At 49.7% G+C, this 70,867-nt stretch overlaps 1 protein-coding gene across 2 annotated transcripts; it reads left to right on the top strand.

The window, feature by feature from the left end:
- The first annotated feature begins 38,358 nt into the window (after positions 1-38,358).
- CSF1 (colony stimulating factor 1) lies at positions 38,359-58,288 on the top strand. 2 transcript variants are annotated; one of them, XM_065907246.1, is made up of 9 exons: positions 38,359-38,804; positions 41,995-42,120; positions 43,386-43,448; positions 45,009-45,179; positions 49,052-49,199; positions 50,390-51,411; positions 51,920-51,972; positions 52,300-52,358; positions 56,155-58,288. In XM_065907246.1, the coding sequence occupies exons 1-8, from the start codon at positions 38,766-38,768 to the stop codon at positions 52,343-52,345; spliced, it is 1,668 nt and encodes a 555-aa protein (XP_065763318.1). In that variant the 5' UTR covers positions 38,359-38,765; the 3' UTR covers positions 52,346-52,358; positions 56,155-58,288. The 2 variants fall into 2 exon arrangements, with proteins under 2 accessions (XP_065763318.1, XP_065763324.1); XM_065907252.1 differs by having other exon boundaries at positions 38,365-38,804; positions 51,281-51,411.
- The last annotated feature ends 12,579 nt before the right edge of the window (positions 58,289-70,867 follow it).

Below are 70,867 nucleotides of genomic sequence, written 5' to 3'. Positions count from 1 at the left end.
AACTGGAACTTGAACGGGGATGTGGAAATTGAGGAGCCCCCAAATGGCTGAATCAAGATTGGTTGGGAGTTGGAGGGGGTGTGCTGTGAGCCTCCAAGGATCCTAGGCTGGAAAAATGGCCTTCCCTATTTTTATGCTATCAAGGAAGTTGGTTGAACTCTTTTCCAGGGGATCCTGGGACTCAGATGATGAGCCATTCAGACTTATACTTTGGGAGGCTTGGTATGAGATGTCAGTATAATAGAATGTGTCATAATTTCTTGCAGCCTTAGATAGGGTGCTGGGAGAGAAAGAGAAGACCCGGAAGCCAGTCAGGGAGCCACTGGACAGACTGATACTGTTTTTCTTTTTTTTTTTTTTATTGGAGTATAATTGCTTTACAATGTTGTATGAGTTTCTGCTATATAACAAAGCTATATGTAGACACACATCCCCTCCCTCTTGAGCTCAGATACAACTTTAAGAGAGGTCTTTCCATTAGTAGTCAGCAGTCCCAAGTAGCCAAGGTCACAGAGTCATACGCTTTGCTCAACTGCAAAAGCTGAATGCTCTGCCCCACACCAAAGTTTCTTCATGGATTAAGAAGCCATAGAATCCTGGAAATTGGAATAGTGATACCTGGGAAGGACTGCAACCAGCCAAGCACCTCATGCTGTGCACTCCCTGCCTCATGAGGAATTGCACCCTCTGCCTACCCCAGCCCAGTGTGACGTGACAGATCACGGACCACACTGAGGACAGGGTAGGCATGAACTTCCTCTGCACGTTTCCCACTGAGCCCCGGGACAGGGGCAGAGCCTCCTCTGCAGTAAGAGACTGCTCATGTGAGCAGAGGCCAAAGCACCCTCCATGCCTGCCTTATAACTCTCTGGAATTGGAAATTGGCCAACAGAGATCTCCCTGAATGAACGTCATGGTCAAATGATTACAGTGTTCGATGTTGAAATGCTAAAAAAAATGTCCACGTCTGCCAAACTGAGGTGTGTGATTGCTCAAGCACTAAGGCAGTAATTTTTTTAACTTTCCTGATGATAAGCATCACCTGAGATGATTGTTATTCTTAAAAGGACAGATTCCAAGCCTCTCCCTCTGGAGAGTCAGTGGATCGGGGGTGTGACTGACAATTCTCATTAAATTCTCCAGGAGAGTTCTATCATACAAAGGATTTGGGAAACTCTATCATGAAGTAATTCCTAGGTAGTGAGACCAATAGGACGTGTTTCGTAAGACAGTACAACCCAGAGTGGAGGAAATCTCTCCGCCATCCTGCTCATGAAGGGTATGGTGGATGTGGGCAAGGGCAATGCTCCCAACAGGCAAAACCTGGAGTCAGACTGGTGACCAGAGAATTCAGTCGTGGCCAAGATGCAGTGATACTCACTAGCCACAGCCCTGACCTCACCATCGCTGTCCGGCTGGATGTGGTTCAAATGCTGGGCCAGAGACCACGGTGTGTTGCCTTGTTATCACCCATTTTCAACAGTAGCATTTATAACAGTTACCCTGTTTCCCACCAGCATTGTACATGAGGTGTGTGGGAGGTGGTTGGTAGTAATCACGAAGCCAGTGAGGGCAAGATCATGGGGAGCAATGAGAAGTCTTGACCAAGAGGAATAGACACACTCAGAAATCCTGGACTTGAACTTGCTGTCAAGTGACCCTCTAAGTTGATACTTCGAGCACCAATCCTATCCACATCTGGACACACTGCTTTTCTCTAAGTGTGTAGAAAAATAGTTCAGTTCAGTTCAGTCACTCAGTCGTGTCTGACTCTTTGCGACCCCATGGACGCAAAGGCTTCCCTGTCCATCACCAACTCCCGGAGCTTGCTCAAACATGTGTTAATTACTTGATGTGTTCTAGGGACTGTCAAATCGCCTTATGAGCATCATCTCCCTCAAGGCTCCCCAAAACCCTGTTAGGTGGGTGCTATGATTTTTATCCTTTAGTTTACAGATAAGGTGAAGAAACCTGCCCCAAATTGTACTCATATTAAGTCATGGGCCAAGGTCTGAACACAGGCAGTCTCTAGATCCTGAGCTCTTAACATCACTCTATGCCACCTCTTCGGTGAAAGGGAAACATATGAGAGAGAAGAAATAAAAGGACACAGTCACATTTCAAAAGAAGATAAACATGTCCACGGATCGGAAACAGAAAAGAAATAAAAAGACTAATGTGAAGAAAGGCTGCCAACAAAAACAGTCAGCAGGAGATAAACTCCCTTCAGATGAGAAGAAAATTGTAGAACAAGAGGAAAATTATTGTAAAATAGCAAGCTGAGAATCCTCAAAAGATAAAGGGAGAAACGAATATGAGTAAGTGAATAAGGAAAATGAACAATTAGAAACCTTAGAAAAGGAAAAATCTAGTTATTAAAAACTGAATAGCTAGGGGGAAGTTCTGAACCGAATATACTTCAATAAATAATTAGTGCTTTGGAAGATGGAACTGAAGAATTTACCCAGAACTCAGCACAGAGGAGTTTTTAAAAACTGAAAATGATGAAAGGATAATTACGAGATAGGGCAAAGAATTTGAGAGGATCCATCAAAGAGAAGATTCAAAAGAAAGGATTAAAGAAAATGGTAGAGAAGACTGAGGCGATAACAGTGCAAACTTCCCCAGAATCCTCAGACAGAAGGTATCCTCTGAATGAATAGGATAAATAATGCTCAGGTGGCTGAGTGGTAAAGAATCTGCCTGCCATTGCAGGAGATGAGGGAGACATGAGTTCAATCCCTGGGTTAGGAAGATCCCCTAGAGGAGGAAATGGCTACCCACTTCAGTACTCTTGCTTGGAGAATCCCATGGACAGAGGAGGTTGGTGGGCTACAGTCCATGGGATCGCAGAGTCAGACATGACTGAGCAACTGAGCATGCAGAATAAATACTAAGTCCACACTTACACATGCTGATCTACAGCTGTAAAACAATAAGAGTGAACAAGAAAATAAAAATTACCAGAGGAAAGAGGTCTTCCATTGTAGATTCTGTCCTTGAAGTGAGAAGTAGTAGCTGAATGACTTTGAGTTATGTCTCACTGAGAAAAGGATGATTGTATTAAGGTAAGAGAGGACACTCAGGGGCATTATTTGTAAGGAAAGAGAATTATGTGGGTATGCTAGGAAGAAGACTCATTGTTTCACACTCCTGGAAGAGCATTCTTCTTCTGAACAGCAGTCTGTCCTGTCTAGCCCTTTGGTTCCCATGTGTATACTCCATCCTCTTCCAAATCCTGCTCGCAGAAACTTTGTTAGCCCAAGGATGGGTACTTGAGCTAAGACAACCGCTCATAATAGTTCACCCCAAACCTCAGTTGAGGACCATGCTGGGTGAGTAAGAGCCTTTCCTTGAGATTTTTGACCTTGAGACCAGATCCCAGTAGCAAAGATATGAGAGGTAAGTCATAGGCACCCTCAAAAGCCTGCTTCTTGCTGTGTGGGTAATGCCAGTCTGAGAGAGAATAAGGTTGATCTGTAGAGAAAAACAAAGATGAAAGAGAGAGAATCCTGTCAGTGTGTGAGAAAGATTGGGTCCTAGTTGTATCTCTGTTCTTCTGGGTTTTTAAAATGAGCATTCCCTAGATTCTCCCCTTTAACTAAACTTACAAAACTTAAATGTCTACTGTTTTTCAACCAAATGGATCTTAGTTAACAGAATGATAAGATGGGTACTTTGTTATTCTTTAACTATTTGCATGTTTTCTTTGGGGGAAAGGTCTTTATCTTCTGAGTCTCATGTGATTTTTTTGTTTGTTTCTTTTAAATATACAGTAAAGTGAAAGTTGCTTGGTCATGTCCAACTCTTTGCAACCCCATGGCCTATACAGTCCATGGAATTCTCCAAGCCAGAATACTGGAGTGGGTAGCAGTTCCCTTCTCCAGGGGATCTTCCCAACCCAGGGGTTGAACCCAGGCCTCCTACTTTGCAGGTGGATTCTTACCATCTGAGCCACCAGAGAAGCCCAAGAAAACTGGAATGGGTAGCCTATCCCTTCTCCAGTGAATCTTCCTCACCCAAGAATCGAACTGAGGTCTCCTGCATTGCCAGTGGATTCTATTCCCAGCCCAAATTTCTATTTTGATCCCAATCCTCTTCCTTTCCTCCCTTTCTCCACCAAAGGCTTCCCCATCTCTATATACACTCAAGTCAAGGACTTCAGTATTATCATCATTCAGAATCAAGAGCTTCTGCTCTTGATTTCATCACCCCCAATACCCAAGTAGCTATCAGATCCCATCAATTCTACCTGTGGAAGTAACTCTCAATTCCATCTCCTCACTTTTAACAATGATTAACCCACTTATTGACAGGGCTCCAGGAAACACTCTCATTCACTGTTGAGTGTAATTTGGAACAACATTTCTGGAGGAAATTTGGAAATATATTTCAATAATCTTTCAAATATTTCTACTTTTGACCCAGCAATTGCACCTGATGTATAAGGGACAAAAACATGTTTTTAATATTTAATTTTATTGATTTATTTGTCTGTGCTGGGTCTTAGTTGCAGCATGTGGAATCTAGTTCCCCAACCAGGGGTTGAACTGAGGTCCCCTGCATCGGGAGTGTGGTGTCTTAGTCACTGGGCCACCAAGGGAGTCCCAAGAACACTTTCAAAAAACAAGAACATGTACATAACAATGTTTTAAAATAATATTTAATATGATGGAGTGCTGCTTAAGATACAACATTAAATAAGAGATGATACGAAACATTTGTACACAGTATGATTCTAATGTGTTAAAATAAATGTGAAATTCAGTGACCATGCAAAATTTGATATGATCAATAGACTTTCATTCTTTCCATTCTCAAACCACTCCCCATCATGGTCTTTTCTGAGAATGAGGTGGGTGCGGTTAGCAAGTGACAGCCTCAAGGTCATTTGTGGCTTTTCTAATTCAGTGTATAGAATGCTGAGTGCAGGATAATTTTCGACATCCTCATACTCTACATTCTGTGACAATATAGATTCCCCTCCAATTGCTGTTTCCCATTACTTTCACCAGAATGCAAATTTTCACAAGCATGCAATCCACACTTAACACAATTTAACTTTTATCCCCACATATAATCCCATTTCGGTAGGATTTTAATACATTTTCGTATCTACATAGAAAAAATATGTAAAGGAAACACACCAAAATCTTAATAGTGCTTCGCTCTGCAGGATAGGAGTTTATTGATTTTAACATACTCCTGTATCTTTAAATATTTTTTAAAATGTAATTGTCAGTGGCTGCTTAGCATTCCAATGTGGATACACTCCAGCTTATTTAATCAAACCCCACTGTTGAACACTTAGAGAACTTGCTGTTCTCCACTATTGTAAACAGTGCTGCAGTGACTACCTTGGTACCTACATTTCTATGCCACCTGAGTCCTGTGGGAATTACACTAGCCTGAGCCAAAACAGCCCCTGTCTTCCAGGGCATTTCCCCTTTGCAGAGGAGAGCAGACACTTAGAGAAACAACTACAAAGTGAGACACAGTGTGGTTAGCACCTTTTCAGAGGAGAGGATTTAAATCTAGGCAGGGAGCAAGCTGCCTGGAGCAGGGGGCACTTGAGCCAAGCCAACATCCTCAGACACAAAGCTGGAAAGAGGGAGCTGACCTTCCTGGTGGTCACAGGGAGTTGATCTCGGTGAGCTATTCCAGGAGCCTTTGCCCCAGAGCCCGAGAGTCTGGCCCCCCAATATCAGGGCCTTTCAGGAACATGGCAGCTCTCACTGGAAGACCAGGAATGTCCGCTCCCCGTTCTGAAGGCTGCTGGTTTCCCCATCCTCTTTCCAGACCTACAAACTCCACTCCACCATCAGTGCCCCTGGGTCCAGACAAGAGGAGGTGTCTCCACAGCCCTCCCTGGCCCCTCTCCCGCTGCCCCGCAGGGAGCAGGACAGAGGAGCTCTTCCCTGACAGCCCTGAGCCACGCCTGCAGGCTCCGGATCCTCGGCTCTCAGCACCTCCTGCCAAAAGCCAGCTCCTGGGGTCAAAGGAATGTTGAGCAATCTTCGGAATTTTTCAGTGAGAAACAAGCACTTTCGAATTCCGTCCTGGCCTCCTGAGCTGGGCACGCAGCCCATAGCCCGGAGCCCTGAGTCTTCCTGAGCAGGCATCTGGGAGCGCTGGGGGACTTTTCAGTGTTTGTTTTTTCCTCCTGCGGGCGGGGCTACAGGACACCATTACAGTGAGGTCATGGGGCCCTGCCCCGCCGCCTCCAGCGATCGGTGGCCGAGCAACTGGGATCTTGCAGACGGTGCTAGCTGGACGTGCCAGGGGATGGGTGGGGTCTGCAAGGACTGAGGGGCAAAGAGCCCAGGCTTCACCCCTCGACACCTCCCTGCCCCTTCACTGCCAGGTCGTGTGCCCTGCCCCTGAGGTCTGACTTCTGCCAAGGGCCTCAGGGTGACACTCTGTCCAGCTTCCAGGGGCCTGCAGGGACAGATGGAGAGCCGTTTTGACTTGCCTAAAATATCCCACTGATGTCTTGCAACAAGTTCTTAGCTCAACTAGAACTTTCAGGGAAACCCTCCTGATACCCCCACCACCACCAAGTGCACAAAATCAGGTTTCCCATCATACACTTTCATGGCACCCTATTCTTCTCTTCCTGAGTTCTTTCGTCTGTGGCTAATAATAATTATTTGTGTATTTGCTCCACGTCTCTCTCACTGAGAGACAGCATGTCCTTTGGAGGGCGAGAGCCCTGTCTATCATATCACTGCTATATCCCCAGTACCTAGCATGGTGCTTAATACATAGTAGGTACTTAATGCATGTCATTATGCCAAGCAAAATTTCCCAAGGAAGTATAAGAATTCTGCCCCCAAAGTTGGCCCTCCCAGAACATGAGCTCCCCTGGGATTCCCTTCAGATTTGATGGAACCTCAACTTGGCCCCACTTGGAGCCTCAGTTTCCCTGGGTCCTGCCTCTTCCCCCCGGCCCACCCAAGACTGTCAGCCTCATCTACAGCCAGGGAGTCAGGAGACCAAAGGATCATTGTTTTATTGAAATTAAAGCTCCTTCGCCTGTGATCAGAATGCAAGTCTCCTGGCAAGAGTGACCTGACCTGTAAGGGTGGCTTTTGCAGACACCAGCTGCGTCAACAGCCCCCACTGCCTCCTATTTCAGATTCATTAGTCTTCTTGCCTCTGGGAAAGCGCTGACACCTCCTAGTTACCCTAGGCTTTTGTAAGGTTCAAAAGTTCTCCAAGTCCATCATATTGCTATTTCATCTAAGCGTGCCAACACAACTCAAGGGCCAGAGCATGAGCCGTCCAGGTTTACAGAAGAGGAAACTGCCCCAGAGAAGTGACCTTCTCAAGACCATGCCTAGGAAACAGTGGATTAGGTTTCTAGCTCCAGGGTCAGGAGGGAGAAGGAGAGAGGTGAGCGGAGTGTGGGCGATTAGGCCCAGGGAAGGAGGGAACCCAGACCAGGCACCTGAGGCAAGAATGCAGACATCTCAGAAGGAACTGGAAACTTGAGCACACCTATATCCACTTCCTAAACCAGACCATTTTTATAATTCTTGTGTTTTCTGTGTTAATTTTCTCCCACGGTAGGAAATAGTAAAAACTCAAGTTCCAGTTGACCTCCACTGTGCAGAGTGTTAGTCACTTAGTTGTGTCTGACTCTCTGTGACCCCATGGACTGTAGCCCGCCAAGCTCTTCTGTCCATGGGATTCTCCAGGCAAGAATACTGAAGTGGGTTGCTGCTCCCTTCTCCAGGGGATCTTCCCAACCCAGGGATCAAACCTGGGTCTCCTGCATCGCAGGCAGATTCTTTACTGTCTAAGCCGCCAGGGAAGCTTCCGCTGTGCAGAGGGAAGCCAAGGGAATAAGTTTGTATCTCTGCTAGCATGTTGAAGGGGGACGCACCCCAGGGCAGTAGAATTAAAAAAGGGAGGAGGCCAAGGGCATAGGGGAGCCCGTTTTTCAGTCCTCCCTACCTTCACCCCAAGCACCTTCAGAAGATCAGAACTTAGCTGTAGAAAACCTGAATTTTTCTTGTGGTTAGAAGAAGTTGGTTGCCTCAACCATCTCATAATAATGAGATTCCATCATTCACATGACAAATATTCATTGAGTTCTAGGTGCCTGGGATACACCAGGGGACAAAACAAAGATTTTCACCCTTCTGCAGCTTTTACTGTAATGAGAGAAGACAGAATACAGACAGTAAAGAATAAATCAGTAAATTACATGGTACACTAGAAGGTGTTGAGTACTGTAGAAGCAGGGTAAGAGGTGAGTGGGTGCTAGGTGGGGTGGGTGGCGATGTCAGCTGCAATGGTCAAGGCAGGTCTCATAGGGAAGGGGAGACTGAGGTGCAGGGGCGTCAGGGCACGTGAACCCCAGGCAGGGGGAAACCATGCCTGAGTGCTGAGCAACAAGGGTGATTCAGGGAGAGTGAGGGACAGTGTGGTGGGAACAGAGGCCAGAGAGTTGAGGAGGTGAGTAGATCATGAGTTGCCTTTCTGGCCATGGTACGGACTTGGGTGAGTGAAACAGGGAGACAAGGATAGCTTGATCCCACTAACTACTGTGTTTAGAAAAGACTGGAGGGTCCAATGAGAGACATGATGGGAAGCCAATGCAATAAGACAAGGGAAAGGCCATGGCAGCTTGGACCTGGGTACAGTGGTAGGAGGTGATGAGAAAAGTGGGGTGCCTGATAAAGCAAGAGATGACAAGATTTGCTAAGACTTTTGGTGGAAGATGTGAGAGAAAGAGGCATCAAGGACGATGCCACCGTTTTTGGCCTGAGCTCCTGGAAAGGCGGAGTTGCTGTTAACTGAGATCATGTGTGTTATTATAGCTACTGACCACCTTCTCTGGGCCGAGTCCGGGATCATCCACTTTGTACTCCGCTCCAAATCAATCCTTCAAACCCCATGAGGTAGGAATTAGTCCCCCTCAGCCCAGAGAGGGTACCTAACTGATCATGTCACTCAGTAGGTGGCAGACGCTGGATGCTCCAGGCTGGTCTGACCCCATGGGCTGGGTGTGCACACCCTGTCCCTGGGACATTAGTCCGCTTGGCTCGCCTGACCCTAGCTGGCCTTGCACTTTACCCACTCTTGCCCCGACATCAAGCTGCCTCAAAGCGACAGAGCTCCCAAGGCCTGATGCTTTCTGGGGACTTCTCTTGGACACACTTTAAAACTCCTTATTTGGATATCTGAAATTAAATGGGGGGGGGGAGCAAAACTAGGATGTTTGGGAGCTTCCTCAGAGGCCTTGGGCTGACAGGTGGGCCATGAGTCAGGGAGGCAACAGGTGGGAGAGGGTACAAGGGACTCACTGGTTGTCTCAACAAAAATGTGGGATTCTTGTAAATACAGTCATCTCTGAAACAGCGCTCCCCACCATCACAGCGCCCACATGGGAGGGGCTTCTACCCCATCCTTCTAGATCACGGGGCTCACAGTTTACAGGAAGAGAGTTGACCCAGATTGCCCTCAGACACAGGGACCGTGTATGCATGTGTGCTTCTCTGTGTGTATCCAGAGAAGGGGGACTGACTCGGGGGATGGAAGTCTACCAGCACGGGGTGATATCAGGAGTCTGAACACCACCGTCCTACCCCAGGCACATCCTGGACTCCCTTTCAAGGGTGACTTCAAGAAAGTCACAGAACAGCTCCTCCTACATATCAGCTCCTCCTACATAACGAGTTCTGCTCCTTCAGGGCCTGGTTCTGGGTCAAAGCTTCAGCATGAGGCAGCTAAGAGCCAGCTTTGCCAGCAGCCCAGGCTAGTGGTTCCTGGATGCACTCAGGGATCCTTGCTAAAGTTGTGCTAGAAAGTTGATTATAAAACTCTGCCATCTGCCTGAGATATGAGGGAGGCTTTAAAAATGTATAAGCACTTATTCTATGCCAGGCACCTCCACACATGCACATGTGCACACATACACACACATGCACGCACCTGCTTTAATTTTCCTGACTATGAATGGGGATCATTCCCACTTGAATGAAAGTGAAGCTCAGAGAGGTCGAGAGAGGTTCAGAGGCCACACAACTGGGGTCCCTGATGGTACTCTCAGCTGTCTGACTTCAAAGTTGCTGAGGCTCAAGGTTTTGACATCTCCAGCACCCATTGCTAGGCCCTCCCTCAAATCCCCTTCCTCTCTGGGCCCACAAGTCTGCTGAGAAGTCCTGGGTCAACCTGGCTTTCTTACCAGAGGCCTTGCCCTCTCTGGAGACTCCCAGCCAGTCTGGGGATGATGGGGGTAAGACTGCAGGGATGGCCTAAACCTTGGAAACGTGGAAGGAGAGGGTTGTGTCGACCCGTCTTTGGAGTTTTATGACTTTTGCTGTACTTTGGGGCAGAGAGCAGATAAGGACTAAGCTTGTGGGCAAGGAAGAGACATCTTTCTCCTTAGGTGGAGGTCTCGGGCTCAATGGAGCAACTCTGTCCCCTCCTGTATCCCATCTCACCTCCAGCCCTCTGCTGCAAAGCAAGGCACCTGTCTCTCAGGGCTCTCTTTCAGCAAAGGAGAAACTGGATGTTTCTACTGGCCCCAGTGCTGAGACTCCTTCCCACTGCTCCTGAGCATCTCCCCTCTGGCCAGGCCCTTGGACCTACCCAGCATCTTAGGGCAGTTTCTCTTTTCATAGAAGAAAGCACATTTTTCTTTGGTTATTGGGCCACCCTTCCCAAAGGTAGCTGCCTGCTTGATGAGGCATGAGATAGAAGGTGTTTATCCCAAAGGACGGAAGGGCTAGGATGAGGCTGTCTGACCTCACACAGGGATCCTCTGAACAGACCCTGCCCCTTAACTTTGCCAAAACTCTGGGCAGATCTGATCTCCAGGACTAAGGGCTTCAGGACCTCAGAAGGTCAATTCAGAGGTACTTGGGTCCCTAGATTCCCAGCACTGGTGGTGATAACCAGAGCCATTTCTGTGCTTTGGCGCTGAGATTTGGGATGGGTGTGGTCAGAGTCAGGCCTCTGGGATGTGGCCAAACACCTCCCCTGCTTAACAAGTGGCGGACTCTCCCCAAGGCTGGGTGTACCACCTTTCTACGCCTCCTCCTAAACTGCCACTGACCATTCCACGGGTCTGGACACTGCATCTGTGGAGAGCCGCTGTGAAGATCTAGGGAATTTGCACCAACTGGGCCCTGGTGGAGGCCAGAGACGGAGCCTGGGAGGGGGGCGGGGCAGGCACACAGACAGCCTCTGTTGGCCTGGGAGGCAGAGAACAGTGGCCAGCGCAAACACTGTTGTTTGCAAACAAACAACCTCAGGCTGGGGGGAACAGCTTGTCTTTGTCCTGGTTAGTGCTAGTGTGGGTCCTGCAGCTCTCACCCCTCAGTTCTCCTCTTCTTGCCTACTGCAGCCTTGGAACTGAGGTTGGGAGAGCAGGGGAGAAGTGAAGCCCCGGCCTGAGGCACCTGGTCTCCAGAAGAGGATGTGGTTCCGAAGTGTGACCCCTCTTACCTAGTGGTCGTGGGAAGTCGTCTTTAGGGTCACAGGCTCCACTTTCATCCCTACTGGCCTTGGCCTCTGCCTCCACCTCTGCAAGTTCTCCAGGCCCTTCTCTTTGTCTAGCAACTGGGCTGCAGCTCTGCGCCACACACTCTCAGAATCCCAGAGTATCTGGTAGGTTTGGTGTGCTGATAAAGAACCCAAATCCAGAGAGGTTAAGTGACTCGCCCAGAAAAGTTAAGTGACTTGGCCAAAGTCACACAGCTGGTGAACCGCCGAACTGGTTGGCTCTTGGAAGAATCCTCTACCCATTTTTTTGTGTGGGTCCCTCTCAGACCCCGGGCCACCCAGGGGAGCCCAGGCTGGGCCGGGGCGATCACTCTTCTGCACACATGTGGTGCTTATCAAGCAAGCATTGCCTCGCAGGGTTTCGCAATGAGCCTTGTGCTCTGGCCACCCCATTGGACATGGAGCTGCTGGAGGGCAGGCGTCTTCCCTGCTTCCAGATCGCTGCCTAGGTCACTCCCCGACCCAGGCCCGGAGTCAGGGCCCAGCAAGCCCTTGCTCAATGAGGGAGGGGATGTGCGGGGGCCTGGAGAAGAAACGGGCTCAGGATGTCAGGCTTATTCCCCACTCAGGAAGGAAAACAGCAACAATTTGTGCAGGAAGGCAGAGGAGATGATTGGAGGAACAGGGACTTGTAAAACAGGGAGGTGGCTGAATTCATTCAGATTGGCCTCGGAGCAGGCCCTGATCACAGAAACCAGCTGAAATATTCAGAACTCAAAGCCAGCGACGTCTCCCCAGAGAGGCCAAAAGGGACAGGACAGGCGGAACCGGCAGCGGCAGGCGGCAAGACGACTTACTCGAATCATGGAGCTGCAGAAGGTGCCAGGAGAGGTTTGTGGGCCCTCGGGGAACAGGCGGCAGCACTCTTCCTTCGAGGTAGGAGGTCTTCCTTCGAGGATTAATTAACCCTTGTTGTTCTCCACTCAGCCAGTCAGTCAGCTTTCCCATGAGCCCCGTGTGGTGCTAGGCGCCTGGGAGGGGGGGGGAGGTAGAAGCCAGAAAGAGGAGCCAGTGTCTGCCTTCGAGGGCTCTGTGAAATCGTCGGGGAGAGCAAACAAGCACATACAAATCAGATCATGATTAGAATAGCTAAATAGCAAACCATGGGTGACCAAATACAACAGGAGGCAGAGGGGGGGAGGCTCCTCTCCACTGCGCCTAAACATCAGGCATCTGGTCTTTTATTTCCTTTCTTTCCTTCTACCAGCCCCCCCCCCCCCGACACACACACACACACACACATACACACACACTCTACCATCCCCCCTACACATATACATACCACACACACAGACACACACTCTGCCATCCCCCTACACACACACACATACACACACACACTCTACCAGCCCCCCTACAAACACACACAAACACATACCTACATGCTCTACCATCCTTCTACACACATACACACAACACACACACACCACACCACACACACAGAGTCTAACATCTCCCCTACACACACACACACTCTCTCTCTCTCTCTCTCTCTACCAGCCACCCTATACACACACACACACACACACACACACACACACACACTCTACCAGCCCCCCTACAAACACACACACACACACACACACTCTACCAGCCCCCCTACAAACACACACCAACACATATATACACGTTCTACCATCCCCCCCCACTCATACACACAACACACACACCACACCACACCACACCACACACACAGAGTCTAACATCTCCCCTACACACACGCACACACACACACTCTACCATCCCCTCTAAACATACACACACACATACAGCATCCCTATATAGGAAAGCCAACAGTGAAGACTAGAAAATAACTTCCCATAAATCACGACTCTATGAGGCCTTGGCCACATCCCAGCTCCAGTTCTGAATTTATAGCTCTCAGCGCGCTCACACTGTTGGCCACCAACCCCAGGGCACCACCAACATCTTAAATTTATTGACTGATGGACTGATTATCAGCGTGGGAGCAGCCAGCACACACAGCTAGGGGAGAGATGGCACATAGGCAGGAAAAAACAGACAGCAGCTTGGCAAAGCAGAGACAGTTTCATGTACATAGAAGGGAAAGGATGAGAACCTCTCTTCAGTGAGATTTCCCAGAGTGTATTGTTTGGTTCCCACTTTTGAACCTTCACACTTTCCTCACAGTTGGAACTTCCCCACCTCCTCTCCCCCAACAAGGCCCTCCCCTATTTTGAAATTGATTTCTAGGGAAACAGTCCCCAGATCCCTCATCTGACTCAGTCCATCGTCTCTGCCCCTTCTTTGTATTCAGCTCAGGCACCGGACTGTCAGTCTGGAGGCGCCAGGGTCCGACTGCCAGGTCTGTCCTATGTACAAGCAGGTTTCCTACTCATTAAACTCTCCTGAGCATCTGTTCCAGGCTGGGCTCTGGGCTACACCAGCCAGAGACAAAGCAAGACAAGCTAGGCCTTGCTGCCCAGAAGCCCACCGTCTCATTATGGTGAGAACACATAAACCCACCAGAATGATCTTAACCTTGCAAAGCGGCCTGGGTTCAATATCAAATTAGCAGAAGAGTCATCATCTTTTCTTGGCTTTGGTTTATTTATATATTAATTTTGTTTATAGCAGCACTATGGACCACCTTTAAAAACAAACCAAATGTTCCCCCAAAATAACTTTAAAAGGCCCAGAGGAGGAAAAGGTTTCTGAGGCCTGTAAGATCCCTCAGTTTCTTAAAGAATCTGGGTCTTGAAAGAATTTGGAGAGGTAGCAAAGAAGGGAGGGAACTCAGGAAGGGGGGATTGCTGGAGTCAAAGAGTGGAAGGGTGTAGATCAAATTTGGCAAACAGATGGCACCCGTGAGGACCACTCTACTATGCTTGTCTGTGGATGACTTTGTTGATTGTAGCCCTGCCTCCCACCAACTCTGAATGCAGCCTCCTTCTCAATTGCTCTCACCAACTGGTTAACGAGGAAGTAAGTGTGTGGGCCTTTCTGGCCTGGAGTGTCCAGAGGCCTGAGGCTGAACTAGGATGCTGTGTGTGGACTGGAGAGGAAGGGCAGAGTTGGAGCTGTAGAACGGCAGAGCTAGAACAGACCGGAGGAGCCAATTCCCACATTCTCACTTGCAGAATCTGAGGCTAGAGAAAAGAGTACTTGTTCAAGGCCTGGGAGTAACTGGTGAAGGCGTTGGTGCTCAAGCCTCCTGACCTCTGGGCCATAGGTTGGGGCCAGATGCTCAAAAGGGCCTTGGCTGCCCAGCTGCTGAACTTGTACTTGATAATAGTAATCCTATACTATCTGGAGCTGGCCTCGCAGAAGCCCAAGGTCAAGGTCTTCTGAGCTCATTCTTACCCCAACCCACCTTCTCTCCTCCTGTCCAAACTCCCTTTCCTCAGAAGGCCCACAGCGGGGCTGTACAGGGGAGGGGTGCATGCCCAGGTTCAACGAGGCCTCAGGAGCAGAGAAACAGGTGGACGTCCTCCCACCTCTGTCCCCAAAAAAGAAGGCACTTCTCCCACTGGAGCCGGCCTTGGGCTCTCTGCACACCAGTGAAGGGTTTCCCCCTCAGCTCCAAGGCCTCAAGGGAGTCACTGAAAGTTTTTGAGCATGTGAGTGTTATAATGAAAATGTTATTTATAACATGCTATCATGGAAAATTAATCTGTCTTGTGTTTTCTGGAAGAGAATGCCTCACATTGGAACACTCCTGCATGAGTTGGAAGCTCTGTGGACAAAACCAAGGTCTCCACAGAGTACCCTCTGTGGACAGAGTACTCTCTGAAGATGGAAGTGGGGGGCACTGAGAGGGGAGTGGAAAGGAGAAAGAGGCTGTACCCTCAGGATCAAATCCTTGAGGTCAACACCCATGAAGGCTCCCAGGAGGGGTCAGGACCCACATGAAGCTGGAAGAGCTTTGGAGACCTGTTAGACCTCATAACTCCCAAGCTGAGGTGGACGGGTTACTTGTTTTGCTGTTTGTTTCCTCGAAATGGATGTAAGTAAATAAGTATGTTGAGTCTTGTCTTAGGGGGTCGAATGAAGTGGAGAACTGGGGAGACTGTGGCTCTTTCTGTAAATAACTTCTGGGGGTTCAAGAAGGGGGACATGAGAAGCAAAAGCATGAGTGGTGGTAAGAAAGGGAGCAGAGATAAAGGGGGTTAGCCAGGAGGCCCCTGAGCCTGAGAAGGTGTGGAGCTGAGCAGCAGCGCCTGGACACCCTCATTAGATCCTCAGCCTCCAAAGGCTGGGGATCACACACTTCCACCTTCCTCAGCCCACAGACCCAGGTTCAAGACACTGGACACATAGCCATGACCTTGCTCAACCAGGGTTGACTTTCTCCTTTTCCCCAACCATTTCCCAAATCTTAAACAATTCTCCCACTTGTCGAAATGGGAGAGAACAGCATTCTCCCTGCCCATTGAGGGGCCAACAGAGTGAAGACGGAACCAGAGAGATAAACTAATTTCCTCTTCATAGGTCACCACTGACGTCCCATTTTCCAACCCCAGTTTCCACTTCTCAGAGCTCATGCTCTCAGGACGCTGACTCTTGTGCAACCTTTGTTTCTCTAGATCTTATACCTTGGGCTTCCGGCCTTTGCATCTTTGTGGTTCTCCCTCTACAGCTCTAGTTCCTCTTTCTCTACTTTTTGTGTAGTTTACTCTTCTTTCTGAATCCCTCAAGCCAGGTGTTCCCCAAATTTGCTGTTTTCACTTGTGTAACCCTGGCCATGGTCAAGTTTGTTCCATGGGAAGTTTGGTTGTGGACCCATGAAGTGGAGACGCCTCTGGAGCCTCAAAGAAAGATGTCAAGTCATGCAGGTTTTGCCAGATACAATAAACATGCCCAGTTTAATTTGGATTTCAGATAAACAAAAAATAATTTTTAGTATAAATCTGTCCTAAATGTTACATGGGACATACTAAAAATTTTTTCCTTGTTTATTTGAAATTTGTATTGAACTGAACATCCTGTATTTTTATTTGCTAAATCTGACAATGACTTAGTGACCAAACAACAACATCAATATAGGTAGAAAGGGAATGAAGTTCTGATCTGCGCACATACTTCCCTTGGGGCTTCTCAGGTGGCACAGTGGTAAAGAAGCCCCGTCCAGTACAGGAGACTTGGGAGTTGCGAGTTCAATCCCTAGGTCAGGAAGTAAGAAATGGCAACCCACTCCAGCATTCTTGCCTGGAGAATCCCATGGACAGAGGAGCCTGCTGGGCTACAGTCCACGGGGTCACAAAGAGTCAGACACGACTGAGCAAGCCTAAGCTTGGCACAGCACAGGGGAATCATAGCGGGCAGAGCTGAGGACCCAGTCAGGCTTGGTGGGCACCAGGGATGGTGGATCTGGTCAGCTTGCTTGTGTGGCAAATCTCCAACAGAAATCACCCACCACACAGGGACAGTTCAGAGGGCAAGGTAATTTGATTCATCCACAGCTTGGGTTTTGCTGGGTGGTGTGACCAAGGGGAGTTTATGTGAAAGGCAGGAGAGAATAAAATTCACTGGTGAATTGGAAGAGAGGGGAGGGATCAGGCGCTCCTGAGAGGGTCAGAGGACAGGTGTAGGCTGGGTGATTGAGTGAACAAGCTGAGAAGCTAGAAAGATGTCAGAATTAGTCATTTCAGAGATGAGTGAGTTCTGTGGAGTGAACTGAGATGACTGTGTCTGAAGAGTGGGTGGCCAGGAGGTTACCAGAGATGGAGAAACCGAGTGACCAGGAGGCTAGGGTGGGGCGGGGTCGCTCTCATGGACACTGAGGGTCACCCGTGGTGATGGCAAGGCCTCCCCGTGTCCTCCACATGACTTACCTCTCCTGGCAACGCTTCCCTGTTTGTTAGGTCACATGGGTTGCTATGGTGGTAGGCGGGCAGAGGAGAGCTGCTAGTGGCTCAAGCTGGGAGGGCACTGTGAAATGTCTCCACAGCAGAGAGAGATTCTGCAGAAGCTTGGAACTAAATGGGTTCCTTTGAGTCTCCCCAGCCTAAGGGACCCACAGCCTGCTATCAGTATGCATCAAGACTGAGAAAATCTAAGATTCTTCCTCTTCTCGGTGTTGTTCTGGAAGCCCAAGGAGCTAGTACACTGGTCATAACCCAGAGTGGTGTTTTCCCCCCAAATCCCCAGAGCCTGCCCCTTTCCTTGTTTTCTTTCTGCCACTCTAGCTAGAAAATTCAGCCTCACATCCCTAGCCAACTGGCCATTGACTTTGCCTCTTTCTATTCCCACTGCCCCTGCTCTGATTCATACTATTGTCATCTGCCTCCTACCATTGCAATTGGTTCTTAAATGATTTCTCTGCTTCCCTCCTACCACACCTCCCCCCAGTTTTCCCCAGCTACGCCCCCTTCCCAAGAGGCCAAGGCCAATGAGAGGACACTCCTAGCAAGGCATTCTCCTTTTACTCAGCCATTGTATAATCTTCCTAAAATGCTGCTTAGTTTACATGATTCCCATCCTCAAAATTTCTCAGGGATCTCTGCGCCTGCAGAACAAAGATCAAACTCCTTAGCATGGTATTCAAGACTCCTCTTGACCCGGCCCCATGTTCCTTGCCGCCCAGATCCTCCCTCCAGGCACTGTGTGCCAGTGTTTTATGTTGGTCAAAATAAACAATATTCTTTCTTGACTGTAGAGATTTGGCTCTGCTATCCCCTCAGCCTGAGAAGTCCCTCTTGCCATTCTCCATCTGCATCCTGTAGGGCTTAGCTGAAATCACACCTTCATTCTGGTGCCTTATCTGAGCCTCACCATTCAGAAATAGCCAGCTCTTCCTCTGCAACAAAGCCAGGAGGCTGTGCCTGAATTTCTATTTAGCATGTATTTTCACTTTTTAGAAGCCGTTCATGTAGCACTTACACAGCAAGGGTGTATAGCTGTATGAGGCCCTGAGAATTCAGAGAGAAGACTGGTCCTGCCTTCAAGGTGCTCATGTGCTGGCAGGGGTGCTGGGGTGCTGGGCGAGCAGATGGGCCATGACAGAGGTCCATGGTGTGCGCTGAGATAAGTGACGGACTGATAATTTCACCATGGAGTGGAGTTACTGGCTTGTGTCTGTCTCTCTAGCTAAAGTACACGTTCCTTGAGTTCAGAAAAATGCTTTGTTTATCTCCAAGTCCCCACGCCCCTGCCCAGAGGCTGGCAGATCATCAGAGATCCACGTGTGTTTTGTTAGGGTGAACTTCAGGCTCCTGGAAGACAGGAGCTGTCTCCTTCCTGCTGTTATTCTCCACTCTCCCTGTGCCATGCACTAGGCGTGGCACAGCCGGCATCTGCTGAAATGAGTGAAGAGGATAAAATGCTCAGAAGCAGCAGGTGCTCTGGGGACCTCTGAGTAAACTGTTGGCCTGTCTCGTCTCAGGCCAGACAAGCGCTCACCATCCATGGGACTGCTGTCTAGACCCAGGCACTGGGGGATCAGTGCTCATCCCGGTGGGGCTCCCTGCATCTGGCTGACTGACCAGGCCTCCCAGCACCCGCCCATCCCCTAGCCACTCTCTCCGCACGTGGCCAGGAGCAGGGCAGGCCAATCTAGCCAGCAGGGCAGGGTCAGGAACCACAGGGATCGGCTGGAGTGACTCACTGAGACAGCAGAGAAGCAGCCTGAGTGGCCCCAAGCAGAATCTCACCCCCTCCCCTCCCCCACCACTGTGAATGGGGGCCCATCTTGAAGTGGAGGGGGGGGCAGGCTCTGTGTGCAGCAGCTGTGGTGCTAGCTATCGAGTCACCCACCTTCTGAAGAGGACAAAGGGGGTCCATTTTCTCAGTGTGACTTCCACGCGGCCTGATAAAGGGCTCTGGGGAGATGTGAGGTGAAAGTGCCTGCGTGGGGGCAAGTGCAGAGATTTCTAGGAGACCCTCCGCTCCTCCTGTAACCCCCCCCACCTCCATTACATATTGATGCGGGTGGCGTGGTATGCAGAGGATGAAGAAGTTATGATCAAAGTTGGGCAATGTCCTGAATTCCTGGGCTGAAGAAAATCTCCCCAGTTTCTACCAGGAAGTGGGGAATTCCCCACAGTGTGTGGGGAGGGGGGAGAGGAGTGCCAAACCGGGGGTCCAGGGCTGCATTAGCAAGGGCATCCCCTCCTGAGGGAAGTCCTTGCTTATCCCTGGGAGGTAGAAGTGGGCTGTTGGGATATCCAAGGTGCCCCTTCAGGGCTGGGATGCAAGGTGCTCAGATCTCATGGGAGGCAGGCTGCCCAAGCCTTCCTCTCCCTCCCCATCCCTCCTAGCTCCTCAAGGTTCCTTTCCCTCCCCTCCCAATGCTCTTTTTGGTACTTCTTCATTCCCCTCAGTCTTCCTCTCATCTCCCCCCACCCCCAGACCGGGAAAAAGCCAAGACAGTGCCTAGCTCTGTGGAGGACCCATAGGAACTGTAAGAAGAGCTTGGGGTCTGGTCTGTGCTCCCCTGCCTGCAGCAGGCATGCACTGGGTCTCTGTCTGGGCAAGTCACTCAACTGCTCTGAGCCTAAGCTTGCTCCTGTCTACAATGAGGATGTCACGTTGCAAAGCTGCTTGAAGAGCCATTGTGGATAAGGGCTATTTGTAAATTTGCTTTAGGTATTCAGCTGTTCATTGATTCAGACCTTCATTTGACACAGTACTTGTCGACGCTATGTGCCAGGCAACCTTCCGTTGCTAAGGATGCAACAAGAAACAAAACAGACAAACATCCCTGTCCTCCTGGAGCTTACATTCAGTGAGGAAGATGAACAAGAAGCTAACCAGCAAATAAATAAACATTTACTATATAATAAATATAATTTTCTCTTGTGCAAGGAAAAGGTGACAGAAGGTGGGAAATTTCCACTTCAGGATGCTCAGGAAATGTCTCCTGGAGGAAGCAACATTTGGCCAGAAACCTGAGTATGATAAGAGGGCTGAGCCACACTCTGGGAAACTGTTCCAGGGAGAGGAAACAGCAGTGCTGATGCTCTGGGGCCGGAAGATGCTTGGCTCAAGGACCAGCCTGGAGCCCGAGTGGCTGGAGTGGAGTGAACAGGGCCCATGTGGAGGGATGAGGTCAGAGGAGAAGGCAGGGCAGGACCGGAGGGCCTTGTTTATCATGTTAGGGAGTTTGGTTTTATTCTAAGCAATAAGCAGGGGAGTGAACTGATCTGATGTATGCTTTCAAGATGATTCTGAATGGGGTGTTCACTGCCCAAGTGGGGCCAGAAGGGCAGTTAGGAGGCTGTGATCACCATTCATCACAAGTGACCCCTCCCCTCCCCTGCCTCTATGCCCCTCCCCAGTTATCATTTCAGGGCCTGGCACACTGCCCAGCTCCTCGTCCTTGCCGCTCTCCTGGTTTATTCTTCACTGTATTTGGAGTCTGTCCCTCATGACCCAGAAGCTACCACCAGACAGCCTCCCAGGGGCTTTCTCAGAGGAGACCTCTCTGAGGCACTCCATAATCTCAGCCCCTTCTCCTGCCAGGACTCTCCACTCCCTGGGCCTCTTGGCCCTGCATGTGCTACCTGGGGCCCTCTCCCCAGGCATAGGTGTCAGAAGGTTGCCCTGAGGTCCCTCTGGGTTCTGAACCCCTGCCCAGAGGGAAGTTATGTTCCAGTGGTAGAGACAGAACACCTAAACAACTTCACAATGGATTATTGGTGGGTGATGAATGCTATGATGAAAATTAGAACTGGGTAAGCAGATGGAGAGTGATGGGGTAAAGGGCTACTCCAGATTGCAACCTGAATTAAGTGCATAAACCACGTGTCTGAGAAGAGAGTGTTTCAGAAAAAGGAAAGAGCAAGTGCAAAGGCCCTGAGGTGAGAAATGAGCTTATAAAGAAAGTTAATGTGGCTGGAGAATGGAAAGAAGTGGTGGATTAGGCCACCTCACATGTAACCCCAGACCCAAACCTCACACTCCAATTCCTGGATCTTTCTGGCTTTTCCAGCTAGAGGTTCTATAGGCATCACTACAAACTCAGTGGATCCAAAACTTAATCCATTTTCTTCTTCCCATTCCACTTCCTGCCCTCTGGATTAAATAGTCCCCTGTGTTGGTAAGCTGTGGTAGCTGTGACTCCGGGCTTCCCTGGTGGCTCAGATGATAAAGAATCTGCCTGCAATGCAGGAGATCCCAGTTCAATTCCTGGGTCAGGAAGATCCCCTGGAGAAAGGAGTGGCAACCCACTCCAGTATTCTTGCCTGAAGAATTTCATGGACAGAGGAGCCTGGTGTGCTGCAGTCCATGGGGTCTCAAAGAGTCAGATGTGACTGAGCAACTAACACACACACACAGCTAGGACTCCTCCTGTCCCCTCACTCCACATACCCAGTCAATTACCAGTCCATTAAACCCTGTTTTAAAATATTTCTTGCATCCGTTTCCTCTTTTTCTGGGTCGGGGTCTCACCCCTATCATGAGGATATTTTTAAAGCTAACCTCTGATAATTATCTGAACAGAAAAATGATCCACCCTTAGAGAAAAGCTCAGTAACACAAATCAGCGTGTCCTATGTGGAGGGAGGGCTAGGACTGGGTGTGGGCAACGGGAGGAAGCAGAGAAGGCTTCATGGAAGAGGGAAAGCACATCTTCTCCGAGTTCAATGACCAAGTACAGCTGGGCCCCAAGACTGTCCCTCCAACACAGACCTCTCTCCAGAAACCTAACCTTGTCCACACTCTCTGGCACTTGCCTGCCCTCAACAGCCCCTCCAGAGGAGCTCAAACTGAACAAGCCCAAGTTTGCACTCATTGTCCCCTGCCAGTAGGCCTGCTCCTCTCAGTAGAATAGCCCCACTGCCCATCTGCTTAATCACAAGCCTGGGAGGCATGCTTGACTATTCTCCCCTCCGCCTCTATGCCTAAGCAACCTTCGAGTCCTGTTAGCTGGAAAGGGCCTTGGACCCTTCCTCTTGGCCTCAGCTCCCCGGCCATCCCTTGGTTCAAGCCACCACTACCTCTCTCTCAGACCACGTAAATCACCTCCTAAGAGATCACTGAGCCCATCCCTTGCCCTCCTCCAATCCATAGTCTAGGCTTTGGTCACTCTGGACCAGCTAAAGTGCAAATCTGCTCATTGTGAGCCTCCACTGTAAACTTCTCGCTGGCTTCTTGTGGCTCTTAGGATAAACTCTAAGCTCTCCAGGGCCGCTGGGTGACTTTCAGCCTCTCCTCTTGCCACACTCCCTCTCACACCCTCTACTCCAAACATTATGATCAACTTTCAGTTCCTAGAATGCACTCTCTTGCCCCAGGCCTTCCTACTTTTTGCTTTCTCTGGCCCCAACATCCTTGCTGCCCCATTCCCTCCCTGGTTCTCTTGCCTACCTGACTCCTATTCACACTCAAGAAATCAGCAGCATCTCCTCTTCCAGCAAAACCACTATGCTTGGGACTTCCCTGGCTGTCCAGTGGTTGAGACTTCGCCTTCCAGTGCAGGGGGTGTGGGTTGAATTCCTGGTCAGGGAGCTAAGATCCCATGTGTCAAAAAACCTAAAACATGAAACAGAAGCAATATTGTAACAAATTCAATCAAGACTTCAAAAAGGTCCACACATACAAAGAAAGACCACCATCATCTTTTCAAGGCTGGATGAGGTGCCCCTCCCGGGTGTTCCTCTAGCACCCTGAGCTCACCTGGCTATCCTGCCATTTCCCTTTTATGTCTGTCTCATCCACAAGCCTGGGAGGTCTTTCAGCACTTACCTGTCTAGTTTGCAGGTGGTTGAAACCTCAGCTCTTGGCATAGGGCTTGGCACTCTAGTAGAAGGTGCTCCAGATATATTTTTTGAATGGATGGATGGGTGATGTGAGAATGGAAATGGGGTTTAGACTCTGGGTGCATCTAGAAAAGAAAAGTCATCACAGGGACTGGTGCAGAAGGGGCATGGCAAAGACAAAGGTGTGGGATGGCTGTGGGTATGCTACAATTAGGAGCGGAGGAGGCCGGCTGACGGGAGTGGAGGGCAGGAGTGGGGTAAAGGAAGATGAGGTCAAAAGGCAGGTGGGGCCAAGTTAAAACACTCAGACTTCATCCCAGAGGCAATAAGGAGCCTCCAAAGATTACAAGCAAAAGCTGTGACATGGTCAAAGTCATGTTTAGTCTGGTGTGGCTTGCAGGGGTTTGGGGGAGACAGGAGTCTGGAGGCCACTCCCAGTAGAGGGTCCCGGGGAGCCTGTTTCAAGCCCCTCTTTCAACTGGGAGACCCCTACCCAGCCTCAGACCTCCAGCAGCCTTGGGCTGTGGAAGGAACACTTGCACTCTGGGGCTTCCTCCTCCACTGCAGGGCTTGCCTCCCCTTCCCGGTGACTCACCCCGGAGGGTCAGCTCCAAGCAGAGAGTCATCGCTGACAGGAAGAGGGGCCAGACTCTCTTTCCCCCACAGGCTTCCTGGGCACCAAGACAACAGCACAGGACAGCAGAGAGTGGGGAGGGAGGCCCCCGAGTGTGACCCGCGCTGCCCGCCCACCCGCCGGGGTCCCACAGCGCCACATGACGGCCAGGCTGACGACGCCAGTTGCTGCTGAGTCACGCGGCCCTGGAGACCCTGTCACCGCCAGATGAGAGGTGCGAGATCCAAGAAGGAGCAAGGAGACACCATTCCAACCCTGGCAGCCTGGTTGGGGTGAACGCGGGGTGGACTCTGGAGCCAGTGAGGGCATCGGCGTGGGGACAAAATCTGGCAAGGCTTTTTAAGGAAGTGAGAACTGAAGGAGGTGGGCAGAGGGCCACTAGCTCCCAGAAGGGTGTATCCTGGGACTGGGATCAGGTCAAGTAACCCATCCCTCTGACATAGAAGCTGGCAAGAGTGAACTCACTGTGACGGTCCACGAGGCAGACTGGCTCCAACCCCTGAAGTCGCGAGAGTTTAGAATTTAGGAGACGGACATCACATGTGGTTGCCTAGTTCCTCAGCTAGGTCATCCCACAAGATTCTGGTGGGAGCCAGAATGTTTAGTAAGAGAAGGCTGAGGTGCCTATAGCTAACGATGCCATTTCATACACTTACAATTTGGTTAAGAGGGTAGACCTCCTGTAAACGTTCTGACCACAGAAGCAAAACAAAGCAAAACAAAACACCAAGGGACACAGGAACTGTTGGAGGTGACGGATATGTTGGTTGTGGTGATGGTTTCATGGGTATATGCATCTGTTCACGCTCATCAGATTGTGTACATTAAATTTGTATAGTTCTGTGTATATCAGTTACACTTCAATATAGATGTTGAAAGAGAGCAGGGCAGCAAAAGAGACACAGATGTAAAGTACAGACTTTTGGACTCTGTGGGAGAAGGTGAGGGTGGGACGATTTGAGAGAATAGCACGAACATGTGTATTACCATATGGAAACTAGATGACCAGTGCAAGTTCGATGCATCAATCAGGGCACCCAGGGACAACCTAGAGGGATGGGGTGGGAAGGGGGTGGGGAGCGGGGGTTCAGGATGGAGGGACACATGTATACCCATGGCTGATTCATGTAGATGTATGGGGAAAAAAATCATGATGTTGTAAAGTAATTATCCTCCAATTAGAATAATTAATTAAAAAATGAAAAGAAAAAGAGAGAGCAAGCCACAAGTTTGGGTGTGGAGATGGGGAAAAGAGGGAACTTGGAGTCCAGAATCCATACACACAGGTGTTTTCTCCACCCAAGGTTGAGGGAACCGTGAACCAGAAGGCAGGAATTTTGAGTTCCCTTTGGGTTCCAGGCTCTGTGTCTAGGAGCGGCTCCAGTGAAACCCACTTCATCTCCTGTCTTGAGTTCCCATCTCCCCTTTGCAGGGAGAAGCAGAAGCCAGACCCTGCTGCTCACCTGCTGGACGGAGCGAAGGGATCACCTCCAGCTGCAGTAGTGAGCAGCTGGAGGTAGCAAGCCTGGGAGCCAGAGGTAGCTGTGAAGAGCAGATGTGGGTGCCAGGCCTGGGCTGAGGGCCTTGAGGCAGGCAGTGAGAGGAGAAAAGGTGAGAGGGGAGCTGGGTTGAGGAATAGAGTATTGAGGGAAGGGACATACCCCAGGAGAGGGGTTGTAGGTTCTTCCCCACAGCCACTGCAGCACCCTGAGTGGCAAGTCAGAAGGGAGCCCTGTTTTCCTTTCTGTCTTTTCCTTCTCCTTTCCTTTCTCCCAGTCCTCCCAGCACTGCAGACCCTGCAACTGGTTCGTAAGAGGGAGCCAGAGCTGGTGGGGCCCTCTGCCCGGAACTCTTTTCTCAGAGTGGCATCGTGCTGGGTCCTCGTCACAGTCTTGACTGAAACATCATGGCTTCTAAGAGATCTTCCCTGACTGTCACTATCTCAACCCCTAGTTCTTCTCACAACTGCTCTTACACCATCTGCTATCTCCTGTCATTTATCTCCTCATCTACTCCCACCCCCCAACAAGAACACAGGCTCCACCAGCTCAGGGGCCTTGTCTATGTTGCTCTCAGCTGTGAGGACAGCGCCTGCACAGAATAACTGCTCAAATTTAGTTTATTCATAAATGAATAATAATTGCTAACATTTTTTGAGTGCTTACGACAAGCCAAGCACTTTCTTTGTGTATTAACTTGGTAAAAACTGTGAGCCTCAGGGTAAATCCAGCTCCCGGCCTACTTTTATAAACAAAGCTTTATCACCCTGCACACCACTGATGTAAGTACTGTCTATGGCTGCCTTTGAGATAAACATGATGGCAGAGTTGAACAGTGATGACAGAGACAGTATGGACAGTAAACCAAAAATATTTACCACCTAGCCCTTCACAGAACAGTTTGCTGACCCCTGTGTTAACTCATTGACCCCTCACCAATGCCTGTGAGACCAGTTTATTATCATCCTCACCATTTTACAAGTAAGGCAATGGAGGCACAGAAGGCTTGTCCCAGGTCACACGAAAGTAACTACAAAAGTACTGAACCCAAACAGTATTGCTCTGAAGTCCATAGCTAGCTAGTCCATAGTCCTAGCTAGCTGCCATGTTCCATGACCTTTCTAGGAAGGGACAGGAAGAGAAAGGGAAAGTCAAGAAGTCATAAGCATTTTGGTGTAGACTCCTAAAAAGGAAAGGAAAATGGAAAATAGGGAATGTTAGGGAGGCCAGCAGCCGTTATGATACTGGGCCTTTGCTCTTGAGGCTCAATTCTGAGATCCAGAGCTCTCAGATTCTGTTCCCTAGAGCAAGAGTTCCATCCCTAAACATAAATGAGGACCCCCTTCCTTCAATCACCATTTAGGACATAAGATCCTGACATTCTTCTTAAATCTTAAACCTTGGCCTCAGCTACTGTTTATCTCCATGAGAATCAAGGACTCAGGGATCTCTGATTTAGCTCAAGCTTCCCTAGTGGCTCAGACAGTAAAGAATCTGCCTGTAATGAAGGAGACCTTGGTTTGATCCTCTGGGTCAGGAAGATCCCCTGGAGAAGAGAATGGCTATCCACTCCAGTATTCTTGCCTGGAGAATTCCATGGACAGAGGAGCCTGGGTGCTACAGTCCAACAAAGAGTTGGACACAACTGAACGTCTGACACTTTCACTTTTCACCTTCAAGGGTGATTGGAAGTTGTACATATTAATTTTTTTTTCAGTTCCACAAATGTGCCAGCTCCTAGGGGCTCTGGCATATGAGCATGCTTGAAAACCTATCATTCTTCTGATGTTGAAATTTGGATGAAATGCAACACAGAGGTTAAAGGAACCAAGAAGCAAAATCAGAGGATAAACTGCAGTCTTGGAAACTGCGTTTGGAAATTACACCCTCACATGTGAGGTCGTCTAGTAGGGTGAGAAGCTTTTCCTTATTGAGTGGAAAAAAAAAAAGAATCAAGGCAAGCTGGAGAGGAGACTTACTTGAGGTGAGCCGAGCTGAGCCTGTGGGCCGTGTCCGGGTAGGGAGTCCAGATCGAGAGTGAGCAACTCTTGGAAGGTGCACTCTGCTGGCAGTGGAAGAGCAGCCACCCCCAAACCTGTGGCCTCTGGAGTCTGCTGCAAAGTTTACCTGGCACCTCCTCATTTCTAACTGCATTTTATCATGACCACGCCCTGAGAGAGGTGTTTCTTTCATCCCTGACAGAGAGGTTACGAGATTTGCTAAACGTCACATAGCAAGTGGCACCAGACGATTCTCGTCCATTTGGATGAATTCTTTACTCATGAAATGACCTCCTGATGATTCATCGGAGGGCCTGATGAAGGGACAGAGGCAGTCTGGTGGACACTTTGGTGTTTGAATTCAATGTGTCCATCTAAGTCTCTGCTGCGTTCTCAGTACCCAACACCTGGTTCAGTGTTTGTGGAGAGTATAGAAACAACAGGTCCCAACTCTGGGGGAGCCCCCAGTCTGGAGGAGAGGGCAGAGCAGCTACACACATAGGCCTAAAATAAGCTGGAACGTGGAAAAAGACGCCCAGATGGAGACAAAAATGCCATGGGCTTCTGACAAGGACGAAACCACTCAAGTCGAAGAAACAAAAATTTCTAGAGAAGGTGGCAGCTGGGAGGTTTACTTCCGTGGGTGGGGATGGAGCCTAGTGACAGGTCTCTGGCCTAACCGGTCCTCACCCCATCAAACCCCTGTCACTCACACGTGGCCACCCCAAACCACACTCCTCTCTGCCTTCGGCCTTTGCTGCTCGGTCTCCTCGCTCTCCTCGAAATGCCCCTCCCTTCTCTTCTGCCCTTGGCGCTCCCCTCCCCTCCCCCGCAGACCGTGCCAGACTCCCCCACCCTCTCTTGCGGGTCCCAACCTGGGCTTCCTGTCCGAGTCACTAACTACAGGCTGGGGCACTGGAGTCGGCTACTTACTTGTCAAACCTCCTCTAGCCCTACTTGACCATGAGCTCCTGGAGAGCAGACTGTCTTTTACTGTGAAAATTCCAGCAATTAACCTTGAGCCAGGCCATGGTAAGCACTCAGTAAAGATTCATTGAGCAGATGTGTATCCACTCTTTGGGGGCCTACAGGGGGATGGTAGGAGATGAGGCTGAAGCACAGGCTTGGGCCAACCAGAGGGAGGCCTTGCCGCCAGGAAGAGGCATGTGTGGGGTCACCGGGGCACTAAGGGAGCCGCAGTGGCCGATGGTGCCTACTGACAGGATTGCCCTGCAGACACGTAAGGGCCAGAGCAGAGGAAAGAGAGGCCGGGAGGGAGGAGGGCCCGAGGCTTGCTCCAGCATCCTGATAAGCACGCAGCTCTCTGCAGTCTGCACAGGTTCCCCAGGCTCTGCCCACACCTCATCTCACCGACACAGTAGTTCCAACCCTGCAGCTCTGGCATTCTGCCAGAGCCCATGACCTCAACCAAGCACAGAGGACCTGTGACTAGCATGTGACCCAGCAGCCAGCCGGGGGACAGGCCACAGTGGGATGGGGAAACAGGAGCTCAAGTTAGGCATGGGGAGGGGAGGTCGTTTCCAGCAGGGGGGATGACCTGGGCTCTTGAAATCCATTCATTCGCTCACTCATTGATGAATTCATCCATTCAACAAAACTTTTATTGAGCACCTAGTACATTTGGGTCCTGTGGGAGACCAAAAGTTGTCTCTAGAAGCTCAGTTTAGTTGGTAGAAGTGTAAGAACTATACACACAAAGGGACACACAAGCACAGGAGAGGTAGAGAGAAAAGTACTGTGGAATCCAGAAGAGGGAAAAAGCATTCCTGCTGAGAGCAACAGGAAGGCTTCCTGAGCAGGCCCATTGCAGCAGCACCTTGAAAGGTCATTTCAACAGGAGGACCCAGGAGGAGGAGGAAGGAACAGCAGGCCAGGCAGAAGAAGGCCATGAGCTTCTGGGGGCGGGAACTTTAGCACTTTTATTCTGTCCCTGATCCCTGCAGGGCTCAGTAATCAAGTGTCATGTTTCCTGAGGGAGGCAATGAACTTCTCATGGTCCCTCCCCCTTCCCTGCCCACCTAGACCCATCACTGATCACCTAAACTTCTCTCTCAACAGCATTCAGTCTTCTGACTCCCTTTTCTTCTGCCAAATGCACACCACTGACATCAAAGGCAAAACATCTCTTCTCTTGACCCCACAAGTCTTTCCTTGCATCCTTGATCTTGCTTCTGCCTGCCCCTAGGATCCCTGCTCCTCCAGTGGCCTCCGTCCCTCCATCTGTTTAGCCTCTTTCTCTGTAGGCAACATCCCTTCAGCTGATAAATGTAGTTAAGTCTCTGTCAGCCCAAACCTCCACACTTCCTGATTAGACACTGCATTTCCTGAGGACAAGAGTCCACTCAGTACCATATGCATCTCTTTATGGGCCCCTCATAACCTAAGGACAGGACCCTGGGCTCAGAAAACGTGCACCAACATGAATGATGGAAGATCTAATCTTGTCACCTGCCCTCCCCTCCCGACCAGCTTCCTCAGCAGCTTCTCATGAAAAAGTCAAATGTTGTGGATAAGACCTCTGGGCCTCTCTTCCACCTCTATCTTTTCTCCCCAACTCCAATCATTCCAAAATAGTTGTACTGCCCAGAGCCCACTGCACTGTCGCTTACCTCTCCTAGCCTTGGTGCCTGCTGTTTCCTCTCTCTGGAATTTCTTCCCCATTTCTTTCTTTTTTTTTTTTCCCCTGGCAGGTTTACCTTTTAGTTTTCTCCCTTCTCCATTTCTGTACCTGTACTGCTGTATTGCTATCCAGGTACAGGTATTCTGTATTGCTCTCAATGCAGCTCCAAGGTCTCCTCCTCCTAGAAGCCCTCCTGACTCCCCACCCGCTTACCTGCTCCGAGCTCCATGTAACACTGCCGCTCTGTCTGGCAGCAGCGTATTCACAGTCCGAGAGTGCCTTGTGGGTAAGGATGGATCTTCTTCAGTGATTTTGGTCTTAGTGACTAGGGCTTGGCGATCAGTGGGTGCCAATGTTCATTAAGTGAACAAGTTAATTAATGTCTGGAAAAGTGTCCGTGGTTCCAGAGGTACATGTCTAATTTTTCTCTAGAGGATCGTTTCCCACCTGCAAAAAGGGGTGAAACTACCTAGTGGCCCAGAGTATCCAAGATGACATGGGTTCATAGTCTAGGACCACCCCCTCAAAATTCAGCTTTAGGAAGACCCCACTGAAGTTGGTTTAAAAATTAAGCATATAGTCCATGATCTTATTTTTCAGATTCAAGGAAGAAACAGAACATGAGTTCTACTGTTGTGTTCTAAAAATATTTTTTTATGGTTTTCTGCTTTCTTCATAATAAAATAGCTTTGGCATGACAGCCTTCTTGCGTAAGTGAAATAGTGTTTTATGAGCTTTAAGAAAAGCAAATATCTGGCCTAAGGAGGGGGACAAAAGGAGGGGAGAGGGGCTCCAGACAAGATGGTCCCCTGTCCCTTGAAAGAGGCCCCAGGCCTGTTGCGGAATATTGATGCCAGAGTCCAGGATCAATCATCCTGTATAAATCAGCAAATATTTATTGAGTGACTATAGCATGGGGAACTGCAGCTGTGTGGAAGAGAAGAGGTGTGTGAATCTGGTTCACTTCCCATGGCCAGTTCCCTCTGGCCAGATCACCACTGCTACTTCTCTGAATGATTGTAATTAACATCCATCGAACATTTGCTCTGCAACAAGAGTCTGGTTATTTCTGGTATTGACTTTTTACAAACTAAGACAGGTAGCATTATGTCCACTTAATTTCCACTTAACAGATGAGGAATCTGAGGTTCAAAAACAGATTCCTATATTGCTCTATGTTTTGCATCTAGGAAGCGGATCTGGACTTGAAATCCAATTTTAAACCCAGAGTTCGCTACTAGTGATGGCCAACATCTGCAGGAGTCTTCCAAGAGTTCAGACTACTTTCTAGGAAATTTCTAATTTGATATTAATACTACTCACAGGAGTTAACAATTGTTATAATCCTCATTTTACAGATGAACAAACTGACGTGCAGAAGTTTCCAGCAAGTTGGCCAAGGTTGCTGGCTGAGGCGAAACCAAATCTGCAACCCCACATTGACGACTGGATCATCTAGTTTTGGTCCCTCTTGCCTTCTAGCACAGAGCTGGGCACTGCAGTTTTTTAGAATTAATTCTGGGGACATAATTCTTCTCTTTTTTCTTTTTGGCTATGCTGTGTGGCTGTGATCTTAGTTCCCCAACCAGGGATCAAACCCATGACCCCCTGCAATGGAAGCACAGGATCCTAATTCACTTGATTGCCAGGGAATTCCCAGGAACACAGCTCTTATCTAACAGCCCCAAGGAGCCCCCAGACATCATCATGGCCCTGCCTGGATTCTATCCCAGACTCCTGTTCTTGGGAGGGGAGAGTGGAAGGGCACTCCAGGCCTGATGAGCAGGCTGCGGCAGCCCCACGCCGGGGAGATGGAATGTGAGGGAGAGGGCGGGAACTGGGCTCAGCTGGATAATCAGGAGGCTTTCTAATGAATGGACCGATTGGTAGTTGCGGTTCTGTGGGCCAATTGTGGTTAGGGGAAGGAAAGAGGCTCCCAAGAAACTGCATTCCTCTTCCCGTCAGCAACTCCAAGTGGGAGCTGGGAGCACAGGCCCTGTCCACCCGCTTGGCTCCAGGATGAGGCCTAGCCCCACCAACCCAGCACCCTCCTGGCCCCCAGAACAGGGCTCTCTTCACAACAGGATCCAGAGGAATGTCCACAGTAGAAGAGGGGCTTTCCTGGGGTGGAAGCAGCCTTGGCCATGTGCTGCCCCCTTCCCGCCCCCACTGTCGCCTGGCTGGAGTCCTCTTTTGATGGAGCCTAGAGTAGCCCAGACTGGACAACAGGCACAGTGCCCTCTTGACCTCACTCTTCCTCAACGATGATAGAGCTCTCCCCCTTACATGGGACCCACTACGTTCCAGCCGATGTCCTAAGCATCTTATACATAATTACTCAACTTTACAGAGTCGGACATGACTAAAGCGATTTGGCGGCAGCAGCAGCACCTTTACAGAAGCCCTTGAGGAAGATGCCATTATTATCCCCATTTTACGAATGAGGAAACTGAGGCACAGGAAGGTTAAGCAAACTACCCAGGGACTCAGAGCGAGCAGGACGCAGAGCTAAGATTTCAACCCAAGCAGTATGGCTACAGAGTTGATGCTCTTACTCATCATACTTCACCACTCCACTCATGAGGGCTGCTCAGACTCTTCATACTCCTGGGGGAAAAGCGCACAGCACCAGGAAGTAGGAAGGAGATTTGCCATCTTGCTGAAGGACCTGGGGCTGGGCTAGAACCCTGGCCCAGGACTGAGGGCAGCCACAGAGATGAGAGAGCTGCAGACTGGAGTGTGAATCAGTCTCGCCTCTCCTCTCTTCACATAGGGCAATCTGAGTGGAAGCCTTCCCACTCTTGTCCCTGCTCTGGGCCTTCCCATCCTACGTCGCTGGGCTCTCACATCAGGAAGCCTCCTTTTGGACTTCCCAGGTGACACTGGGCAAACCAGAGAATGAAGGTGAGGAATAATCTTAAGCCACAAGAGATGGGAGAAAGGGGGTCTGCTCCCCAGTTCCCCTGGGACTAGAACTCTTCCAACCCTCAGACTCTTCTCTGCTCCAGGTTTCTGGCTCCCTGCAGTGACATCCAGAAGTCAAGTCACTCTGGTTTGGGGACACTTCATACATTTCCCCATCATTACACTCACTGCCTCAAGATGGCTTGTCCCGAGGATGTCTGTCTCCCTGGCAGTCTGTGAGCAGGGAGGACATGTGATTCACCTGATCAAGATGAGCACAGCACACAGCAGACATTTCAAAAATGCCTACTGCATTAACAAATGATTACAGATGGCATAGACTTTCACTTCCTGTTTCCAGGTAATTGTCTGACTTATTTGCTCTGAAGTCACACAGAGCCAAAGATAGGAAGTAAGCTTGTCTGTTGCTTGGAAACCAGTAGACACATGATCTTCTTCGTGATTCTTTTTTTCCGATGAAAGTTCAGATAAACTTTCATTCTAGAAGGGTCCTCAGCTAAGGGGTTATAACTCTAGGGGAAAGCAGTGTACTTGGGAAGCCAAAATTCACTGCAAATAAATTGCTTCTTCAATTCTAGGATAGACTGATCAGCTCTGAGGAGTTCATGAGCACCTGAGAGAGCCTATCCAGCTCTAGAAGATGGAGACCAGTCTCATGTTGGCAGGAAGCTCAGGGCAGATGAAAGAGCTGGGCCCCTGGTACAGACAAGCCTCCCAGAATGCCAACCCTCCAGGGGCAAGACTCCTGGTAGCATGGCCCTGAAGCCACCACAAGTGTTTTCGCACCTGCAGGGACAAAGGGGACAGCTGGTCTCAGCAACCCTATCAGTCATTCCCCAAAGTATCAAATGTTGGCACCTGGACGTTTACCAAATACCAGGTCTTCACGGCAGCCCTGGGGAGTCAGCTGGTTGGGAGTTGCCATTCTTGTTTAATTGACGAGAAACCCAGTTCATGGGTCCTTCCATTACAGCTGTAGCTGCACTACCATTTTTCCTTCTGTCCTCTGCCTCACCCATCACTGCTCTACATAAAGGGAGAAAGCGTGACTAGGATGGCAGTCTGCAGAGTAAAAGACCTTGGTGGGTAGCACAGGAGATGGGTTAGCTGAGGGTCTTAGCACACTCAGGCCATCTCTGTAGCTCCTTGCTAGGAGCATGGGGACAGGAAAGCGGCATTTCCTCTGCAGCCCCAAGCTTCCAAGGCTACTCTATCCACCCCCAGTCCATTTCCCAAAGAGCCCTGGGCCATTTCAGTGGAAGAACAAGAGAGAGAGAGAGAGAGGAGAGAAGGAAGAGGAAAGAGTGGAGGAGAAAAGGGAAAAAGAAAGGAATGAAGGGGGAAAGAAAGAAAGAGCAGGAGAGGAAAAGAGACAGAGAGGAAGAAAGAAAATGAAAGAGAAAGAAAGGAGTCTTTTGTGATAGAAGTCAACTCCGTAGAAGAGATCTCAAGGGGAAATTGCTTGTCAAATAATTTCAAGGAAATGACATTTCGACAATGAGCAAATGAGGCTTTCCTCCCACTTCCTGCCATCCGTCTCCATGTCTCTCTTTTCAATCTCTCTCCTCCCACCCTTGCTTCATTCCTCTGGCAAGCAGAATCCCTCTGGTTCTCCGTGTGCCCTCCTCCAGGGTCAGCTGAGTGCTGCCTTCTTGATGATGCTACACTGGGAAACCATTAAAACCCCAAATCTTGGATTGTTCCAAATTCCTCCATGCCTCCCCCGGGACCCGGCTCCGGACATGACTCCGCCAGTAGTCAGCAGGGAGCACAGCTGCTACTCTGACGAGGGAGAACGTAGGAAACCCAGAGTCAGGTCTCACACCTGAGTTCTGCCCCCGCCCCCCGCACTTTGCCAATCATGTGTGACTTTGGAGGAGGTGACTTCGCCTGCCTAAGCCTCTGTTTGCGCCTTTGAGACAAAATGGATAGAACAGCTTCTGGGTCAGGTCTGTGGTTCCAACACTCCATGACCACGGACGGCCACACGCAGGCTTGCACAGGTGTGAACAGCTAAGGAGCCCCATGCAGACAGAAAGCATCCTGCTGACTTGGCCCTGAGATCCAGCCAGAACCTACCTGCCCAAGTTCTCCCAGTCAGACAGGCAGGGGCCGGTCTCTCTAGCACAAGAGAGACCATGGGAGATGCTGTCTGGGGTCCCCCAGCAGACACGCCATGTCTCAATTTCCAGCCTCAATTTCCCCATGTCTGGTGGTAAAGCTTGCCTGAGGCCAGGAAAATTGACTACCTCTCCTTTTAAGGTAACAGAGATGAGTTAGCTGCAAGCCCTACTGTGGAATTACAGTTATCGGGGACCTTGTTCATCCTTCTGCAGCTCCACGTAGGCAGAGCCTCCCAACGTCCCACAGCCTATGATCCCAAAGCATTCTTTCATAACCAGCACTGATTCTGGGCTGCTTGATGCCCTAAAGACCCCCACATTGTCACCCCCTGGACCTCTCAAACCACTCCTTGGGTAAAGTGCTTATTGTTGTTGCCTTTGTCAAAATAAAAAAAGAGGGTGGCTCCAAAGTCATAAGGGTTTTGTCTAAAATCATGCAGCAAGTGAATGGCAGAGCTGGGGCTGAAGTCTGGTGTTGGGACTTCCAAGTTTACTGCGCTGCCGTTGTGCCACTGCTTCAGCCCTGTGTGAGTGGACAGATAATACTAATACTAATGCTAATACCAATAGTATTTATTACCTTCAGGTCCTGTGCTAAACACTTCACAGGCATCATCCCATTAAATCCTCAACACTTTGGTGAGAAAGATTAACGTCTCCATTTCCTAGATGAAGACATTGAGCCCGAGAGAGGTTTATCTCAGGTCACATAACGAATGACAGCAGAGTTGTAAGGTCAGATAACGTGTAAGTGATGGAGTCAGGGTTCAAACCTGGGTGTGTAAAGAATTTTAGTTAAGGGGGAGCAAGAATTTAAGGCTTATGCTGACAGAGACTGGCTACCTTCCAGAGGCAGAACTGTGTCCTAACACCGGCCTTCATGAGCCTGGGGCAGCGGCTGTTGGTGAAGGAGGGAGTAGGTAAGATTTTATTCCCAGCTCAGACGGTAAAGCATCTGCCTACAAGGTGGGAGACCCAGGTTCAATCCCTGGGTTGGGAAGATCTCCTGGAGAAGGAAATGGCAACCCACTCCAGTATTCTTGCCTGGAATATCCCTTGGATGGAGAAACCTGGTAGGCTACAGTCCATGGGGTCGCAAAGAGTCAGACACAACTGAGCGACTTCACTTTCCTTTCACTTTCTGTTTTTTTCATTTATTTTTATTAGTTGGAGGCTAATTACTTTACAATATTGTAGTGGTTTTTGCCATACATTGACATGAATCAGCCATGGATTTACATGTGTTCCCCATCCCGATCCCTCCTCCTGCCTCCCTCCCCCTCTCACTTTCAACAAGACAAGAGGTTTTCTTGTCACATCACTTCCTCTAACCTCTTATCAGTCCTAAGAACAAGTCGTGTCAACATGTTATCTTAAATCATTTTGTACTGGGACCACTTGACAATGCCCAGGGGAAGTAAGCCCTTAGCCTCCTTCCTCTGGCCGGGCTCAGTCTCTGGCCTTCCTTCCTCAAGTCTCTGCGCATCCAGGGCTGCCCCACACCTTTTAAGCTCTGACTACTCCCAAACTCATGAAAGCAGAAATATACCGACATGTCCATCATCACATTCCCAGGTGTAGCCCAGTGCCCAGCACATAGTAGCCACATGGCTAATGAACTAATGGCTAATGACAAATGGCTAATAGCCATTTTGTCAAATGAACGAATTATTCTCTAATGGATTCATGTGATTCACTCACTATCAACTGGGTACCAAGTATGTGCTGGGCACTTTCAATTTGGAGGTAAACATAAGACAAGCTATGGTTTTTCCAGTAGTCATGTATGGATGTGAGAGATGTGCCATAAAGAAAGCTGAGCACCAACGAATTGATGCTTTTGAGCTGTGGTACTGGAGAAGACTCTTGAGAGTCCCTTGGACTGCAAGGAGATCCAACCAGTCAATCCTAAAGGAAATCAGTCCTGAATATTCATTGGAAGGACTGATGCTGAAGCTGAAGCTCCAATATTTTGGTCACTTGATACCAAGAACTGACTCATGAGAAAAGACCCTGATGCTAGGAAAGACTGAAGGCAGGAGAAGAAGGGGACAACAGAGGAATGAGAAGGTTGGATGGCATCACCAGCTCGATGGACATGAGTTTGAGCAAACTCTGGGAGATGGTGAAGGACGGGGAAGCCTGGCATGCTGCAGTCCATGGGGTCCCAAAGAATTGCACACGATTGAATTGAACTGAAACCCAGGACCAGCTTGGAGGAAGTCTCAATCTCAGTGGGGCTGAAGCTTCAGTCTGATGCTCCAGAATATAGTTATCAGCACGCCCTGAAAAACTTTTAGAATAATGTGGACAATGAATGAATGACAATTTATCAGAAAAACTACAGAGAGAGGAGCCAAATTCAGTGAGACCAAGGGACAGGAATCATTGATCTGCCTGAGGAGTCCAAAAAGGCTCTGCTGGTGAAGGATGTGGTGTAACTTCAGCCTTGACAGATGAGGTGTTTGCCTTAAGCACAAGTTGGGGAAGGAATGTATTGTAAACAGAGGCACCAGTATTAATAAGAGCAAGCAGGTGTAAAATTACTAATTGGGGCTGGAATAAGTGACAAGAGATGCCCCTTCCAGACATGGCTGCATATCATGTAATTCCCAGGGGCTGGGGGTGGGTGGAGCCACGGAGAGACTGAAGCATTGAATCCTAGTGAATTGAAGAAAGAAAAAGCTCTTGAATTTGACATTATGACTAACAGGCTCGTCCTATTTAGCCTCATTTAGATTCATTCTCATATAGAGACAAAATGAGCTTAATCATTTCAGTAAATGCATTTTCAAAAGCCTCAGGGAAATGTAGGGCTTGGGTGCCAATCTCCCCAGGTCTGAGGCTCAGGAGGGAAACTGGGTTCCAGTCAGTGTTTATATCACCTGCGGATCGGGTGTGGGAAGGATCTCCTGGGACACAGCAGAGTGTCCCAGCCCCAGTCACAGGACACAATTCATCCCCCCCCTGGCCGGGCAGTAACCCCTCTGCCTGTACCCTGCCCCCAGCAGAGAAGACAGAGGCTGGGCGGGCGCTTTGGGGGCTGCATAAGGAGAGGGCTGCCCCCAAACCTGCTGACTAAGGCGCCACAAGGTGCCGCAGCAAGCGCAGTCGGGGAGGCCCCGGTCTCCAGTATTTGCCCCTGCTCTCAGGCCATTTCCTGCTCAGATTTGGGAATTTTCAGACCCAGAGGGAAAGTCCCTCGAGACAAATATTAGAAAGAGAGAGAGAGAGCGCGCGCACCGGATCCGCCTGGAGAGCGCGGAAGGAAAGACCAGGCTCTGTCCAAAATACGCGCGCTGGAGGGCGGGAGGCGGCGGAGCCCGCGTTGCTTTCTTGAAGGCTTTGGCTTTGAGCGCAGCACGCAGGGCGACTGAAGACGAACGGAGAGGACCGGCCCGCTGGGTGGGGGCGGGGAGGCGTTCAGTGGGCCTCCGCAGTGTGTGTGTCTGTGTCAGTGCGCCCGCGCCTGTGTGTGTGCGTGTGTCTGTGTGTCTGGCGCCTGTCCAAGGTGATTTCCCATAAACCACATGCCTCACAAGTCCGCTTAAAAGGCTGTGCCGAGGAGCTGGCCAGTGGAGCCCGGCTAGGGGAAAGTGAAAGTTTGTCTGGGTGCTCCGCGCGCCGCCGCGGGTCCCTCTACACTCCCGGGTCAGCAGCGCGGCCCTCGGCCAGGGCGCGGACTCTGCAGCGGCCAGCGATCAAGGCAGCGAGCAGCAGAGCGAGGGCGGCCGACGCGCCCGGCCGGGACCCAGCTGCCCGTATGACCGCGCGGGGCGCCGCCGGGCGCTGCCCTCCCACGGTAAGCGATCGCCGCGGCGCCGGGCCCGGGCCGGGCTGGGACTGGAGCTTGGCGGCGCGGCGCGGCTCCTCGGAGCCCACTGCCCCAGCGCGCGCCGACTGCCGAGGCTCTTCCGTCCCCCCGGCACCCGGCCCATATTTGCACGCCGACTGCGCGAGGCCCCTCTTGCGCTGGGGCTGGGACCAGAGGCGGCCCTGCAGCTGCTCCTGGGGCTGCGGCACCTCTTTGGGGAAGGGCAGACTGCTTGGCCCATTGCAGGGAGAGGCACGCAGAGCCACCTGCGGGCAAAGGAGAGGGGTTTGCAGTCAAGGGGCAGTAGCTCCGTCCTAGACTCTCTCCACCGCCAAGGGACAGGCGGAATGGCTGTGCGCCTGAGGGTGGCGCCTGCCCAGGGGGCATTCCACACGGGCCATACGCATGCTTCTAGGTCCTGCTGGGGAGTGGGTGCTTCTGAATGGGGAAAGTTCAGGTACCATCCAGTTTATAGAATGCAAGGCAGAAGGAAGGAGCCTGGGCAAGCCACTACTTGTTCCAGCTCACAGACAGGAGCTGTTGGGCATTTGGGTGGCTGGATCAAGTCCGTTTTGTGGGGGATGGGGGTACCAGAGTTGCCTGGTGCCGGCTCTGGATCTTCCTGCAGATTCAGATTCAGTCAGTCGGGTAGCTCCTGGACTTGATGATGGTAGAGGAGGTGGAAGGAAGGTTTGGGGTTGCAGAACTGTGGACAGGGGCTGCGGGCTGTTCACCACTGCCCTGCCCTAACCATGGGCTGTAGCTGGGGCAGCTGCTAGATGGTGCAGAGTGACTCCATTAATGAACAGTAAGTGGTCTCCCAATGGGTTTGCTTCTGAGGAATTCTAGAGGAGAAACCTGGTGTAGGGGGTGGGCAGTGAGAGAAAATATTCAGAGGATAAGGGAGGGAGATTGCAAGTAGGGTGATAGGGACAAGCCCTTCCTTCCACGAGGAGGAAGAGCCAGCTGAGAGAGATGAGATGGGGTTAGGAGGGGAAGTCAGGAAGGGTGAGGTGACGGGCAACAAGACAAATAGGGGCTGGAAGTGAGAAATGGTGAGGAAAGAGGAGGAAGGTAAATGTGGAAGGAAAGAGGCTGATTTTAGACAGGGGCAGCCTGAGGGTCCACTCATGCTAAGGTCTCTCCAGGGACTGTTTTATCGGGGAATTTGGTAGAGGGTGAGAAGCAGGTGAGGATGGGTGGCTGGGCTGAGATGTCCCAGAGTCTCTCTGAGCCTGAAGCAGAGATTCCTAGGGCTGCCCCAGAGGCCAAAGCTGGTGGGTGGGAAGAAGAAAGGAGGGGGGAGAAGAGCCAGCCCAGCCAGGCGTGAGCTAGAGTGTTAACCCTTGGGTACCTGTCCAGTTCCTCCTCTGAGGCCAAGTCAAGGCCCCAGGTGCAGGGGTGGTCCCCTTTGGCCACCTTCAAAGTCAGCCTCCCACATGGTGGCTGTACACTCCCCACACTGATGCCTGAAATAACCTCAGAAACCAGGCAGCCCTTGGGGTTAAGCATTGCCCCCTCCTGGCTGCCCTGGAACATCAATATCTTAAACTGTCAGTGGCAAGTCTGTCTTCCTGAGCATCCCCTTCCCCATGGGCCCTTTCCTCCAAACCAGACACCTGAGGCTTGAAGCCTCAGGGGCAACCAGTCTGGGGCAGAGACATAACTTCTGCATGGCCCAGTTTCCTCCCGTGGGACCTGAACTGCAGGTTCCTGAGGGCTGGCACAGCCATTCCCACCCAGAGTTCCCTCCTCAACAGAGCCCACTGCTCCCTCCATGACTCTTCTCCCTCTTCCACAGTCTCCCTCTCCCAGGTCAGACCAGGACCCTCACCAGACCCTGGTGCTGATCAGCACTGGGCCATCCTAAGCCTCTTTCCTCCAGGCCCCCCTTCCCCCTCCTCTCTCTGCCATCAACTCCCCCTCCCCGCCCCACCTCCCCACCAACCCATCCACCCCCCTCCCCCAACTTTGAAGGTCTTACTGTGGCCCCTCCTCCCTGCAACCTCCCTGGAGCCCAGCCAGGGCTTCTCCTCCCTGGTAAGAGCTGACAAACATTTTAGGCTTTTAGTTGTATGTAAATCAGCATGTTGTTGTGGGCTGTTTCACAGCCTCCAGTGTGCTATTTGTTTGCACTATTTGTCTGAGCATCTGAATTAAAAGGCAGAGCCCAGAACCCAGGAAGGTACCAACCCACACCCCACCTTGACAGCATTTTCCCAGACCTGCCAGGAGGCGACATCCATCTGGAGAGAGACAGCCCAAGGGTCTTTCTCTGCCTCTGGCTGGAGAAGCGGGTACCTAGAGCCAGGGAGAGGGCTAAGCGGACTTTGGCAAGGAGGAAGGAAGTGGAAAGACAGGGTGTCAGGAGCTCGTCCATCACTCTGGGGACAAGTAGCTACTGGCTCAGGGGTTGCTAAAAGAGGGGAGAGGTCTCAGAAAATGTTCTTGCAACGATAAGAGCTGTCAGGCTGGATGCAGAGCCTGATGGAACTCCGATAGACAGGTGCCAGCCAGGGATGGTCTAGAGTTGGCACTGCTGCCTCTGATTAATCAGTTGGGCTCTTTTTGACACACAGCTCCAGGGCTCCAAAGGTCTGTGATGCAGGATAGGTTCCCAGTGAAACTGAGTTTGGGCCCCTGGTTTTTCCATTAGCAGAGCCAGACATGCGTGGAATCAGGTAGCAGGAAGGGCTGGGCCCAGAGAGATGTCTCTGGCTCCAAGTGTGGAAGCCAGCCAGTGTAGGAACATGAACTTGAGAGCAGTGGGTAGCTCCCAAGATGCCTGGCTCAGTGTTTGATGTTACAGAGTCAGAATAATGGGTAGAAGCAAGTCCTGCATTAGAGGAGTTTCCTGTGTGACTGGCATTTAGACTGGTAGACACAACTCCCATGTCCTCATTAGAAGTTCAGTGTGTAGAATGGCTTGGCCTGGGTTAATCTGGGAAAGCTTCTTGGAGGAGATGACATTTGGGTTGTTATCAAGGGAGAGCAGGGGTGTGCATGGTTCTTAGGAAATCTTGAGGAAGGTGGCTTTGGGAATGGTGTATTCTGGGATGAGAGGCCGAGCCTGTAGCACTGTAAGTCTGAGGTCCTTGTTTTTCCATCCTCAGCAGGGCAGGGTGGTTCCTGGGGAGTGTGAGAGAGCTGGGGAAAAATGATGCCCTCTCTATCACAGACATGGCTGGGCCCTCTGCTGCTGCTGCTGGCCTGTCTCCTGGTGAGCAGTGTTGCTACCGAGGAGGTGTCGGAGAACTGTAGCCACATGATTGGGAACGGACACCTGCTGTTCCTGCAGCAACTGGTGAGTGTGTGGTCCTCCCTACCCCAGGTTCTCCCCACTGGGGAAATGGAGGCAGGGAACAGGGCCAAAAAGAGGGGTTGTAGGCAAAGGAGGACGGCCGTGCAGGATGTGGCTTGTGGCTCCCAGTAGCTCCACAGATGATGTTCTTCTCATCGACCTTCTAAAGGTCAATGCCTCTGACCCCACCCCCACCCCCAATCCTGAAGCCCTTTCCAGCTCTCCTGCAGGCGGGGGACAGGGTGGGCTTCTAGCTGGTTGCCTGGGCTAACTATGGCCTAGAATGTCCATCAAGGACTCTGAAAAGGCTTGTAAAGCCTGCTCTCCCTTGATGGGATGCTTCCCTTCAGGAGCCAGCCCAGTCTGCCTTCTGTGTCCAAATGTTGCCTCTAGCTCCTGGACTCCCAGATGTGCCGCCAGCCTGGCACCAGGGCCTCAGCCAGGTTTGGAAGGGAGGCTCCCAGCTGACTCCCAGCCCTACCCCGACACTTCCCTGGCTCTTGCCCGAACCCTGGGGCTGGGATGGCCTGCTCACCCGGGCCTTGAAGGAGCCCATGCCTCACCCTCATCAGGCCAGCAGAGATGTCAACAATTCCTAGTGTGGTTCAGCCAGGCAGAATCAGGTTGCTGTCATGGCTGCTGTCCCGCTCAGAACAGAATTTGCCATCCCTCTGGCCAGGAAGGCAGGGTGGAGCCCCACTGGCTAAGGTCAGCTCCAGGGCCTTCAGTTTGGGCCGGTGGGGTGGCCTCCTGTCTCTCTTACCCGCTATGCTTTTCCTCCTGTATGTAGCTGCTGTAGCAATACAAAGTAGACCAAGAATTGCTGCATTCTTTGAGGCTCAGAATCACAGAACCACAGCTCTGAAGGGCAGCAGGGGCTGTAAGGGCATCTAGACCCAGTCCATATATATCCTGAATTCCTAGAGCTTGTCTAACCTCTGCTTAAATTCCTTCCAGGACAGGGAGCTCACTACCTCCCACAGGAGATTATGTCCTCTATGCTGTATTAGACAGTTCTTACTTATAACAAACTGGCATCTGTCAGACTTCACAAAGTAGGAGGTACAAGACCGAGGCTTCTTGTTCTTCTCCATCCCTCCCCTCGCCATATGGAAGTCACAGGTCTTCCCCTAACCTTAGCTCTGTCTTCTCACGTATGGTTGGGGGAGGTGGATGAGGATCAAACCCCAGAAACTCTAGTCCCCATTCTTAGGCAAGCTCAGTGGAGCTGCAGACACCTGCCACCACTAACCTGCTCTCTCTTACAGATTGACAGTCAGATGGAGACCTCGTGCCAAATTTCCTTCGAGTTTGTAGACCAGGAGCAGTTGGTGAGTTATGGCTGTTTACAAAACCCATGGGGCCATATGTATGCACTTACCAGGGTGGGTGTATGTGGGCAGGAGAAATCCTAGAGGTGCTCAGAGTATGCGTGTGAGGACCCCTGGGTGCCCAAGTCTGGGGTGCCAGGGTCCAGGGTTGGTCAGGGTCCTAGGCTCAAGTCCCCTGCTGTGCCCTTCTCCTGGCTTGGCACATGTCAAGGTCTTACAATGTGTCAGGCACTTTTGATCCCGACCGTGTGGTTTACTCATCTTGTTTATGAAAGGTCAGGGGAGAGGGCATAGCTCAGAAGTGGAGGCCTGATTTGAACCCAGGAAGGCAGGCTGTAAGGCCTAAGGCAAACCAATACTTCTTCTAGGTCACATGGTTTGCTTAAGGACGTCACCTCCATCTAACAGGCAGACCAGCAACCAAGGGAATCAGTCCAGCCTTTTCCCTCTTCCTCCTTATCCCACGCCCAACCAGATACCGAGTGATGCTGGTTCCTCAGCATCTCTAGGTTCCGGAGTGCCACCCCATCAGCTGTTTGGACAATTTCAGGAACCTCCTAAATGGCCTCCTCTCCTCCTGTGCGCTCCTCATCCCACCACTGGGGGAGCTCTCTGAACCACAACTTGTTATCTTCACTGCCTTTCCTGAACCCGGAGACCCCCTCACTCCAGGGGAAAGCCTTGGTTGTCTAGCCTGCGTTTACAAGTTCCAGTCCCCATCACACAGTCCAACCCACTCCCCCTTTCCGTGTTCCTTCCTGCCTCCAAGCCTCTGCACATGCTCTTTCTGATGCCTGTAATGCCTTTCCAGCTGTCCCCACCCCAGCTTTTATGCCACATCTATTCATCTTCTTGCCTGATACAAAATCACCATCATGACCAGGGTTTGCTCCCATCTCTGAGCTTCTGCACACCTGACCCATACATACTTCCATTAGCACTGGAGACAAATCTTACTGTCCACGGAGTAACCTCAGTGTTCCACTCACTTGCTCACTCTCACCTCACCAAGCATTTACTACAAGGAACCTATCGGACCAGGTACTAGGAATACAGAGCTAAAGCAGAGTCTTCATTGAGGCATCCACCATCTTTTTAGGGAGACAAAACACTGAGGTTATTCTTTGGACCCTGGGGTAGTCTCCAGTACCCCTGTGGCTGGGAGGATTAGAAGGAACCATATGGTAAAGAGCTTCTTGTGAAAGCAAGCCAAAAGAGGGTCAGAGACAGAAAAAGAGAAGCTTCTCAGAACCCACCCTACCTATGCACCTTCAATCTGAGCTCACCTTTCGGAAATCCAAGCACTACTCTGGTCAGAGTCCACGTTTCCTTCCCTCTAGGAAAGGGAATCAGTAGGGAAGGCAATCCCCAGTAGTGTCAGATCCCAACAAGGGAGAGTGAAAGCCAGCTGGGGGCAGTGTCCTCCGTCTTCTGGAGTGGATGGTCCTCTCCTCAGGAGCAGTGGTAGGGCAGTCTGTCTGGGAGGGGTGCATCCAGCACAGAGCCTGGGCTCCCGAGTGGCATCAGCCCGGTCATAAACTCCAGGTTGTTACTTTCCAGGATGATCCCGTGTGCTACCTTAAGAAAGCATTTCTCCTGGTGCAAGACATAATGGAGGATACCATGCGCTTCAAAGACAACACCCCCAATGCCAAAGTCATTGTCCAGCTCCAGGAACTCTCTCTGAGGCTGAGGAGCTGCTTCACCATGGACTATGAGGAGCAGGACAAGGTAGGAGGGTCCTGGAGCTGGGAGCACTGAGGGAGAGAGGGCAGAGGGCAGCTGCGGTGGTACCACCCCTGCCTGTAAGCACAGAGATGCTCACTGGCCTCACCCCAGGCCATTGCTCACTTGGGCTCTCACTCACGTATTCCTTCCACAAACCTTTTCAGAGGACTCACTATGCAGGAGGGACGGTACTAAGCCTTGCTGATGTTCCTCATGAGCAGGAACTGCATGGTTCCCAGCCTCTGGGAGCTTATAGTTAAGTGAGGGTGGCAGTCACTAGACAAACAATGTCACAAGTAGACAGAATTTTAACCCATGAGGACTATTCGTTCATCCAACAAAGAATCAATGAGTGTCTATTGTGTACCAGATGTTGTTCTAGACTCTGGGAAACAGCTGTGATCAGACAAAATTCCCCACATTCTATGGAGCTTAGATGTGAGGGTGGTGAGACAGTTAACAAAATACATAAATAAAGTAGAAGTAAAGTGGCAATAACTGCATTGCAGAAAGCAAACCAGAAAGTGAAGACCAGAGGAGGTGAGGGAGAGAGCCAGGAAGAAGACGTATGTGGAGCTCCAGAAAAGAGAAATGGGACTTGGATTTAAAAGGCAGTGGGGAAGAAGAGACAGGGAAGGCTTCTGAGTAAAAAGATATTCACTCGGGGTTCAAAGATGAGTAAGAGTTAGGAAGCGTGAAAAGTGGTCAGAGTGTTCCAGAATAGAGAACGCTGGGCACAGAGCCCTAAGTGAGCAGGAGCACACACATTCAGGCCCCTCCCAACGTGGTTGGCATGGCCAAGGCCTGAGAGTGAAGGCAAGAGAGCCACGGAGGTGGGAGCCTGGGTCCCAGCTGGGTGATCCAGATCAGCTGGGTCGAAAAAAATGTGGGATTTTGTTTAAAGCGTGAATGAGTGAAGTTGCTCAATCGTGTCCGACTCTTTCCGATCCCATGGACTGTAGCCTACCAGGCTCCTCCATCCATGGGACTTTCCAGGCAATAGTACTGGAGTGGGTTGCCATTTCCTTCTCCAAGGGACCTAGTCTAACTTGCACTGTGAGACCATTCTGACTGCTGTGCTGGGAAGGGTGTGTAGGGATCAGGGATGGAGGCTGCGCAGCCAGCAGGAGGCGCAAGTCCAGGCGGCTTGGACTAGGTTTGTACAGTGAAGGTGAGGCCAGGGGACACCTTCTGAGTTTAGAGAAAGAGCCAGGGGATTTGGCAACGCATTGGCCATGTGGAGCTGAGGGAAGAGAAGAATGACAATGGTTTTGTCTGCAGCCCATAGAGTTCTGGTGATGCTGAAGTGGGACAGAGCAGGTTTGGGGGAAGGGCAGGAGTTTCAGGCTGGGGCACACTATGCTTGAGATGTTTGTGAAATGACTGAGTGGATATGTTGAGTAAGTCGCTGGGTGTACGAGTCTGGAGTTTGGCTGGTGATTGACAGACGGAAGCAGTGTCGGTCTGAAGGTCATCTGTGAAGCTAGGGGTCTTCATAACATTGCCAACTGTGAGAAGAGAAACAGGCCCAGGAATCTCAGCATTTATTTAGAAGTCAGGCACAGGAAGGGGGCCTGGCAAGGAGACTGAAGAGCCGCATAAGGGGTGGGAGGAAACCCAGGAGAGCGTGGGATCACCGAGCCCATGTCAAAGAGCGTTTCAGGATGGGAAGAGTAGTCACCTTTATCAACCGGGGTTTGAGATGTCAAGCAGGAGAAGTGCTGAAAAGTGTCTGGTGGATTTGGCAACGTGGATGTTGGAGGCAGGTGCCAGAGCAAGTGGACAGAGAGTGAGGAAGTGGAGACAGCACTGTGGAAGAACCTGGCTCAAAAAAAATGTAGAAAAAGAGAGCTAGCTGGAGGGAGGGTGGGATGGAGAGAGGAAATATTTTTAAATAGGAGAAGTATTAGATCTGTGGTTTTTCAGGGTCGAGGTTCATAAGAATCATCTGTGGAGCTTGTTTAAAATGCAGATTCCTGGACTTCCCTGGTGGTCCAGTGGTTAGGACTCACACTTCTACTTCAAGGGGTGTGGGTTTGATCCCTAGTCAGGGAACTAAGATCCTACATGCTGCATGGTGTGATTAATAATAATAATAATAAAAGCAAAAGGAAGTCTTCATTTAAAATTTCCAGTTCCAAAGCAGCTTTCCCTTTAAACAAATAAAAACTCAAATAACTTCTAGTAAAAAAAAAAAACAACACAAAAACTTTTAAATGCAAATTCCCAGTATGTACCCCTAGAAAGTCTGATTCACTAGGTCTGTGGGTGGGCCTTGGAATCTTGTATTTTAGCAAGCCACCTGCCCTGCACATTGCAGGGATGCTGGGAGGTGGGGAGCAGGTGAAGCTAGAGGAGCAGGTCTCCTGAGAAGCTGGCAGAGGAGGGATTCAGAGCTCGGGAGGTGAAAAGCCACTGCCTCGGTTGAGACAGGTAGACACCAGGACATTCTGTCCTTGTTTTCACTGTGATGTATGAGGTGAGGTATGAAGAGCACAGATATTTTGTAAGAAAGACAAGAGGAAGAGAGCTCACCTCCTCCTTACAGTTGCCTTGTCAGGGAGGCAGGCAGGGATTGTCCTTTTGACTTGACAAATGAGGAGGTGAGCCTAAGCTGGAAAGTTCGTTTGGCCAAAGTTGCTGAGTTGGTGAGTAATGAAGCCAAGCCCGGGGCTTCCCATTCCCGCATTCCTCTCTCCTTTATCTGATAAACATTTACTGAGGACCTACTGTGCACAGCCCCTGGGCATCTAGTGGTGCTCTCAAGAACTTCAGTGCCTAGTAAAGCCCATAGTTCTTCCCTGTGCAGCTCAGTTTAAGGAAGGACTTGGGAGTCATCAGCAGGCAGGCTATAGATGCGATGAAGCCATGGGCACAGTGTCTGGGGGCGAGTGGAATGCCAGCCTGTGGAAGTCAGGTGGAGGTGGGCAGTCTAGTAAGGAGGCTGAGATGGAGCAGCTCAAGGGGAGGGAGGAAAACCTGGAGTGTGATGTTCTCAGAGCCCCAGTGGGTGTGGGGGGCCTAGGTCCCATGAGCAGAAGAGAAAATAGCAGCTCAGCAGACAGGACTGGGGCAGTCTGGGCTCTCCTGTCAAGATACACCAATGCCAGAGAAGGACCCACAGCCCCATGGCCTCCTCCAGGCCTTTCTCCTCACCACAAAGGATGCTCTTTCTAAAGGATTAGGGTCTTAGGCTCCACCCACCTCCCCAACATGCCCCAGAAGTTTTCTTTGCTCTGTGTATAAGGTTAACGGTTCTTGACACGGCCAACAAGGCCCCACAGGACCTGGTCCTCGCTGACCTCTCTCCGCTGCATCTCTGGCCACTCTCCTCCTAGATGGCTGTGCTATAGCCTACTCTAGCCTTCTTTTTCATCTTTTAACATTTCCGGTTCTTTCTTGCACAGTCTATTCCCACCACCTGGACAGCTCTCTCCAACCCCACCTCCTTTTCTTGTTAACTCTTTCTCATCTTTTAGTCAGTTCCTTGGGGATTCTCCCAAGCCCTCATTTAGTTCCCATTGTTAAACATGCTCAGATAATTCTTCTTAGGACTCACCGCACTTGTAACAATGCTGGTGACCTGATGGACTCAATGTCCAACTTCGCCAGGGACCACCTCTCTCTCATTCGTTACACGATTCCCAGGTAGTTTCCATATGCCTGGCACATAACTATGTGCTAAATGGAGCCATGAATAAATGATAAATCTCACCACCTCAGGACATAGGGGTCCTACAAACAAGGGTAGAGGGCAGGGAGAAAACAAGAGAAAAAGAAGACGGATGTGAGAAAGGCCAAGGGAGTTTGACAAAGAAGCTAGAGACATGGGACCAGTGCTTATTCTCATCAAGGGGGCTCTGCTCTCCCTCCAGGCTTGTGTCCGAACATTCCATGAGACGCCTCTCCAGTTGCTGGAGAAAATCAAGAATGTCTTTAATGAAACAAAAAATCTCCTTAAAAAGGATTGGAACGTTTTCAGCAAGAACTGCAGCAACAGCTTTGCTAAATGCTCCAGCCATGGTAAGCATGCTGGAAGGGGCCAGCAAGTGTGAGGCTGGGGTAGGGTGAGTGGAACAGAGGTGCACCGGGTTGGGGGGGGGTGACACATCGGGCTGGAGGGACCCCTGGGAGGCAGCCTGGCTGCTACTCGTGCTCCTGTGTGTGTAGACGTGCTTGTTTTGTGTACGTCTGTGGCTTCGTGTACCTCTGAGTGGTCCCAGGCACATGTCTTTTCCGACATGTGTGTGCATGCACCCCTACGTATGTCTGCATGTTGAGGCATCAAGAAGGATCAAGCTGGTGGCTGTGAGACCAGGGAGTGGAAAACGGGGCCCTCTCAGAGAGCCCTGTAGGCATGGCAGCTTTCCCACTGGCTCTGCAGGCTGGCTGAACGTATGGGGGGTTCCGTGGACACAGCAGAGGTTCCATCCGGGAGTCAGGGCTTGCTCCAGGAGCCCTGCTATGAATCACCAGGATAGCCTGGCTCCAGAAGTCCCCAGGATGCCTTGAGTGTCCCCTCAAGGGACAAGATTGGATTTGAAGTCTGAGCATCATTCAAACCCCGGGCAGCGCTGGCCCAGCTGCGCACACATGTACCCTGCATTGTCCTCGTCTCTGCGTCCTGTGCCACATGTACCCGCCTACATTCAACCTTGCTCCCCGAGGCAAGGGCTGAGGCTCTGCGGCCTGCCAATGGCCAAGTCCAGTCTCGTCGCTTCAACCCCAAGGCCTCAAGCCTTGGCCACATGCCAGCCCCAGCCTGCTCCCGCCTGTGGTCGTGGCTGCGTAGCCCCCTGCTGTGCATGAACCCACCTTGCGGCTTTCCAACCAACAGTGTCTTGGGGGCTTGAGGGTGTCTTGTGTTGGAGGCCACTACTCAACATCTTGGCTGGCTATCGTCACCCCTGACTTGGCGTCTGGATCTCCAGAAAGGGCAGTTTTCTGGTCTTCCCTGACCCCATCCCCCAACCTGTGTGTCTAAACCCCACTCTTTGCTCTTTTCCTGCAGTTTGTTCCTTTCTTGTCTAAAGCCTGTGTCATGAGCATTGGCTCCAGTCCTGTCCTCACCTCAGCCCCAGGGCTGAGTTAGGGCCTGAGGGGACCCCCCAGACCCACACCCCCTCTCCATCCCTCTGGGAAAGCTGTGCTGGAGGCTGGTGACTCTATCTCCTCCCCATCCTTCTCTCTCCTTCTCTCTGTGGTTCTTTCAGATGTGGTGACCAAGCCTGATTGCAACTGCCTGTACCCCAAAGCCACCCCTAGCAGTGACCTGGCCTCTGTCTCCCCTCAGCAGTTCCCCACCCCCTCCACAGCCCCTATGGCTGGCTTGACCTGGGCTGACTCTGAGGCAACAGACGGCAGCTCCCTCTTGCCCAAAGAGCAGGCCCTTCGCACAGTGGACCCGGGCAGTGCCAAGCAGCGACCACCCAGGAGCACCTGCCAGACCTTTGAGTCGCCAGAGACCCCAGGCGTTGAGGGCCGCCCCACTGGAGATTCTCCTCAGCCTGGCCCTTCGGTTGGAGCCCCTGTCACTGGGATGGAAGACATTCTTGACTCTCTGCTGGGTGCTAACATGGCCCTGGAAGAGGCCTCCGGAGAGGCTAGTGAGGGTCCTATGCCCCAAGGGGCAGAGTTTTCCTCCTACAGTCTGGGAGGACGCAGGGTCCAGACAGAGCCTGCCAGCCCCAGTCACATCCTCCCAGCATCTTCAGCACTCTCTGGATCAGGAAAGGGGCTGCGGCTTGCGGATGCAACTAGCACACACCTGCCCACACTGGGCCCCATGAGACCCACGGAGGCCTGGAGTCACACACCTGAGAAGACAGACCGTCCCTCTGCCTCGCCCAGAAACCACCAGGAGCCAGGCTTGGCCAAGACTCCAGGACTGCGCCCGCAAGGCCTCAGCAGTCCCTCCGTCCCCTCTTCTCAGCCAAAGCTCCCCAGAAGCCATTCCGGGGGCCACGTGCTGTCCCTTGGGGAGCTGGAAGGCAGGAGGAGCACCAGGGACCGGAGGAGTCCCGCAGAGCTGAAAGGAGGACAAGCAAGTGAGGGGGCGGCCAGGCCCCCGGCCCGTTTTAACTCCGTTCCTTTGACTGACGCAGGCCATGAGAGGCAGCACAAGGAAGCCTCCGACCCCCAGCTCCCTGGTTTTGTCTTCCGCCTGCTGGTGCCCAGTATCATCCTGGTCTTGCTGGCCGTCGGCGGGCTCCTGTTCTACAGGCGGCGGCGGCGGGTAAGAAGAGCCCCATGGGGGAGAGGAGGGCGGCTCGTGGGGTGGGGCAGAGCCTGGGCGCAGGAGCAGGGCAGGGGACGACTTGGGTTCAGGCTGGGTTCTTCAGACTCTGAGAGACAGGAAGTTGATTGAACACAGAGGGTGGGAGGTGCAAGTGGAGGGTTTCTTCAAGAATGGGGAAGGCTCAGGCTGCAAGATCGGCCAGAGGGACGCCGCAGAGAAGTAGGAGACATTCTTCCTGGGCTACAGCGCGGTGAGAACCGGGACGGGAGACGGAGGAGGAAAAGTGATGCTTGTGCAGGGCAGGGCATTCCTGGAGACTTTGCAGAGCTGGGGGTTAAGGAGTCCCGGGATAGGAGCGGCCTCTGGAAGCCCTCTGGCTCTCTGGCTGAGGGAAGACCTGGGTAACTCTCTCATAGAGCCCCAGGGCAGCCCTGCCTGAGGATAGGGCCCCGGCCCCCCACCCTCCCCCAGCTCCTCACTGAGCCAGCTCTTTTCTGCCCCCCAGAGCCATCGAGAGCCACAGATGGTGGATTCTCCCGTGGAGCAACCAGAGGGCAGGTGAGAGTTTGGGGGAGGGGGCTCTGGTAGGCACTGGGAGGGGGGTGCCTGTCTTGGCATCTATTTTCCGTCTAGATTTGGAGGAGACTTTCTGCCTCTTGCTCTAAGGAAATGAAGCTGAGAACAGGATTCGGGGGGTGGGTGGCAAGAAGGAAGCATATCTCTTCTTCCCTAGATATCTGGGATTTTTCCTAATTTCTTCTTAGGGTTAGGCAGTTCTGGTCTCCCAAATCTGAGAGGGCTGGAGCATGTGGGTGAGGGTTTTGGGGTTCCCTCACTCCTTGGCCTCTGCTGAAATCTTATACCAGCCCTATGCTCTGCCCACAGCCTCCTGACCCAGGAGGAGGACAGACAGGAGGAGCTGCCAGTGTAGACAGAATCCTAAGGTAAGATGCTGATCAGGAGCTCTCGCCACTCCTTAAAACTGGTTACACCCAAATTTTCCACTCACCCTAACTTGCTTGTGGTACCACCAACTCCCCTGAGGCTCCCACCTGTGACTCCCTTCTCTCTCTCTCCTACTCCCTTTTCCATCCATCGCCAAGTCTGGCCAACCCTCTTCTCCCCGGGTCCTCAGGTCTCTTATCACAACTTCACTCCCTCCACCTGAGGGCAGGTACTATTAATTCTGAATCAGGCTGTTATTTCTGCATCCAGCTTCGACTTTTGCTGCAATCTTTCATCCCAAAGCAACCACACTGTTTGTGTAAAGTCGTCAGCCTCCAGGGGAATTTCAGCAGCTCTGCATCACCAACCACTTCAACTCAACATTCTCAGCTTGGCTCCCAAGTTCCTCCAGCAGCAGCCCCTCACACACATCTCTTGCCAGCTTCCTCTCTATGTGCACCCTGATTGAAGCCTTCCTCCCAACCAAGACCATTTCTGCCTCCCTGCTTTTAGATCCATGGAGCCATAGAAGCATGGTCCTAGAAGGGCTCTCGGGGGTCATTTGGTCTAGAATCCCACTGCAGAGAGGCCTCCCCTCTCTGCATCCCTGATGGGGAGTCAGCTTGCTTCTGGTTACACACTCTCAGCCACAGGCAAGCTCCTTGCCCTGTCCCAGTAGCACCGTGGGGAAGTCCTTCCTTATTTGAATGTAATTGGCTTCCTGCCCCCTCCCCATCATGAGAGCCTTCCAATATTTAAACGCACGTGTCCATGTCCCCTTTAAGAATTCTCTAGGCTAAGGGTGGCCAAGACCTTCAAACATTCCTTATATGATGTGGTTTTCAGACCCCTCACCACCCTGGTCGTCCTCCTCTGGACACACTCGTTTGTCAGTGTTCCTCTGAAAATGTGACTCTCAGCTCTAGACATAGTGCTCCCTGATATTGTCTGACCAGCTCAGAGTTCAGAGGGACTGTTACCTTCCTTGATATGGACAGTGTTCTTCTATTTGTACCAATTAAGACTGCATTGCTCTTTTGTTTTGTTTTTTTAACCACCATATCATTCTGTTGTCATATGTTAAACTTGTGGTCTATTGAACCCCCTAGTTCCATTTCCCCTAAACCTGCGGACTCTATCCTGTTCTTGGAGAACTTAATTTTTTTTTAAACCAGTGTGCAGGAATTTATATTCATCCTTGTTAAAAACCACCTTGTTGGTTTCAGCCCCTCACCCGAGCCAACTGAAATTGTTTTGAATCCTAATTCTGTATTCACAGTCCTCCCAGCATGTTTCCTGCACATCAGTGAGTGTCTTCTGTTGTCCTCGCCCATGTATTTGATAAACATGTGACTCTTATCACTCCTCACCCCTGGCGCCCCAATTCCAGGCACTCCGCAGCCCTCCTCCCTTCCTTCCCCTCAAACCACAATCAGCCTGCAGGAATCAGCTCTTCCTGATGGTCTCCATCATCCTCTGGTTGCTCCTTTAGTTCCTACTCATCTTTTTTGTATTTAACTTGCTATATTGATTTGCACTTCCTTGGATGTTGTTTATTTTCATACATTTTAAAATCTTTATGCATATGAGTACCCTTAAGGAGTCTGTAAGCCCCTGAAGCACAGGGACTGTGTCTTCTACTTTTTTTGCATTTTTTTTCTACCCTAAGTCCTAAACAGAGAGGGTCTCTTCATGCTTCATACTAAGAACTCAATAGATGTTGACTGATTAGCTCCAGGGCTGACTGGCTGATTGACCCTGGCTGGCTGTCTCTAACTGGCCAGCCTTCTGGTTGACCAGTTAACTAGCTAACTAGTTGATTCTGACTGGCTGACCAACTGGATGGATGACTCTGACCAACTAACTAGCTAGTCACTGCCTAACTAGCTAGTTGATTGATGAAGCTGATTGGCTAGCTGGCTGCTTGCCTAAATTGCCGATTGGCAGGCTGGCCCATTCATGTTTCTAGTCACACCTATGCCAAATGCAAGCCAGCACTTCAGGGCCTTCTAGTGTGTAGAATGACAGGTCTGGGCCACTCCTACAGAGATAGGGTATCTGCCAAATGCTTAAAACCAGGGGAGCCTATTTAGAGAACAGTATCAGACAGTAAAAGCGTCTGCCTACAATATGGGAGACCCGGGTTCGATCCCTGGGTCGGGAAGATCCCCTGGAGAAGGAAATGGCACCCCACTCCAGTACTCTTGCCTGGAAAATCCCATGGCCGGAGGAGCCTGGTAGGCTACAATCCATGCGGTAGCAAAGAGTCGGACATGACTGAGCGACTTCACTTTCTTTCTTTCTTTAAGATATAACACATGTGGAACACATGTGAAAAAGATAACACTTCCCGGGGTCCACCTTGTAGGTAAGGTGGACTCAAATGGGTCAGATGGGACAGTGGCAGGGCTGTAAGAATGAGGCAGAGCCCTCAGAACTGGCAAGCAGAGGATGGAACAGGGTCCCTGGGGACTTCACGGCTCAATGCTGTACCACCCTCTGACTGGTCCCCACCTCCCTCCTTGGCCTTGGCCTTCTGCCTGCCTAATCTCAGGCCCTCCCAAGCTTTCTTCTTCCTCCCCTGAAGATTTCACTTAGAGAGTGATCCAGGGCCAGGGCCACATACAGACCCCTACTTGGATTCTGCCCTAAAGTGGTCTCCAGGCCAGGCAGCAGGAGCCTTAGGGCCAGCTGAGACGGCTGCCCTAATGAGAGGGGGAAACACAGAGGCAGAGGTATAAGAGAGGGACCCTCAGATAGGAAATGTGGACCCTGACCCCTCCACTCCAAGGAACCAAGAAAGAGGGGCAGTGGGCTGGAGCCTGCCCACTTGGTTATTCTTCCCTTCTAGCCCCAGCAGGGCCTGTGGTCCAGCCATACCGAGCATGGCTCATGTCCAGTTTATGGTCTTCCCCGCTTGCCTTCCAGAGCATGGGAATGGGCTAGAAGCCAGAAGCTATGGTCCCATCTTTCCTCCTTATCCATCACGGGTTTTGCTGGTAGGGCCCAGGGATAGTCAGGGAGGGAAGCTCCGCACAGGGTCCAAAGTCAAACTGTTGGATGGAGGCCAGGGGATTTCTGCTCTGGGAACAAAGCGTTCTGAAGACAAGGATGGGGGAAGGCTGGGAGACAGCAGGGCCCTGACTCCTATGCATGATGCAGGGAGGCAAGTCCCTTGGCCCATCCGGAAGGAGGCTGGCTTGCTTAGGGCTTAGCAGGCCAAATGGCAGGGTGGGAGTTTCCTTGTCTGGAACTGCCCCCAATTCTTTCCCTTCAGATACCTCTGCCCTGCTGCCCTGAGTATTGTGTGTGATGACCTCTGTGATGAATGGTGTGGAGTGGGAATGAGAAAATCCTCTTCTTGGCTAGAGTTAGCAGGATTTGCTCTTGATTTTTTTAGACCAAAGATAGTGAGATGGTATTGCCTGGGGTGGGGGGTGCATCTAAGGACAGTCAAGTGCCCCCTTCCCTCCTTGGTAGACCCCTCCACTTGAGTAACGCCCATCCCAACGCCGCTCAGACCTCTGCCAGGCCCTGTTACCTCCCCCGTGGTCCCTAGTTCCCCAGGAGGAGGTAGGAGGTGAGGCCAGTCTGTCCAGCGGCTTGGGCTGCTGCCAGAGAAAGCTGCCCAGGGCCCTTGCGGTGTCTGGGGTGGCGGGGAAGGCTAAGGAAAGGATGGGAGGAAGTCCTGTCTGCAGCAGCCCACAGGAACGCTCTAGCTCACCCACCCATGTCCTCAGCGACCCCTCCCTTGACTCCCACTCAGCTGACAGCCTTTCTTTCTCTCCCCTACAGCTGGGCGCACAGGACAGTCTCTCCATGGGAGGAAATACTGTGGGGACGGCCACCACCACCCCTCCCCAACCATTCTCCCGGGAATGTGGCCTGCCCACCATGAGAGCTCCTGGACTCGGGAGAGCAGGGCTAGACCAGAGCAACCAGGCTGGGGCTCCTCTGCCCTTGACCCTCAGACTCTGGACTGACTAAGAGAGGGCTGGAGGATGCCCCCAACGCTGCTGATATTTATCAGGGGCCCTGGAGGCTCCCATCCGCTTAAGGAAGGCTGCCAAGCCCAGCTGGGGACCCTCTGCCCCTCAGGGGCTGTGTCCTCTACCCATTCCCCTCTAGGGACCCGGCGGCCCACGGGACATGGGAGAGCAGGGTGGGCACTGAGGAATGGAAGAGCCCTCGTGTCAGAGGACCTGCCTGCCGCCAAGGGATCCCATCACTGACAAGCAGGGACTTGTCTCCAGAGAGAGAAGCATGAGATTCACAGGGCGGGACAGCGTTGTTGGATTTCCCGTAAAGGCGTGTAGCCCGGAAGACGGGAAGAGAAGGCCTCTGGGCCTGCTGGTCTGCACTGATCGCCCGGAGCGGGTCTGTACCCTCCACTTGCCTCCGTGCCCTCTGTCGGCAGCCAGGCAGAGAGGGGATGCCAACCCGGCCCTCAGGACCTGCCTGGCCTGGCTCGCGATGCCCAGGGCAAGACCAGGCACTGGCCTCTGCCCCGCCGTCCCCCAGGGCCTGCCAGAGCTCCTCCAGGAGGCCGTGCAGAGCCTCTCCTCTGAAGGAAACCATCGCACTGTGAATACTGAACCTGCCTGCTGAACAGCCTGCCCCATCCATCCCGGAGAGCAAACACCTGTCCGTCCTCCCCCTCCTCCAGCCTCTCCCCAGCTTCCTGCACTGAGCGCCCGAGCCGGCCTCGCCTGTCGACTGAGGGAGCCCCTGAGCCCTGACCTTCTGCTGACCCGGCTCTGACTGCCTGGGATGGATCAGGGTGGGAGAGTTTCCCGGGGCCAGCAGCCAGAGCTGGTCTTTAGGCTGCGTTGTTCACCCAGGTTTCTGCATCTTGCACTTTGACATTCCCAAGAGGGACATGACTAAAGGGAGGGCGAAAAGGAGGGGAGGGACTGACACAGAGAGAGACTACAGGGTGAGCTCTGATGGCAAATAGGTCTTTGAAATTGAGGGCCTGCCCCTGCGGTGTGGCGAGGGGTCGGCACCCCTGACCCCCCCCGGCCGGCCTCTTTCCCTGTCCAGGCCCCTGCTCCCACCACAGTCCAAAGGCTGCTGTCAGCTGACACCTGGGCTGAGCGGTGTCTCTGTCAGGAGCCCGGGAGGCAGTGACCCCCTCCAGCTCTCGTCCCACCCCTCACTAGCATCATCTCTCTAACCAGGTGAGCCAGGGTGGGAGAGGGACTCAGAGAGCCCAGGCAGCCGCTTCCGGTCTGCCTTGAGGGCCTCAGCTCCCTGGACTGGCCAGTGGCTGCGACTCTGAGTTCTGGGCATCAGGTGACAGGCCAGTAGACTGCCCTCAGCCTTTGTGCTACTGTGTCCCTCCTCTCCTGCTGCTCCGGGCCCGCCACCAAGAGATCCTGTTGGACTTGGACGCTGGACCAGGGCCTATGAGCTTCCCTTCCTGCCCTTGAAAGTGAGGGTCCTTTGGTCCCTGCCTGCCCTGTTGCTATCAGTTGAGGAACGGGCAGTGTAGAACTTTCCCCAGGAGGCCCGTTTTCCTAGTCACAGACTCTATATTTGTTACTAAAAACTCTGCATTTAAAAGTGGAAGGGAGAAAAAAAAAAAAAAACACAGAAAAAAACATTCCTCCCTCACTCCCCACCCCTTGAACGTATAGTATTTTAAAGATCAAGAAAGCGAATCCAACCCATCACAGAAACTGTGCGCTCTTGGTGACCCAGGAGCGGGAGGGGGCCCTGCACCCCCTCTGGGTGGCTCCCCGGCTGCCTGCACGGGAACCCTTCTTTTCTCTGAGAAAGTCGAGAGGGAACTTTGGCTCACACACTGTGAGATTTTGTTTTTATACTTGGAAGTGGTTGATTTATTTTATATGAAGTCATTTAAATATCTATTTAAAAAATAGGAAGCTGCTTTTATATTTAATAATAAAAGAAGTGCACAGGCTGCCATGTGTGAGTCATGGAAAAAGTTGCTTTTGGGGTGTGGATGGCAAAAATGGGGGGTGCGGGTGGGGGTGGCCAGGAGCTACTGGGGGAGCTCCAGCTCAGAAAGCATTTTTCAAAATACTTGGGGAAGGAAGGTTGTCTCCAAGTTCCATTCTTGTTACTAAAACCTCCTGCATTATCGCTGTCCCAAACACATTCATCTGCATATCCGTTTAGGAGGAAAAACGGACAAAAACCAGCCAAACCTCATGCCTGGCCACCAGCCTCTGCCCCAGCACGGCCTAGCCCAGCCCAGGAAAACGGCTGGTTGGGCTCTGTCCAAGGGCCCGAGGGCCCTGTAAAGAGGAGGCTCCTTGACCACTGAGCCCTACTGTCCAGGTCCTAGCGGGCTATGAAGTGAATGAGCCCTGTCTGCGGACTGGGAACAAGGTGAAGTTGGCAGAAGGAAAGAGAGCCAGCAAGTTTCGTGAGTGGCCCTAAGTCCTGAGCTTCCTCCTGGAGAGGAGACCAAGGATGCAGCCTTTCAGGGGCAGCAGGGTGCTGGGAAGGTCCAGAGTGACTGAAGGTCCAGCAGAGCCCAAATACACACCCCTGGCAAGACTGGGGCAAGGCGGGGGGTGGGTGGGGGAGCCTCCTCACTGCTAAGAGTACTGAATCAATGGTTCTCAGCCCTGGCTCTCCTGAAACTCACTTGGGTTGTTTCCAAAAAGACTGGTACCAAAGTCCCATCCTAGATCAACGAAATTGGAATCTCAGGCACCAGGCTTCTAAAGCTTTCCAAGACATTTCAAGGGATTCACATGTGATTTAGAATCAGAAGCATGTAGAGCTGCATTATGTGATGTGATGGTTATTTGGGTTTAAATTAATTAAAGTGAAATAAAAGCAGACATTCAGTTTTTTTGTAGTACTAGCCACACTTCAAATTTGAATAGCCACATGTGTCTACCATGTTGGATAACACAGAAACAGAGCATTCGTATCGTCTCCAAAATCACACTGGACAGCACTGCGTGAAAGCTTGGGTCCCCGGACTTAGGAAGCCAAGGTTTTAGGTAAGAATGGGCACCAAGCGAACACGCCAGAAACCAAGTATCCAGGCAACTCAGTTACCTCTCTCTGTGTCCCAAGTCCCCACTACCACCCTGTCTCTCATCATTTCTCTTAAGCTAACTCTTCCCTTTCTACCCAAAGCTCCTCAGAAAAGATTTTTGAAGAAACTTATTCATGTTTTTTTCCTTCAAGTCCCAACTTAGAAGTCACCTCCTCAGAGAAGCCTTCCCAGCCTGACCCAAATCCCGAGGCCCACCCTGGCTCAATTCCCTTCTCCCCTGTGCTCCCACAGACTGAGGGCCTGTCTATTTGTCCCACCAGGCCACTGACCATGACAGGAACTGTGCTGCATCCTTCCTTGCATCCCAGTACCTGAGAGTATCTGGCACACAGTAGGTGCTCAATAGATGTGCATCAAACAGCTAATATTGAATGCATGAACAAAAGTTTAGTAAGGTAAATTCTGGCCAGATTTAATGGTGACCTTTTCTAGGGGCTTTCTTGGTATTAGCCAAATGGAATGTATTTCTAATGACTACAACTCACTAGCAGAAGAGATATTTTCAGCAGGTGTCCCCAGCTTCTGCTGGAGATGAGGCACTTAAAACCCTAACTGACCCCTGTGCAACAGATAGAATGCATATTTCAAGGTCTTAAAGCAGAGTTGGCAAATAAACATACAAATGCCCCTGTCCCTCACTTTCCTTTCTGGAGGCCCCAGGAGATATCCAGAAATCTCAGTAGGCCTTTCCTGGGCTTCATGTGCTGCAGGCACTGCTTCAATTGTATCTGTGGAACACTATCAACTTCAGATTCAGAGCCAAAGAACTCAGGCCATTGGCTTGGATCTCTTCCTACCTAACTGTGTGAACTTGGGGCAGTATTTAATCTCTTTGACCTCGGGTTTCTCCTCATCTTTAGAACTGGTTTAAGAATACAAGCCAGATAAACCTGATCTGGGGCTTCCTGGGTGGCTCAGTGGTAAAGAATCTGCCTGCCAATGCGGGAGACATGGATGTGAGCCCTGGATCAGGAAGATCCCCTGGAGAAGGAAATGGCAATCCACTGCGGTATTCTTGCCTGGAGAATCCCATGGACAGAGCAGTCTGGTAAGCTACAGTCCATGGGGTCGCAGAGTCAGACATGATTTTGCAAATGAAAAACAAAATACCTGATCTGAGGTTCAAATGCAGAGATGAACCCCAAAGCACCTTGTGGACTCCAAAGGCTGCCCTCAGATAAAGCATGTTCCGATGCTGTGCTGCCAGCTGGTCCCATGGTGCCCAGACCAAACACAGCCCCTCTCTGGGCAGGCACTGGGGACCCAGGATGCTGCCAGAGCCTGGTTGTACTCAGCAGAAGGCAGCAGAGCCAGGCACTTCCTGCCAGGGTGAAGATTCAGATACCTTGTAGCTCAAGGATTTTTGACTAAAGGGCAGGACAGGTGGGAAACAGAGGGGGGGATGGCCCAGGGATGCAGCGGGTGTCTGTTAGCAGCAGGGTCAGGAACTCTGGCTTTGAGTATACAAGCAGAAGGGCCCAGCCAAACCCCAAACCATTATCCGGCCAGAGTCAGGAAAGTGAATCAGAGGCAACCAGGAAGAAGCTGAGGTTAACCTCATGCAGACTGCAAGCCATGACAAGGAAGGGGTTGGTGGGGGTGGGACTGGGGTCTGGGCAGGGCCTGGGTGGGTGTCTGATGACCCCCTGAATGAGGAGCTAAAGTTCTTAGGGGGTGAGCAGTGGCTGGGCAGCCTGAGGCCCAGGTCAGCTGCGGGGCAGCCCTGGGGAAAGAGCCCACATTTCCTGGCAAGTCCCCCCAGCCCCCGGTGAAGGCACCCTTTACCAGAGCAACACTCTTGTTCCCTGGTTTCCTGGTCCAGTTTCTGGGAAGGGGGCTGACCAGGAACTTCCCCCCCTGGATGCTAGAATGCTGAGGGAGCAAGGTGAACTGCCCTAGCCTGGAAAGCATCCTGGCAAGCCTGCAGAATGATTAAGGCAGAGGAAGTCATAGAAGGGTTTCAGGAAACATGGCATGGTCTATTTCTCTCCTTTATTCAGTGCTGCAAAAAAGGTTGAACAGTTTTCACTGATCAACTACCTAGTATGCATGAAGCACTCTATAAAAATGCAACTCATTCAACCCTACGACAACCTCATGAGCTAGGTGTGAATATCTTCTTTTTTTTCTTAGAGAAACTTAAAACTTGGCCAAGGTGACAACAGCTGGTAAGTGGCAGAGTCTGGATTTGGATCCAGGTCTGAGTGTTTTCCAAGTCCACTCTCTTGTCACATTACACCCTAGTGGCCATTTAACAGATGCTTATTGCACAAACAGATAGTTTGTGTCAGACTGGGATTGAAGGTCCCCAGGGCCTTAGCATCCTCGCCTTCTTCCCCTCAGGACTGTTTAGTCTGGCACTGGGTAGGGGGTGTGCCTATGACAGACTTCTGTTCTCTCAGCTCTTTTCTTAACCCTGAATCTACTAGAAAGGAGGAAGGCCCCTCCTGGGCAAAGTGCCCACCATCTGTGCCTCTGGGAAAGGCCCTTCTAGACTGTCAGCCCTCCCACTGTCTTCCTTTGGCTTGGACCGTTTGTAACCCATATGTTTTCTCCCTGCCCACCTTTTGGGCATCTTCCAGGCCCCTGGTTAATTATTGGCCCAGGTGACATCTGGGCACTGATCATTCCAACTGGTAACAGGCTTTGGCGTCATTCTTATTTTGCCTAATATGACCTTCTTGGATGAAGAGACTAGAAATTTGTTCTTCACATACCCAGCCAGACATCCAGGGGAGATCATCCAGGCCTGGCTTGGATTGTGTGGGCCAGGCTGGATAAGAACCATTGAATGTAACATCTGCAGATTCAACACACTCTAGTGATTCTGGGGAGACAGGCCAAAGACTGAAGAGTGGAGGTGGAAGATCCCTGCTGCTGCATCTGATGTTTGGGAGAGCCTCAAAGAGGCATCATGATCAGAGTGCACTGAGGGTGTTCAATCCATGTTGATCTTCCTAAAATGAGCTCCATGCCCATAGGCAAAAAAACCCCACTGTGACAGTCTACTTACCCAAAGAAGAGCTTCAGGCTTGGAGGGAATCTGACCCAAGGCCTGTGTTGTTCAGAGTATTTTTCTGCAGCAGCAACAACATCCTGGGGAGGGGGTAGAAAGCCGATTTCCAGAGTTGTTGCATTATGTCATTTTAAATGTCTAGTTTTAACAGCAGCAAAATTATAAGGTATGTGAAAATACAAGAAAGATTGGTCTATATACAGGGAGAAGAAGCAATCAATTGAAACAATCGTTGAGAAAGCTCAGACATTCGACTTAAGAGGTAAAGACTTTGAGAAGTGACCCATATGGTACCAGGTATTTTAAATGTGTTCAGAGACTAAAAGAAACCATGTTCAAAGAACTAAAGGAAAATATAAGAATGCTGTCTCACCAAACAGAGAATATCAACAAAGATGTAGAAATTATAAAAAAGGAATCAGAAATTCTAGAGTTGAAAACTACAATAACTGAAATCAGAAATTCCCCACAAGGGCTCAGCAGTAGATTTAAATATCCAGAAGAAAGAATCAGTGAATTTGCAGATAAATTCATTGAGAGTATCAAGACTGAGTAACAGAAAGAATGAAGAAAAAAAGAATAGAGACCAAGGGGACATCAACAAGCATACCAACATATGCACAGTAGGAGTCCAAAAAAGGAGAAGAGAAGCAAAGGAGTATAAAGAGTATTTGAAGAAATAATGCTTGAAACTCTCTGAATTTGCTGAAAAACATTCATCTGCTCATCCAAGAAAGTTCAGCAAAGTTTCGAAAGGCAGAAACTCTTAAAAGCAGGAAAAAAAAAAGTGACTCATATGGTACCAGGAATCCACAATAAGATTAGCTGCTGACTTTTCATCAGAAATCATGTTAGGCCCCAAAATGAGTCTCATTAAATTTAAGAGGACAGAAATTATCTGAAGAATTTTTTTCTGACCACAATGATATAAAACTAGAAATCAATTACAGGAAGAAAAAAAATTGAAAAAGCACAAACATGTTACTAAAAAAACCAATGGGTCTGTAAATACATCAAAGAGGAAATCAGAAAATAACTTGAGACAAATTAAAATGGAAATACAACTTTGCAAAATCTATGGGATTCAGCAAAAGCAGTTCTAAAAGGGAAGTTAATAGCTGACAGCAATATAGGCCTACCTCAAGAAACAATAAAATCTCAAATAAAGAACTTAACCTATCACCTAAAAGAATCTAAAAAAGAAAAAGAAATCATGAAGTCTAGAAGACAGTGAGATGACATAGTCAAAGTGCTGAAGGAAAAGCAGTCAACCAAGAATTTTATATACAGTAAAACTATTCTTCAAATCTGAAGGCGAAGGAGGCGTTGTACACATATCTATGGCTCTTATCCATGTTAATGTATGGCAGAAACCAAAACAATATTGTAATTATCTTTCAATTAAAAGTAAACAATCTTTTTTAAAAAAGAACAAAGATATCCCCAGATAAACAAAAATTGAAAGAGTTTGTCATGAAGCAGATCTGACCTACAAGAAATACCAAGAGATTTCTTCAGGCTGAAATAAAAATATAATAGATAGTAACTGGAATCCACATGAAGAAATTAAGAGTATCAGTAAAAGTAACAGCACAGGTAAATATAAAAGTCCAAATATATTTTTTTCCTATTTGATTTAAAAGTGAACAAAGCAATAGTTGTAAATCTATGATGGTGGGTAAAAATTGTAAAAAGATGTAATTTGTGATAATTATAGCACAAATGCAGGAAAAGAATGGAGCTATATGAAGGAAACTTTTTGGTACCATCAAAATTAAGTTGGTGTTAATCTTAACTGATTGTTGTAATTTAAGATGCTAACTGTACTCCCCAGGACAACCATTAAGAAAACAACCAAAAATACATAATAAAAGAAACTACAAGGGAATTAAAACGGTATACCCAAGTACTTTTCTATAACAGCCTCACCCTCCAGCTGTCAGTGAAAAATTGGGAAACCTCAACTCCCTGAGAAGGAAGGAGGTACATATTGTCCTTGCCCTTTGACCTCATGCTCTGCTGCTACTGCTGGTGCTGCTAAGTCGTTTCAGTCGTGTCCGACTCTGTGTGATCCCACAGACAACAGCCCACCAGGCTACCCCTCCCTGGGATTCTCCAGGCAAGAACACTGGAGTGGGTTGCCATTTCCTTCTCCAATGTGTGAAAGTGAAAAGTGAAAGTGAAGTCGCTCAGTCGTGTCAGACTCCTAGCCACCCTATGGACTGCAGCCTACCAGACTCCTCCGTCCACGGGATTTTCCAGGCAAGAGTACTGGAGTGGGTGCCATTGCCTTCTCAGGACCTCGTGCTCTACTCAGCCCCTAAGATAAAAGACCCAATGTTCCTTAATTTTCTAAGCACTTCCCAGATAAGACCATGTTTTTCCTCACAAAAACCCTGTGAGGCAGGCTTTATAGTATCAGTTTTGTGAGTGAGGGCTCTGAGGCTCAAAGAGATTAGGGAAGCAGCCCAAGGATGCATAACCAGTAAGTGTGAAGGGTGGGACTAAAATGAAGTCTGTCCTGTTCAAGTACGGGGCCTCTTCCTTCACAGCAAAGTTCAGAACTTGGCATCAGAGATGCCAGCTCCCTTTTCCTTTCTTCTCCTGTATTTTAATTACATAAAATATCAAGCACATACCAAAGTCAAGAGATAGTAAGATGAATCTCTTGACACCCATCACCCAGTTTAAACAACTGTGACCACTCTTGACCTATCTGTATCTCCATACACTCCCCGTCCTCCCTCCCAGTGTTTTGAAACAAATCCCAAATATATCTTTTAAAATGTGAAATTTTCAGTTGTGTCTTTAAAAGGCAAGAATTTGTTTTTATAAGCATAACTACAATGCTCTTATCACTTCTGAAAAAAATAATAATTTCTTAATATCATCAAGGGTTTCCCTGGTGACTCAGTGGTAAAGAGTCCGTCTGCCTTTATAGGAGAAACCAGTTCAATTCTTGGGTTGGGAAGATTCCCCTGGAGAAGGAAATGGCAACCCACTCCAGTATTCTTGCCTGGGAAATCCCATGGACAGAGCAGCCTGGGAGGCCACAGTCCATGAGATCACAAAAGAGTCAGACACGACTTAGCAACTAAAACAACAACAAATATCATCAAATATGTATTAGTGTTTCAATTTCTCTCTCTCTTAATTTTTTTTAGAGTTTGAATATGGATCCAGATATCATTTATACATTGCAATTAGTTGATATGTCTCTTAAACCTCTTTTCATCCATAAGACTCTACAGGATCCCTTCCCCTGATCTCTTGGCCCAGTAGTTTATTTACTGAAAAAATAAAAATAAAAAACTGATTCATTTGTTCTACAGAGTTTCCTGGAATCTGGGTTTTGCTGATTTTAGTACTAAAGTGCCACTAATGTGTTGCTCTGACTTTCATATTTTCTATAATTTGAACATAAATGATATTATATATTTTTATCTTTAAAACTTAGAAATAGCTTAAACGTATTATTCTATACAAGGAGAATAGTTGCATAATGTTAATTGTTACCATGGAATTTTATGCAGTCATTAACAATTATATTTTTCAAAGAATTTTGAGGGATATGAAGAATGCTTATCATATAATATTAATGGGAAAAAGCAGGAATAAAAAATATAGGGACTTCCCTAGTGGTCCAGTGGTTAAGACTTTGAGCTTTGATGCAGGAGGTAGGAGTTCAATCCCTGGTCAAGGAACTAAGATCCACAGGCCATGCAGCATGACAACACACACACATACATACACAAACATATATATATATATGTCTCTCTAAATGTAGACATATATAATATATACTTATATGTAGATATAGATATTCACACAGAGAAATAAGTTTAGAAGGAACCACTAATTGCAAGGAACAACTATTGTTTTGCTTTGCTTTTTTATTTTTTTATTTTTATTTTTTGCTTTTTTTTTAATATGGTAATATTTGTTAGCTGGATACTTCTTTTAAGGAAATATTTTTCAAATGTGATTGTACTTATGGAGATGAAGAATGTTTTATATTATTTGTGGAGATTATCTTCCAAATATAGACATATGTCAAAACGTCAAAATCCTTCAAGATAGGTTTCAGCAGTTCATGAACTGAGAACTTCCAGATGTACAAGTTGGGTTTAGAAAAGGCAGAGGAACCAGAGATCAAATAGCCAATATTCGTTGGATCGTGGAGAAACCAAGGGAATTCCAGAAAAACATCTACTTCTTCTTCACTGACTAAAGACTTTGACTGTGTGGATCACAAAAAAAAAAAAAAAAAAAAAAACAGTGGAAAATTCTTAAAGAAATAGAAGTAGCAGACCACCTTACCTATCTCCTGAGAAACATGCTGGCAGGTCAAGAAGCAACAGTTAAACAACTGACTGGTTTATAATTGGGAAAGGAGTACAACAAGGCTGTATATTGTCACCCTGCTTATTTAACTTACAAGCATAGTACATCATGCGAAATGCCGGGCTGGATGAAGCACAGGCTGGAATCAAGATTGCTGGAAGAAACATCAATAACCTCAAATATGAAGATGACACCACCCTAAAGGCAGAAAGTGAAGAGGAACTAAAGAGCCTCTTGAGAGTGAAAGAGGAGAGTGAAAAAGCTAGCTTAAAACTCAGCATTCAAAAAATGAAGATCATGGCATCCTGTCCCATCACTTCATGGCAAATAGATGGGGAAACAATGGAAACAGTGAGAGACTTTATCTTCTTGGCCTCCAAAATCACTGCGGATGGTGAATGCAGCCACGAAATTAAAAGATGCTTGCTCCTCGGAAGGAAAGCTATGACAAAGCTATGACATCAATTTGCCAACAAAGGTCCATATAGTCAAAGCCATAGTTTTTCTAGTAGTCATGTACAGATCAGAGTTAAGACCATAAAAAAGGCTGAGTATCATAGAATTGATGCTTTTGAATTTTGGTGCTGGAGAAAACTCTTGACAGTCTCGAGGACTGCAGGGAGATCAAACCAGTCCATCCTAAAGGAAATCAACCCTGAACATTCACTGGAAGGATTTATGCTAAAGCTGAAGCTCTAATATTTTGGCCATCTGATGTGAAGAGTCTATTCATTGGAAAAGACCATGATGCTGGGAAAGATCAAGGGCAAAAGAAGTGACAGCAGTGGATAAGATGGTTAGATAGCATCACCAATTAAATGAACATGAATTTGAACAAACTCTGGGATATAATGGGAGGACAGAGGTGCCTGTGTTGCATTCCATGGGGTAGCAAAGAGTTGGACATGACTTAGCAACTGAACAACAGCAAAATGTATACAATGACACATTTAATATGTGCAATTTATTATAGGCCAATCATACATAAATAAAGCTGTTATTATTTTATAGGGCTTCCATGGTGGCTCAGCAGTAAAGAACCTGACTGCAATGCAGGAGACCGGGGTTCAATCCCTGGGTGGGGAAGATCCCCTGGAGGAGGCCATGGCAACCCACTTCAGTATTCTTGCCTGGAAAATCCCATGGACAGAGGAGCCTGATAGGCTGCAGTCCATAGGGTCACATAGAGTCGGACACAACTGAGCGACTAAGCAGCAGCAGCATTTAATAGGATGCAAATACTTCTTAATTAGTGAAAGTAATAACTAGTGTTTGTAAATCTTAAGACTATGTAAGTCATGCAAATAAAATTCTTAGAAAACAGTCTGAAAAGGATATCAGATAATTGAAAGTTGTTAAGTGATGATTCTGACATTTTTAATTACTCAAACATATTACTTGGAGAATTAAAGAGTCTCTGCAATGAAGCAATTTTAGGAAAAAAATATGATGTTAGAAACTATTACTAAGGATTAGAATTATGGGAAATTTATTTTCTTTATTCCTTCTGTATTTTCCAATTCTTAGAATTTCTTTTATAATCAGAATGAATTATTTAAATATTTTGTAAAACTTCTGCTTCTGTGTGTGAAGTTGTGATTTTCCTGAAGTCCTCCACAGGACCACAAAACGTTACTTTCTACAGCAAGATCTAAACATACAAAGCCATTTGACCAACTGAACAAATTACTGGTCAGTTACTGGTTGGTCACTGGTTGTTTGATGTCTCTGAATGGTCATTCTGATCTAGAGCCCAGTTTCCCAGTCACATGGGCACAGAAGGAGTGGAGAACGGTTCATCAGGAAGGCCAGCAGGGCAGACTCTTTGGCTTAGCCGGCTTGGCCAGAGAGTTAGGTCTTCAGAAAGCCCAGTCCCACTGCCCTGTGCTCTCCCCCAAATCACCCAAGACTTCACACACATGCACGCGTGCGCGTGCGCGCACACACACACACATACACAGCCACAGAGACATGATCCCCCCGGAAGTGAGAACCACCAGTGACAACGACAGGTACCTTGAGCAGGGCCAGCCCATCATCAGAGGCACGCCTGAGGGTCCCTCCTCCAGGGCAACAGGACCAAACTGCAGGTCTGACCCAGACATAGGAAGATGTGAGAATTCTATTTCTGATTTCAATCTTTTCCTTCCTGGTATATAGCTCAACCCAGATCAGTGTACTAAACAAAGTAGCTGTCAGAAATTGATCGGTAAGATCTGAGTTTAGATCTCTGTGGCTCCATTCCCACTTTGACATATTAATATTTTCTGGGATGTTTCCTCCAAAGTTCATGGGCCATTTGAAGTATAACAAGGAGAGAAATTGTTCTGTTTCCTAGTTCATAAGTAATCATTTAAACTATGTCCTCATATATAAACCACTGGATTGTGACATGGATACCTCTTTCTGTCTCTGTCTGTCTGTCTCTCTCTCTCACACACACACACACACACAGAGTCCATGACAGCCACACCACAACCCCAGTTCCACTCATGCAGCTCAATCCCTGAGGAGACCCTCTGATCAACCAGTCTCTTCATGTTGCCCTTGCTTTCCTTTAAGTGGATGATATATTTGTATCAAATACAAAACTGTATTTTTCTGCTCAAAAAATTATCACAAGGTGATTACAGGTCAATGGGAAAATCCAGAAAAGTATAAATAAACAAATAATATCACCCTTACCTACACCATTGATCAATAACCACTGCCAACATTCTGTTGTATTTCCTTCCAGTCTTTTAATAGTCTGTTTAGATTTTTACATAGTTACTATCATAATGCATTCACTGTTTTATATCAACTTTATATTTAATATCATACTCATGAACCATTTCACATATTTTTATCTTCTGTGTTTTTCTAAGCTGATTAATGAACTCACAGTTATTAACTGAGCTTCCATTATGTACTAAGCAAGTACAGGAAAACATTCAAAGACATGTGACTACAATAATGTTTCTGTCCCTGAGGGGATGAAGGACATAGATGTGCAAAGCTTTCAGACAAGACTAGGGAGGCATGAAAGAGACAGGATGGCTGAATGTGAGGACAATTATTTTCTGAGCTAAAAAATGTCAAGATCTGACCAAGATGACCTTGGCAAGTCAATTGTCCTGGAAAACAGCACTATGCACGTGTTTGCTGTTTTATTATTTTGGGACACAGAAGTATTTCAGAAACTGTTGCTTGATTGTCAAAACATTTGTATTTGTAGCACATTCTAATGTCGGGATTGTGGGGCAAAATATTTGAAATCTGAACTGTACTGGGGGATACAGAGTAAAGGCTACCCTTGGAAGAGGCTTCCCAAGTGGCACAGTGGTAAAGAACCCACCTGCCAATGCAGGAGACGCAAGAGATTCAGCTTCAATCCCTGGGCTGGGAAGATCCCCTGGAATAGAAATGGCAAGCCAGTATTTTTGCCCAGAGAAGTCCATGGACAGAGGAGCCTGCTGGGCTACAGTCCATGGGGTCACAAAGAGTCAGACACAACCGAGAGACTGAGCACCCTTGGAGGAAGCGATTGGGGAAGGGAGGGAGAGAGAGTGACAGAGACATAAAAAGAGACAGAAGCAGAGAAAAAGAAACCAGAGAGACATAGTCATTCTAGTAATGTTCCAGGAAGAGCTCACAGAGAAGGAAAGATTTGAATCCTTCCTTTAGAATCTTCTTTAAAAGTCATAATCCTTTAAAAAAAAAAAAACTCAAAACCCCTTGATTTAAAAGTCCAAATACTGAGGTAGAGGAGACACACCTGACACAACCTCCCCAGACTTGAACGCCATCCACAGAGCCTGCTCGCTGCATGGCACCTGGACGGGCAGAGTGTGGGTGGTTCAGTCACTAAGTTGTGTCCAACTCTTGCCATCCCGTGGACTGCATCCCGCCAGGTTCCTCTGCCCATGGGACTCTTCAGGCGAGAATACTGGAGGGGGTTGCCATTTCCTTCTCCAGAGGATGGGCAGAGAAGGTATTCAATTCAACTCCGTGGAGCTGGAAGAGACAAAACAGAAACAGAAGACAAATACAACTTCTAAATCAATTATTTGCTTCTTTATTTTTAACCAGGAACCAAACGCTGAGCTGGGACTTTTGCTCTAGTG

Source organism: Muntiacus reevesi, chromosome 1, assembly GCF_963930625.1.
Source record: "Muntiacus reevesi chromosome 1, mMunRee1.1, whole genome shotgun sequence".
NCBI lineage: Eukaryota > Metazoa > Chordata > Mammalia > Artiodactyla > Cervidae > Muntiacus > Muntiacus reevesi.
Note: the sequence above shows the minus strand (reverse complement) of the source record. Positions and strands in the feature narration are given on the sequence as shown.

What these genes read in the sequence shown, in the direction of transcription:
- CSF1 (XM_065907246.1), top strand. Translation starts at nt 38,766, where the DNA reads ATGACCGCGCGGGGCGCCGCCGGGCGCTGCCCTCCCACG. An exon ending in TGCTGTTCCTGCAGCAACTG is followed by an intron (nt 42,121 to 43,385) that starts GTGAGTGTGTGG and finishes TCTCTCTTACAG; the next exon opens with ATTGACAGTCAGATGGAGAC. An exon ending in TTGTAGACCAGGAGCAGTTG is followed by an intron (nt 43,449 to 45,008) that starts GTGAGTTATGGC and finishes GTTACTTTCCAG; the next exon opens with GATGATCCCGTGTGCTACCT.